Source organism: Hipposideros armiger, unplaced genomic scaffold, assembly GCF_001890085.2.
Source record: "Hipposideros armiger isolate ML-2016 unplaced genomic scaffold, ASM189008v1 scaffold_2, whole genome shotgun sequence".
In the NCBI taxonomy this organism is placed as follows: domain Eukaryota; kingdom Metazoa; phylum Chordata; class Mammalia; order Chiroptera; family Hipposideridae; genus Hipposideros; species Hipposideros armiger.
This window is the reverse complement of record NW_017731352.1, coordinates 7,803,605-7,875,693: the sequence shown is the minus strand read 5'-3', so window position 1 is coordinate 7,875,693 and position 72,089 is coordinate 7,803,605.

The following is a 72,089-nucleotide window of genomic DNA, read 5'->3' as shown; positions in this document are numbered from 1 at the left end:
CTCTAGTCAGGCTTTTATTACAAACGTCTCATCTCTCTTTTCAGATCTGCATCCTGTCTCTTGGAGGATGAACATCACTCGGGCAGGGAAAGGACACAAGGTGTGGATGCTCTTCGCAGACACGTTCTATGAATTACTTGTGGGTCTTCCTGCTCCCTTCTCATCCTCACATCCTGCAGCCATGTAAGAACCAGAATATTATTCCAGATTTGTGACCTAAGCGCTCACATCTGGCTGACCTGTCCATCCAGACTACAGCTCTGCAAGCCTGGAACTTTTCAAGGGGATTATAAACTCCAACTCTGCAAAAAGACTCTCTGCTTCTTCTATCCTCATCCCACCTCCGGGTTCCTCCCCCATGTCCCTCTATCCTGTTCCAATTGAGACAGATCGGTTTAAGTAGATGGTTTCTCCTATGTCCTGTAGCAATCAAACACTACGTAACACCAACACTGCCATTTCGCCTCATAATGAAGATACTCTTTTTACGTCTGTTAGTAAGAACAAAAACAAGCTTCACACTTTGGGTTTGTTTACTGGATAGACTCCAAAGACAGGGCTGTAAGACAGAGGACAGAGTTTGAAATGATGACTTGTCTGTTTATAGATGAGTAATTGGACTTGCTGTGCTGGCGCTGTGGGATGGTAACTCGCAGGTCTCATATTTATTTATACAATTCACCGAATATAACAGATTTTGAAATATAGCTTATAAATATTTAGAAAATATTGTTTCTAAGCATCTGCAGCAACTTTACAATGCGTCAGGCTATTTATTCTCAAACAGCATCTCTTTTTATTGAGAAGTAAGGTAGATACCTGAGCAAAGACGCATGAGCGTGGAACATAATCAATATTGTGGGGAAGAAAGAAGAGGAGGGGGCTGTTACATGGCTGACAATCAGTCCTCCCTCACAGGAAGGCTTCCTGAATATGCAGATGAGGGCGTTGCCCCTAGATGTGCATGTGAACTTTCTATATTGGCTTGCTTTGGTTTTATGATGCTTTAGTGGAAGAGGGACTCGTCCAAGGTCAGTAGACCCTCCAGACCAAAACAGTGAAGGCCTGGTGGTAGATTCCAAAAGTGGTCACAAACCCTTCCCTTGCCTAGATTCATGTTTTTGGAAGCAGGCTCTGCAACACCATCCTTTTAGAGGCAGAGTCTATTTCTCCATCCCTTGAATCTGGGCTGCAGGATGACATGCTTTGGCCAATAGATTACAGCACATGTTCATTGTTCCAGTTTTTAACATAAACCTCCAAAGGTTTTCCACCTTCTGCCCTCATTCTTGAGAGCCTGAGCATCTGTCATGCCAATAGCCTGGTTGTCCTGCTAGATGATGAGAGATACATGCCTCGTCACTCCCATCACCGCAGGTGACAGCCAGCCAACCCCCAGAAACAGGGCCGCCTAGCTGACTCGAAGCTGACCACAGATGCATGAGTGAGCCCAGCCAAGACCAAAAAAGCCACCCAGCTGAAAGCCCAGTCCAAACTGCAGACCCACAAAATTATAAGCTAAATAAATAATTGTTTTGAGCCGCTAAGTTTTGGGGTGGTTATTTCAACAGCAAAAACTAACTGACACAGGGTTATGATAACACAGTGGGTCATAACCAATGACCAATACCTCGGTCATGTGACCATAGGGCAACCTCATTTCTATACAAAACAAGCAAGTCATTTATTCAACTTCAGTTTATTGAGCACCTAATCTAATTCAGGTAGTGTCTGTTCAAGGTGCTGGGAGTACCTTAATGAACAAGACAGACCAAGTTCCTGCCCTCCTTGAGCTTATAGTCTAAGGACTAATAGAGACAATAACAAATAAACAAGTAAATATATAATATAATGTGTGGTTGCAGTCAGTGCTATAAAGTAGAAATAAAGCCAAGGAAGGGGCTAGAAAGTAAATGGGGGAGGCTGTATTTTATAGAATAGTCAGTGAAGGCCTCGTTGAAAAGGCGATTTGAGCAGAAAATAAAGTGCAGGAGTAAGCCATATGGAAATCTAGTAGTACTGTTTCATAAGACATTTAAATTAAAATTCTATTCAAGTGACCTCCCTGTAGAACTCAGTCCAGGATTCCCTTTGTGTCTCTTTAAAGTAATTCAGTAGTCTAGCTGAACACTCATACCTATACGCAAATCTCCACATTTTAGATTTAATGGTTAGTCATATAAGTTGCTGAAAAATATTTCTGGTAAGTTGAATAATTTTCCAACATTGAATTGTTAATGGTAGGCAAAATCATATTTCCATGATTATACATGTACTCCTCTCATGAAATAGACATTATTCTATACTAGTATTTCATTAGATTTTTAAAAATATGTATCATTAATTCTCTCTTCTTTTACTTCCTAGGAAATATCTCTAAGGTAAGGCAGGATTTTTCTTGTTGCTATTGTTGTTTTTGTTTATTTTGATAAAGCTTATCATGTAAGTTGTTTGACATGTTGCATAATTATATTTTGTTGTCCATGGTGAAAAAGAAATTGAGTAAGATATAAAGACAAAATTTTACAACACGTGTTTTGTGTTTGATTATGAAACAACAATACCAAACCTTTGCATTTATTTGTAGAATTCTAAAAGAACCTGCACATGCCATAGAAAAAAGCAAGTAAGGTGACTTTCAAGAAAAATGAACACCCAATTAACGATCAAAGCAAATCATCCTCAACAAACTTGAACTAAATCTGAATAGGAATTCATGCAACAACTTAATAAAAGGTAAGTTTTGGGGACACATTTTACCATGTGGTTGCACATGGAGCAATGTGGCAAAGACTGCTGGCAGTTTTGTCTTCTTTTGGCACAGAGCTAGACTACAGTTCCCAACCTACCTTTCCTTTATATGTGGTCATGTGACTGAGTTATAGCCAATAGGATGTGAGCAAAAGGGTTCAGCGCCATCAGAAGGCCTGACCCAAACAAATTTACATGCAATCTTCTGTGTTCTTCCCTTTCATTTGGCTGAATATTGACTGGTAACCAGAATAAACTTGTAAGGAAGTACTGAAGCTGGCACCTCCATCAGTCTGGTCCCTGAAAAACTGCAGGGAGCAGAGCTCCTATTGGTCTGTTACATGAAAAAAAATTTGTTCCCTAACATTATATTTGGCAGGGGGTAGGTAGTCAAGGGAGGCCATTGTTCCTGAAACAGCATATCTTACTTAATATAAGCAATATCTACCCTTCTGCCATACCGCCCACACCAGAAAAATAATGTACAGCATTCTTCAGTGAGAATGCTAAGGCAGTCAGCTGTTGAATGAAAAAAAAAAATTACAACAATGAGATTTAGTCAGCACGTATGTGTAAAAAGACCGTGTTTTTACACAGAGATCTTATTTCCTGTCTTTTTTTTTTTAAGATTTTATTGGGGAATTGGGGGAGGGGAACAGTGCTGGGGAATTGGGGAAGGGGAACAGACAAGTTGCTGTCCTTTTGTTCTTCAGTCTAGTTGTGGAGGACGTTGCTTCACTGGCCCAAGTTGGCACCATCATTGTGCTCTTCCCAGGCAAGGCAGATCATTCGCTGGCTTCTGGACAGCCGCTCACGCTGGCTGCTGGCTACACCTGGTAGCTTATGGCAGCCCACTGCAGCAGGGGCTGCAGCCTACACTTTCGCCAGCGACTCATGGAAGCCCAGCTCCAGGTCGAGCTATTGTTCAGCATCTTAGCTGTAGAGGGCAGTGTCACTGGCCCTCATATGTGGGATCCGAACCGGGGCCCTCTGGCATCCCAAGCCAGTTCCTAACCAACGCGCCACTCGGCCGGCCCTTTCCTGTCTTTTTGACTCCTGATAGGTGAAAAAATGTTGACTTGATAGTAGGTACTCAGAAAGTACTAAATGAATAAACGAAGGAGTGAATGAGTGAGTGAGTGAAACAGTGCAGTGTTAGAAGATTTAAGCAATGTCAGAAAACGAAGTTTCACCAAATATTCTGCTATGATATAACTATGCGAATTTAGATACATTTTCATCTCTGAGCATTCATTAGCTTCTCTCCTGGGTTGCACTAAATTTTTCCAAGTTAGAAAATTCTTAGAAACCCTGTTTCTAAGGGTAACTGGGTCCTTCGAGTAACTAAATGAGAAGAACATAGAAGGTCCAAGGTTACTGTACTGTGACATTAGAGTTGTATGGCTTGGGGAGCCAATGTCTCTTAGAACTCAGACCACAATATGAGCTGCCTTGCTTGCTTCTGGGGTGCCCCAAACTAAGTACCTACAAAAAAATCATGTAAAAACACTGTTAAAATCCAAGACAGTCCCTAAAGAGTATATGGTCTGAACTCCCTCACACTACAGATAAATAAAAATTAGGCCCCTGGAGGTGAAGTCACACAGCTACTGCTTTCAGCCATGCCTAGAATTCAGGTTTCCTAGCTTGCATCCTAGGGAACTTACTTCAGATTCTCAATTAGTCATATCATGTCTTGCTTATGCTTAGCCTTAACCAGGTTTAAAATTATATCTAACCCTTATACTAAGAACATTCTATATTTTATTTGTTTACTTGGTTGGTTGGTTGGTTGGTTGGTTGGTTGGTTGGTTGAAAATATTTTGCATTATTAAGAACTTACCACATCTTTTTTCCTGTATCAACTGTGCTGTCAGGGTCTAAATCAGCTCTATGTTTTATTTTCTCTTTTAATATGCATATGAAATATACTAAACAGAGTAATCTCAAAGTCTTCGCAACAGGCTTTCTAGTCTGCTACTCTTCCCTTTTGAGGGGGTGTTTTGGTGTTTGCCCCAAGATGTACTATTATGTAAGCTTTCCTCTACCAGTCTTCCTCAGGCTGATACCACCAACCCAGCTTTCAAATCCTGACACACAGATTTGCTATAATTACTGGGTTAGTGTGGCTTTACCCAGCAATGCAGGAAATACAAAAGAAAAATCAGGGTGAGATATAAATACAATTGAATGGGTCATGTCTAAGTGGAATGATATCACCCAGACGGAGTGAAGGATGTTTAAGGAAAGAAGTAACACATAAATGGAATCAGAGCTTATAATTCAGGGAGGTGACACAGAAGAAACAAAGAAGAAATGTAGCTGATTCTTTAGCCCATTCATTCATTCAATGGACACTTGCTAAGTAGTAGAGACATGCCAGGTCCTGCAAAAGTAAAGCAGATACACAGAAGAATAAAACACAGCCCACTCCTGAGGCACCCACTGGTTAAGGGTAAAAAGTAATTAAGAGTTGCTGCTAAAATGCATTTAGTCCACTACCCACATACACGCACATGTCCACCTGACTCAGCTCTCTTTAGAAAGCATGGCACCATAGGTAAAGGTGAGCATTCTTTCCATTTTGCTCTGGACACTGCAAGTGTATTCCTGTTATCATGGTGCAATTATTAATAGTGCCTTCTTTCACTTCAAAATTGTCTTGATTTGGGTGATCAATTATATAGCCATCTTACTTCCATGTTCTATGACCAAGGAAATTGCCACAGATCTTGGGAGCCAAGAAAGGCTATGACTTCTATGGATTAAGGAAGATAGGGGAAAGTTATTTAGATAAAGAGACATGTGAACTGAAAGGGAGCTATTCTAAACTGGATGAAAACAAGGACCAAAAACAGACCACAGTGCTTCTTCAGGTTGACCTGAGTGAATACTGAAGCTTATGTACAGCTTCCTGTTTTTAATACTTTATTTTTAGAGCAATTTTAGGTTACAGCAAAATTGAGCAGAAAGTACTGAGTTCCCACATACCTATCACCTGCCCCACTATCAAGCACAAACTCCCCCTTTATCAACATCTCTCACCACAGTGGTACATTCATTACAAATGATGAGCCTCTATTGACACATTATTATCATCCAAGGATAGGCATAGTCCTTACCCTCAAGAGCTTAACTTCTATGTCGGAGACAGCCATTAAAACAAGTAATTGCACAAATAATTTAATGAGAAGGTGTGAATTGCCTGGCATATACCAGATGTACATAATATATATTGAGTAAGTTTGCCAGACTTAATAAAAATAATGGATGGTATTTTATGTTAGGGTACACCCTGCGTATTGTACATTCTATGGGCTTTGACAAATGTATAATGACATGTATCCATCATTATAGTATTGTCTATAATAGGGAAGTGTAACTGTTCTGTATGATACTACAATGGTCATCCACGGTCATTTAGGTCTCCTCCTGTTATCTTCTAGCTTTATAGTTTTTCGTTTTATGTTTAGGTCTATTATTCATCTTGAGTTCGTTTTTGTGAATAATCTAAAGTCTGTCTAAATTAATTTTTTTACATGTGGATGTTCAGTTCTTCCAGCACCATTTGTTGAAAAGCCTGTTTTCTCCACTGTATTGTCTTTGCCCCTTGGTCAAAGATCAGTTGACTATATTTATATGGATTACTTCTGGGCTCTGTATTCTGTTCCATTAATCTATTCGTCTCTTTTTATACCAATAGCACACTGTCCTGACTACTGTAGCTTTAGAGTAAGACTTGAAGTCAGGTAATGTCAGTCCTCCAACTTTGTCTTTTTCTTTCAATATTAATTGGTTATTCTAGGTCTTTTGCCTCTCCATAAAATCTTTAGATGAACCTGTTTATCAATATCCACAAAGTAAGAATTTGACTGGGGTTGCATTGGATCAATAGATCAAGTTATAGACAATATTGAGTGTTTCTATTCATGACCATGGAATATCTCTCCATTAATTTAGTTCTTATTTGATTTCTTTTACTAAAGTTTCAGAGTGCTCTCATGTAGATCTTGTGCATATTATATTAGATTCATTTCTAAATACTCATTTTTTAGGTGCTGATGTAAATGGTATTGTGTTTTAAATTTTAAATTCCACTTGTTTACTGCTAATGTATGGGAAAGTGATTGACTTTTATATATTAACCTTGTATCCTGCAACCTTGCTACATTGCTTATTAGTTACAATTTCTTAGTCACTTCTTTTAGATAGTCTATATGGACAATCTTGTCATTTGCCAATAAAGAGTCTTATTTCTTCCTCCCCAATGTGATTCCATTTTTCCTCCTTTCTTGACATATCAGCTATAATTTTTTTCTCACTTTTCTTATGGCTGCTTAGAGTTTGCTGTATACATTTACAATTAATCCACGTCCACTTTCAAATAACATTATGACACTTCATGAGTAGTGCAAATATGTTAATATTACAAAAATATAATTAATTCTTCTCCCTTGGCCCTTGTGTCATTCACTTCATATATACATAAACTCTAACTCACCCATTGCTGCCATTATTATTTTGAACAAACTATTATCTCTTATACCACTTAGAAATGAAAAAAAAAATGCTTTTATTTTACCTTCACTTATTCCTTCAATAATGCTCTTGTCTTCTTATGTAGATTTGGGTTTCTGACCTATATTATTTTCCTTCTCTTTGAAGAACTTTTAATATTTCTTTCAAGCAGGTTTCTGGCAACAAATTCTCTCAATTTTTGTTTGTCTGAGAAAGTCTTTATTTCTCCTTTACTTTTGAAGAATAATTTGACAGGGTACAGAATTCTAGGTTGATGAGGGTTTTTCTCTTAACACTTTAAACATTTCATTCAATTCCCTTCTTGCTTGCATGGTTTCTGAGGAAAAGCTGAATGCAATTATTATCTTTGTTCCTGCATAGGGAAGCTGTTTATTTTTTTAAGTGGCTTCTTTCAAGATTTTTTTCTTTATCTTTGATTTTTCAAAGTTTGAATGTGATATGTGTAGGTGTAGTTTTTTGGTATCTGTCCTGTTTGATGTTTTCTGAGCTTCCTGGACTGCTGGTTTGGCAAATTACAGTAGTTTGGGGAAAATTCTCAGTCATTTTTGCTTTAAATATTGCTTCTATTTTTTTCTCTCATCCTTCTCTTTCAGGTATTCTTATTACATGTATGTTATACCTTTTAGAGTTGTCCCACAGTTCTTGAATATTCTGATGGGTTTTTTTTTCCAGTCTTTTTCCTCTTTGCTTTTCAGTTCTAGAGGTTTTATTGACATATCTTTCTTTCCTTGACCATGTCCATTCTGCTAATGATCCCATTACAGGCACTGTTTCATTGTTACAGTATTATTGATCACATTTCTTTTTTATTCTTTTAGAATTTCCATCTTTCTGCTTATTGTTATCCATCTGTTTTTGCATGTTGTTTACATTTTCCATTAGAACCCTTAACATATTAATCATAGTTGTTTTAAATACATGGTCTGATAATTCCAATATCCCTACCATATCTGGGTCTGGTTCTAATTCTTGCTCTGTCTCTTCAAATGTGCTTTTTGCCTTTTAGTATGTCCTGTAATATTTTGTTGAATGGTAGACATGAGGTACTGGGTAAAAGGAACTGTGGTAAATAGGCCTTTAATGCAGCGGTGAGGCGTGGTGAGCGGGGAGTCCCATGATTGGGTCTCAGTTTTCAGTGAGCCTGTGTCCCTGGGCTGTGAACTTCACACGTGTTTCATAGTTTTCTCTTTTAACCCTCTTGGTGGTACAAGATGGCTAAAGCCAACTGGAGTTGGGTATTTCCCTTCCCCCAGGTCAACTCAACATTAATGATACCCTATAGATTAAGCTTTGATAAAATAGTTTCTCCTGAGGGCAGTCTTTGTTAAGAAGAACAGAATGATCTGGCATATTTCAAAATGGTTGCTTTTCTCCACCCCCTGTCAGAAGCCTCGGGGGATTTTTTTTTCTCTGACCTTCCCTGTGAGAACATGGTTGAGCTGCTGGAGGCAAGACTCACAAAAGCATGAGGACCACCATAGGACTGAGTCCCCTTGGAATTTTTATCTCTCAGACTTGTCCACACTTAGCCTCCAGCAATTCATCAATCCCAGTTCAGGTTTTCCTATCTCAGTACTAGCTGCTGTGGAAGTTTCTGTTTCTGGGTTTCCACTCTCTTATGTTGTGATTCTCTGTATCCACCTGTCCAATTTTAGAGAGAATATGAGTAGCCAGAGCTCAGGATGTGAGTTCAAAACCCAGTGTTCCCTCTTGTTTTTCACTGACCTGTGGGAAATTATTCCATCTGTTTGAGTCCAGTTTCATCTTCTGTAAAAAAGGGATAGTGATACTTAGATTAGGAGATATGTGTTTGTGTACACACACACACACACACACACACACACACACACACACACTCTCGCAGGTACACACATAGTCTAGTCTAAGATCTGGATGAGTCATAAGTCTTCAATAATTGTTAGTTCTTTTCTTATTATCAATTGCCACAATAAATCACTTAATCTCCCTGGGCTATTTCTTCATCATTCAGATTGGATAATGATGCCTAAGCTTACAAACTCACAGGATTGTTTTGATAATCAAAGGGTGTTATCATACTTAAAAGAAAAACAAGAGGATAAGTTATTAAACAAAGACAAGGCAAGAATATTAGCACCATAATAATAATTATTGTTATCATTACAGATATTCAAGGCTGTGCCTGACTCACCTGTCTTTATGAAGTTTAACACTAAATCATAAAAGTCTTATATGACAATCCAGCCTGAGCCATTTTCCAAACCAAAGTGGTCATTTACTTGCTTAAAAATTTTTTTCTTCAATAATCAAATATCTTTGTCTTTAAGAATTTATAAGACTTATCAAAAGAGCTTTCTGTTATCTTTCCTGAATTTCATAAGCCTGTGTTGTAGGGGGATGCAAACAAAAGGCTATAGTTCCCCCCTCCCGCACCCCAGGTAGAGTCATTTAGCCTTCTGTTCACAAATGCTAGGATTTTGCCCACTCTCTACTCCCTGTCAATGAGGATGGTTTTGAGTGCTTACGTGTGTAAGCCATCAACAACTCCTCAAGACCACGGGAAGCACAGGGAGCATTCTAAGCCCTGTATGGCTGGAAGGCAAAAGGTGACCTCAGAAGTCGCCCAGTGCTCTTCTCCGCCATCCCCGGTTTTATGGGTATTCCCCTAATACTTACTATTTTCCAGAACACCTCACTTAATAGTTTGACCCTGCCAGGCTTAAACGATCCACTGGTTGTTTCCAAAACTGCAAGATGTAAATAAAGTTATCTTTGTCTCACTACTCAATAACTTCCATACAATATTCTCCTGGAACTCATTCCCTTGGGGCTGTCAAATTAGGTCTTTGTCCTGCATGTTCAGCCTCAAGGCCCTATAACACAACCAGCAAATGCATTTCCTCTTCCTGGTCCTTTTCTGCTACTTCAAATGAAAGAGCCCCACATTGTCAACTGATACTAAGCATTTTGCATAATTATTTGTCACTGAATTGTTGTCATTGGTATGTTGTTCTTTAAAAAAAACTATTGCCTGATCTTGCATAGTCAGCGGTTTTCTTTATGGCTCATTCATTACTGTCCTCGCATTAATCCTGTGCACTGTAATGCCTCCCCAGTATAAGGTTTCCCTTCCTCTTCATATAGTTTTCTTTTCACTGTAGCTGCTGAGCGGCATAAATCAATACAATGCACACCATAAACACCACGAGTGCTAACCCTGCCAATTGGCTCTCTTTAATTGGTTTCAGCTAAAAATCTGTAAACCTATTTGAAGTGAAAAGGCAGACAAATCAAAGGCAAGATGAATGACCTGAAAGCCCTGGCTGAGCCAGGGGTTGCGAGCTCCAACATGGTATTTTTCATCTCTGTCCTGGGTTTTTTTTCCATTTCTCTCTGGATCCTTTTTATTTCCTAGGTATTACACTTCAGCAGCCTCCACAGATATAATTACAGAAAGGAAAGTGTAAATACTCCAGAGGCTGAATGGTGTATTTTCGCGATAGTGCTCAAGGAGAAAGCAATTTGAAGAGAGTAAATACTCCCCATAATTAGTGGTATAGTGATAATTTTTTATGGTTACCTTCTTTACAGGTAAATTTAAGCCCTGATGAGTTCTCTCTCAAGATGTCACATGCAAATGATAGATTTCTTGGACATTTTTTTTTTTATCACAGTGTTGAGTTTTGAAAAAACCTAGGCTTTGTTTGTTTCAAAAAATTTACTTTTTGATTTGCATTGCTGCAGGGAGTGACTATGGTTCAGATAACATGCATTTGTTTATCTTCAGTGACAACAGTGCCTCAGGTACTGCTCAGTTTCCAAAAGCTTATCATTCTGCTGAGGCCAACTGGGATGATTGGATGAAACCATTTCACCGGAAGGGTTCAAGGTCAAAGGTCTATGGGAATGGCATCTTCACTGAACTTGTTCTGAGTTGATGACAGTCCACTTTCTTCCCCTTGCCTTAGGTGTATAATCTAGTCAAGCAAATTGCCTAGTCCTTGATCAGGGCCACTGAGACAAGGACCCTTTTCTAGAAGGTTCAAAATCGTGTCAAACATGCAATGGTATTTGAAAACGAGAGCTCATGTGTTCAACCAACAATAATTAAAAATATGTGTTAAAGCAGCCACAGAGAAATCCTTTGGGTAGAAACATACCAAGCTGACACTCATAGAAGGGCTTAACAAATAGGAAAACATGTGCCTACACACACACACACACACACACACACACACACACACTCACACACACAACATTGGAGATTTCCTTGGGCATGTGTTTCAAACTGCAGGCTGTGTCTCGAAAGCAGGGCCATCTCATAGGCAGTTGCCACATCTAAATTAGCATTTCAATAACAATCCTTTCATCACACTCTTGAAACCACTTTTATCTTCCATTTTATTTAAACAGGGGCTGCAGCAAAATTTTATGAGAGGCTAGATGCTAAGGCAGCCCTGAACTCAATTCATAAATCTTACACCCAATTCAGGGAGCACAAACGCAGTCATCTGGCATGTTATTTCAGATCTTTCTTCAGTGTTATTTTATGGTTCTCATTAGCAGCCCCCAAAATGCCACCAGCACCGTTTTCAGGGAGCATCGTGAGGCTGAATTTCTAGTGACACCCTCAGGATGAGGCTGATGGTATAAGGTAAGGTGTCTCCCACCCTGGGTTTGATACATCTAGAAGGAAGGTCCCTACTAGGGCATTTTTAAACCTGGGGCCATCAGGGCATGCCTTTTGATCAGAGGCTCAGAATCCGATGCACAGAGCATCTCATTACAACACGTGCAGGTCAAGGTAAAGTATTTTTGAAGCCCAGAGCCCTATGCTCCTGGTGCTGATTGAAATCAACAGCATTCTCTCTCTCCCTGAGTATTTGCCTCCTGTAATGGCACAGCAGCTTTCCCTCCTTAACTCTCCCCTTAGACAACAAGGGCACAACTTCATTTATTCTAGGTACTGAGTTGCCCAACTTTAGAATGCCTTCACAAATTTGCTTTCGAGCTGATGGATCACAGAGTATTCCACAATACCAGCATGTTGTTCATGATAAAGTTTTTCCCAGTCTGTGTAGTTGCTGCTATGTAGGTGAGAATGGGGGCAGGTGGGGAAGCAGCTGGGTGTATGATGCCTAGCAATAAACAATTGAAACGAGTTAGAAAATGTAGCCTGTATTACAAATTTACTAAGAATAAAACAAAAAAACAAAAAAAACCAAAACACCTCATCTTATCAACTCTGTTTTAATGAGTTGAACTATTTAAAATATACTATAAGAGGACAGCCAGGGATTTTCCACAGATGAGCTCCCCTGACTGTTCAGAGAACTATCAATTTTCTTTAGTTTGTTCATAAACACACAGAAAAGAGCTAGGTTTGCCGGCACAGAATTTCCGTCCTAACTTTCTTTTCCCCTACCCTCCCTACCTCCACCAAATCTGAAAAAACAATTGTCTGGGCTTTGGTAAATACTATGTTGACAATCCTCATCTAATTGTAGGCTCATTAGAAGGAGATGTTGAAAGTGGAATTCTTCTGATCTACCATTTCGCTTTTTCTTTTTTCTTTCCATGGCTTATTTCATGTTTAATCTTTAAAGTGAAGATAAATCTCTACAGGAAAAGCAAAATATCCCTTTAATACAAGTGCATAAGTAGCTTAACCTTTCCATAAAAATAATTTTCATTTCGCTAAATAGCTTAAATATTAATGCCCATTGAAAGGGACTAAAGGCAAGATCGCAGAAGGTAGAGCGACTGTGCCAATTTCTAGCTCTAATTAAGGTTTCAGCATGCCAGAGTCGCCATGATGTTGAATTAGTCTACCTTGTGATGGAATGAGCTGGTGGTATGTGTTCAGAACGTGGGGCTTATTGAAAATATAATAATACTGCTTTTATGGTAACAGATCCCATTCAGGTTCGCTTTTCTTATAACTGCCCTGAATCAAAACGAGTCCATGGTAATACAGTCGGAGAACATTTCAAGAAGCATGAAAAACCACTGTTGTTTCACAGCTTCCCAAAAGATGGCTAGAAACACCTTTTTATTTTCTCACACGAATGCATTCTAGCCAAATAGCCCCTTTAGAGTTCAAGTAAGTTCTTCTCCTCTTTAACTACATGATTTGTTTGGGGAAAATTGATCCATCCACCTTTCCTTCTGATTTCCTCATTCCATTTCTATCTACTCATAGCGCTGGATGTTGTCAAAGAGAAAGCGTCCCAGGCCACTCTCCCTCCAGTCTAAGTGGTAATTCTCAGCCAAAGGCCCCACCACAGCTCAAAACGGCCATTACTCTCTAGATACTTTTGGGGTTTGTGCCTTCACAATTTAAATGGATTTGGAAAGTTTTCCCATGTTTCCAATCACTACTTTGCCTGTCATGGAGAGGCAAATGCAAGCGAAGACCTGATGTGGCTATATTATTCCAGACATTTGCCCTTTCCTTGTCGGTTTTTTGAACGTCAACCAAAAGCATATTGTCATTTTTAAATAAGGATAGTGCAGCAAAAATGAGGATCAGTTAAAATTCTGGACAGCATTCCCCAACAGCTTCCAAAATAAATGCATCACCATTCTTATTTAACACCACCTACGAGAAAAGTCTATGGTCAGCGTTCAGGCTCAATAACGTAAAAAATGAAAATTATTAGTTGGGAACTAGGTTTCACAATCAGGCCTACAGAGGATAATGTTAAACAACAGAAGAATTCCTCTTGGAGACAGAGTCTTCAGAATACCTTACAAGCATGCTATATTTGGAATTTATGTATTAGCATTATTCCCCTTTGAGTCACACTCATTCTTCTAAATCAAATGCCTTTCAAATACAACTCCACTTCGTGAATTATGGAAATCTATTCTTTATCAGCATTTCCCACCTGAGGTGCCCAAGAGAGTTAAGCCCCACAGAAAATGATTCGAGTGACTGTTTTCTCAATTCTCCCAAGAAAGATACTTAGCTAGTACTGTTCTAGATACAGAGTAAATAAGTTAATTCATTACATACAATAGATGCCTTATGGCATTAGGACTTGATTCCCTAGCAAGCCTTGAGAAGGGCTGCTGGATATTTTAAAGGGCATAGGAATGTCATCACAAACTACTTGGAGTAATGTTGCAAGGTTCTCTGTGTCCCCAAATATTACAAGCATGAGTACACTACAACAACAACAATAATTACTGCTACTACTGGTAAGAAAACAAAGAATAGCTTCCACGTGCCAACCAGGCACTGTACTGAGGACTTAAAACTCATCTGCTCATTTAAACAACACAACAGCAGTATGATGTAAGTATTATTATTATTATTATTATTATTATTATTATTATTATTATTATTCCATTTGACACTTGAGGAGATGATAGTTGCAGAGGTTAACTGGCATACATCAAATTTGAACCCAGAACCTGTCTGACTTAAGAACCAGGAGACAGAAGAAATCCATTATACTGTGACAGATGCCAAGGAGGGGGTAGGATTGGGGAGCTGACAAAACTGAGGGGCTCAATTCACCGGCTGGAATAAGCAGGAGGAGGGGGGAGGTCAAGATGGAAGTCAGGTTGGTTAATGACCACAGCCAAAGAGGTCAAAGCACAAAAGTAAACAAAATGTCAGGAAGAGGCCTGGGACACCCCCCAAAGCCAGAAATCAAAGGGAATCAGGCGAGGTACTGGAGTACACTGAGGGGGCTGCCATATATCGAGGCTCTAGGGCTGTAGTCCAAGTCAAAATCAAAAGAGCATCTTTAAATTCTAAGTAGATCCAATGTCTTCCTTTCAAAGAAAGCAGAAGGATTTGAACAAACTTCTTCCCTCATTTCCCTGCCCTGTGTACCCCAGCAGCTTTTTGATTCCCAAAGGATAATGTCTCTAATCAGACTCTTCAAATACTGTGTATGGGGCACAAAGAAGAAAGTGAAGCGAGTCAGTCAAAAAAAAAAAAATGGAAGCAGCACAATGTTGACTGAGAACTGACCGCCTGGAGTTGAAAGCAATACGTGTGCAACAAAAGCTGATGGCTACAAACCCAGTGGTTTCCCTTCATGTCTGACTGAATCTCTTGTCTCAGTTTCCCCACCAGATGAGATCCTATTTCTAAGATGTAAATAAAAATTATAGAAATCAACTCATTTCTAAAGAGAATAAAGCATTTGGATGTTCAAAAGGTCAAAATCGAATGTCCTAGATGGAGGCATCCATGGGAAATAATACCTCCTCTTTCCCGTTTTGTAAAACTATTTCAATGATAGATGAATTGTTTTGATGCTGACAGGCTCACTTGTTTAAAATTCTTCTTTTCAGCATTGGACTTAGTGGTGTTGGATGTCGGGGATACAGCATTTTTCTTCGTGTACGGTATTTTACTGGGTATAAAACTTCATAGATTATAAGATGCACCATTATTTTGTATGCTGCTAACCAAAAAGGGCTGCTGTTAAAATTATAACCAACCACTAACTGTAAGAAACATCCTGGTTTTAAAGATGTTAAGGGGCGGGGTGGGGAGGAGTGTCCCAGAGTCAGTGAATATGGCAACTCTTTTCATCCTTTATTGCCACTGCCCACACAGTCTCTATACCCCTCAGGGAGTTTGGGGGCTGCTGTATTAAATCACACATCTGCCCACTGCTGGCTAGGACAGCCCTGCAGAGGGACCCAACAACCATTGCTGCTCCCTCCTGCTTAAGTTAGCCTCTCAGCCTGTGAAATGATGAGGATGATGGTCTGTAGCTCTTGGCCGTTCCCCGGGGAACCTAGCACAGGGCCGGGCACAGAAAAAGCACTCTGTCACAGGCTTTTTCAGTTCACAACGTACTCTTCAATCCAGACTGAAAGCAGCCATGTTCCCTGTGCTCCCCGATGCATGTCGCACTCACGAGACAGACAGCGGGACAGAGATGATGACCCGTGCTTTACAGAACAACACAGAGGTGGCCACACGAAACAGCTGCGCTTGCCCAAGGTGACGCCGTGAGCAAACGCGTTGCTCTTGGGAAGCTTAAAGTTTCTGACTCCCAGAGCAACACTTTTTCTTTTTTTCTGTTCCCAAAATAAAATGCCAAGTCTGGAGGCTCCATCTGGTGTTTGCACCCGTCTGGAGACTGGGGAGCACCGTGGGCACCTGAGAACAGGCTCCGAGACTTGGTCCCCGTGTGGCTGTCTAGGGCATCTTGGAGCCATGTCCTCTGGGATGCCTGCGGCTGCCTCCCTGTCGAGCTTGCCTTCATCCACACAGAGCACTCCCACCTCAGACGCCAGGTAGCAGAGGGAGTCACAGCCAGGGGCTCAGAATTCATATTCCCTAATTAAGGACTTTCTGAAACATACATATTTTTTTAAAGTTGTAACAAAAGTGAATCTCAAATCCTAGAATACCTTATTGAGATATAGAAGCAACAACAACACCACAAAAAAGGGTATGATTTCTTGAGCCCAATAGGCTTTTCTCTCTAGAAGGGAAAAAAGCAATTAAAACATATTATCTTTTCACTGTTCTGTCCTTGCCATGAAAGGGGAATCTCACTTGCAGAAGTGAAAGCATTCAGACTAAGATTTAGGGGAGAGGAGGATTTTCCGGAAATAATTCTCCCTTGATTCAAATCCCTTTTACCCTTCTGCCATTCCCTTCCCCGTTTTGTCAGAAAAATGAAGAAAACAAGTTATGTTTTTCATAAAGGGGGTATCAGGCAGGACTGTGGACATAATGGGTGCCTCACTGTAATGATACACTTTCTTTCCCATTAAATAATAAGATATGCTGTCGAGCCGTGCAACTCCTCAGACCCAGGGGACATTAAACCAGGATCATCGAGCACCATTCATGTGGAAAGATATGAATATATTTTTACCTGGCACATACATATTTCCTCAGCAGCTGCCTCAGAACCCTTGCTTCCTTAAGGACTCAGATTCACTCTTTCCCAAAACACACAAGAGGGAGGAAGCAAGGGAGATTGAGAGATAGAGATAGAGATAGAGGTAGATAGAAATAGAGATAGAGAAAGATAGAGATAGAGATAGTTTTGTTGAAGACCAGAGAAAAAGACACTTATAACATCTGCAAAGAACACTGCATAAAAAAGTATATAGAATCCTTAATAACTGCAACTCCTAACTACTTTTGCTTTTACTTATAAGGTGAATTTTTAAGTGGCTTGATTTTAGTTGTTGCAGGCTGGGTTTGGGATCACTTTCTGTTTGTTATTTGGGAATGATCAGATATTTTATCTCTATCTGAATTTCATTTTTCTTCCATTTTGGTCCCAAAGCACCAGAATCTTATGTTTGCAAAGGACCTGATGAGATTTATATGGTGAAGGCAAATAAAGATACAAATCATGAATTTCATTGCAAAACCCATTAATTGTCAGAATTGTGGAAGACTCTAATTAAATCCCGTAGGACAAGAACACCAAGAAGTGGAAAAAGAAAAATCAGTCATTTAAACAACTCTGCTAAGGGCTTAAAATAGACACAGAAGAACATCCTAAAAGTGCTTTTTTTTTTTTTTCAGGCAAGGATAAGAGAAATCAGGAACAGAGAAATGTTGGGCTAGATAATAATATTCTAAGCATCTGAAAGGTAGCATCTATAAAAACTTTATGAGATGCGCTAAATTTATTCCAGACAAAAATCTTCATCGACTGACTGCCTATTAGATTGTCTTTATTGTCTTTCTTTCTTTATAGAGCTGTCACAGGAAGATTCCTCATGTTCAGCCAATCATGGAAGATTTCTTAAAACCCCTGGAGAAGAAAGAGACTGGTACATCAACCTAATCCATGCAGATGAAAACCCCTCCTCCAGTTCTACTGATAACAGCTGCCAAAAAAAAAAAAAAAAACCCAAGTGTCTTTTGCGAGACGCTTTGCAACCAAACAAATGACAAATCCCCCCAAACATAAAATGCATTTCTCACAAAAAGAAAGCACAAAGCTTAAACCCTCACAAGGTGGAAAAACACCTTTCTCACAGATGCAAATGTGAAGAGACATCAAAATTGTCTTCTTCATGATTTAGATGTCCCAAGATGAGTAAGTGCAACTCACAAATTTTGTTTTCATGCTCAACAACATTCACAAAAGTCCCAGGGCCTGGTTTCCTGTCCTAAGTGCTCCATTCAGACCTGGTCAAAGATACGTATCCTTTACCCTCTCCCCTACCTTGCACACGTCGTGTCAGCACTACCAGAGATGTGACAGGTGTGTAGAAGGAGAGCTGGCTCAAAGGAACTCCCTGGACTCCATTACCTTTCTGAGTTGTCCAAAAGCAGGACAATCTGTAACTCTCTCCTCAAATGCTGCACAACCCCCCTCCAAATGGATACAATGGCATTTTTTTTGCAAAACTCCATGTGAACTAGATCTGCCTTCTGCATCTTCCCTTCCCCCTGCAGGTGAGTTTCCCATGTGATTATAAGGCAAAGTGAGGCCTCCAGAAGTAGGCCTCATCCCACCTCATCTCCGTGAGCCCTCCCCCCCTCCCCGGCTTCGAAGAGGAGAGCTCTCTTCTCCTGTTGAGACTAATGCTTCCCCCTGAAATTCAGCCTCAGCAGGCACCTTGCTCCAGCAACAGTACTATCTCTCACCTTCACCATGAACTTTCCTCTCTTTGCGAGCACTCTCCCTCTACATATAATACAGATCTACGCCTCTCTCCCATAGTCCTCATTTTTTTAATTCCCCGAGGTTGTATTCCTTACTGTATCTATCAGCCTGCTCACTCCTTTCCTTCACAGCTTCTTGAAAAGCAGCCTGCCCCACAACGATCTCGCTCCCATTCCCCCTCTGCTCACAAGGCTCTTGCCCAGCTCAGTACTAGCCTTGACTTACTACATCCACAGAACCCACCACCTTCCACCTTTTAGCTGCCCTCTCTGTGGAGTTTGATGCTTTAGGCTTCCTTTTGGAACCTCTCTCCTCTTGTGAGTTCCATAGGCCTTCTCTTCTATGCCTCCTTCGGTGTCTCTGGCTCCTTGTGCACAGCTCCGCTCCTCTGCCTCTTTTTCCAACCAGCACTTTCACCCTCTACATGTTCGTTCACCTTCTCTTTCCTCTTTCCTAGCTCCCTCCTCTGTGCCTGGCTTCCAAAGTGACCAAACTGATGGCATTTAACATCTGGGCCTTCATCATCCCACACCAGGTTCCGCCGCATCTCTGTTTATGCCTGAAATAATTTTCCCTGGGAAACAGAGATTCCATTTCACTTTAGGCTTAAAATGCAGATAATCCCTGGGAGAGGTGAAATACCAGCAAATTCTTTCCTAGGAAATTATTTTGATGGGAGAAGGAGAGGTGGAAGGGAGGCAAGCCAAACACTCTCTCCCTCAATTTCTCACTTATCACCAGTGGATGATAACAATTGTCCTTCAGACGTCAGCCACCAGAGAGATGAAATTACCCTGAGAATTTTAAAATTTAGTAATAAATTACTGGCATAAGTACAACTGCTTTTACTTTGGGAAAGCTTTATACCACTCCATACATCCACTTAGAACAATTTTTATTAGAATACCTCTCAAAATTTTCCCCAGCATTCCTCTTTCAACACGTGGTGAACCTTTCCTGCCTAACCCTGAATTCACTAGCCAACTTGGTCTCAGGCGATACGAGAAGGAGTATATGAAGGCATGGAAGAGGCAGGAAAATGGAATATAGTAAAATCTTTGATTGCGAGTAACTTGGTTTGCAAGCATTCCGCAAGATGAGCAAACATTTCTGATACATTTTAACGTGGTAAACGAGTGATTCTTGCAATATGAGTAGTTTGTTTCTCAATTTATGCTTGCAAGCCAAGGTATTACTGTATATATATTTGGAGTCCCTCTGCTCAGGGTCTGCAAAGACTGCAGTCAAGGTGTTGGCCAAGGCTCTGGTCTTGCCTGAGGATTGAGGTCCTCCTCCCAGATCATCCAAGTTGTTGACAATTCTGGTTTTGGTGGCTGTAGGACTGAGGCCCTCAGCTCCTGAAGGCCACTCTTCCCCATAGACAGTTCACAATACGGCCATGTGATTTCTTCCAAGCCATTAAGAGAGTCTCTCTTTTAAAGGCTCCCCTAATTAGGTCAGGCCCACCTTGAATAATCTCTTTTTTGAGTAACATAAAGTTGGCTGATTAGGAAGCCTAACCACATCTGCAAAACTCCCTTTACCTTTGCATATAACATAATCACAGAAGTGACATCCTACCGTATCACAGGTCCCGGCCACACTCAAGTCGAGGAATTTTACAAGGGTGTGAGTCATTGGGAGTCCCCTTAGAACCTTGACTGCCACAGGAGGCCATACTGCCTTTTCATGCATATACACAACCTCTAGCTCCTCTTTGCTGATACAACACCCTCTTAATGCAAAGTCTTTTCTGTCCCCTGTGCCAGTCCAACACATCTCAATTTTTATCCTGGGACATGCCCCCACCTCTCTAAAGCCTCCCTTAAGACTGTCACCCACATGCAGAGAAGACTTACAACTCTCCACTTCTCTCAACTCTTAGACTCCTAATCCCAGTATAACATATACAGAACAGGATATAAATTCTTATGACCTTAATCTCTGTATAACACAGGTAGCGGGATGATAAAGTAGACGTTTAAATTGATGCACAAAAATTCAGTGCCTATGACACACCAACATGAAGTGCCAGATGCAAATTTTCAAAAGAGCCTGTGTCTCGAGTCAACAAACTTCTCTCCCACAAGAGAATGAAAAGGGGTTAAGAGAGCGCGATTGTGGAAGACCATTTGGTGACAGCTGTTCAGAAGTCTCAAACCTCTCCTCCTGGTAGTGGGGCAGGGTGCTACCTACTAACCCCATGTGAAATGAGCATCAGGGAACAGTCTGGAGAGCTCGTTACATGAGAAGGTTGAAGCAGCCTGTGAGCAGACCGAAGTCCCTTCCGATGACTGGTCAAATGCGTAAGTCCTGGGGACCAAATGTCCAACCAAAAGAATCAGCTTGAGGTCATTTTAAACATAAATTTGACTTGATGGTATAATGAGCACCAACAGTAGGGGGAGGGGGGGTTGGAACTAAAGGTGGGTATCAGGAGGGCAGGTCAAGAAATAAACAGTATTGGAGGGCCAGCGAGTGGCTCAGTTGGTTAAGAGCTTGCTCAAGAATGTGAGCTCTGAGCAACAGCGGTTTGAGTCCTGGCTGAGCTGAGCTACCAACAGGTGGCAGGATGGCTCAGCTAAAAAATTAAAAAGAAATAAACAGTATTTTTATGTCAAGAGAAGGGCAGGTGGAGGGTCTGGCAGGTGATGTCTGCACAGCCCTGAACTTCCTCCACAGGAGACATAGTCATCTTTAATGACCTGCTGGCATTTTCTGCCCAGAGAAAGCAAAGCCAGCTTACAACTGTCAAGAAAGAACGTCCCTGTTCCCCTTACTCATCTCTACAACCCCAGAGCGGTCGGAGATGGCAGGGAGGAGAGGAAGTGCACGAGAACGAGAGGGGGCGCTAGTGAGCCAGTGGGCAGATCGCATGAACACCGAAAAGTTGATTTGGACTGGCCATCCTAACTTCTAATTTTCTACTGTGTTTTGGATTTTTTTCCCCCTTAAAATGGCCATTGAACTTTTGTCACCTGAAAGTAGGCAGAAAAGCCATAGGACTCTGAATTATTACCGGTGGGATAAAAAGAATGTTCCTCCTTGAGCAGGTTTAAAGAGAGAGGTGGGGACAAAACTAAAGTTGCTTTTAGGATCCCACTCTATGAGTCCTGTTCATTCTTGTAATATGTTCTTATCTCACACACCTGTCTCTTCATGTGGTCGTAAGCTCTTTTAGGGGGGCGACTTGTTGATTTTAAAGTTCAAAGTCACGGATTAATATCAGTATTGTCAGCCTCGTGGAAAACAAAGGTGAGGCATTTCTTGTCTTTTCTGTGAAGAAAGCAGAAGAGCAGATTCCAGGAGAGAGAGAGAGAGAGAGAGAGAGAGAGAGAGAGAGAGAGAGAGAGAGAGAGAGAGAGAGAGGGAGAGAGAGAGAGAATCTCCTCCTTGGGTCTTCTTGAAAAAAGGCAGCACAATTCCTGGAACATCAATGGGTGGAGCCATTTTATTTCTCAAGCAGACAACCTCCTGATCTCAACTTAAAGGCTGCATTAGGCCTTTTGTCTAGTGACTCAACTCCAACATGGAGTCTCAACAACAATTTCTGGGGAGGGGAGTTCACAGTGGGGACCAGTGATTTTATGCACATGGGCTGTGATTCGAACTGTGAGAAAGCAATCTAGTTGAGCTATCTCAAAGTTTTTTCAGATGCTTGGGAAGTGAAAAGAGTAAGGGGCAGTGGGTGTATCAAATTCTAAAATACAAAGAAGGCCCCACAACTACAATTGATTTGACTGAAGAAATAAATAACAGGCTCCCTCGGCACTTCCTAAACAAATAATTGAAAGGGAAATGTCACTATGTGATTCAAAAATATCACAAAGGAAACACACACAGAGGCCAAATTAATGTGTGTATATATAGGTGTATGCACATAGCTATGAAGTCATTTTCTATGATCTCTCCCCTACCACTTCCCCAAAACCAGAAACATCAACCAGTGAAGTCAGACATTGTTTCTAAAATGTCAGTTTGGAGCTCCAATTACCAATATAGATAAGCCCTCTGTTCTGTTTTCATGTATTTGTTGGGTGTTTTGGGGGGAGTAACCCCCAAATACTCCAGCTTGGTATGACGTACTAACATTTGCCACATCGTAGCCTAAGAAATCAACCCAAAGGATTCTTTTATTGGCATTCTACAAAGACAATGGACTGCCCCCACACAGGGCAGGCGTGGAGTGGGACAAGTTCTCTAGGAGAGTCTATCAGAGACCCTGGCTGTGGGTAAACCAGGCCTTGTTGTTTCAGTCATATGCCATTGCTTTGAACAATCAGAGCTGAAGAAAAAGAGGAAAGTGGTGCTGGATAAATTGGAAGACTAATTGAGAAACAGGGGCCAAGGAGCAGGTTTATTTGTTTTGTGAATTATCAGCAAATTCCTTTGGGATGCAGTTGATAAAGTGATAAAGATCACAGTGCTATGGAAGAGGAATGAATCTGAGACACAAAAGAGACTGAGAGATGTATTATGAATATTAATACTTCTGTTAACAAGGCCTTAAATGTGCCTTGCTTGTATAGAAACCTCAAAGGAACCTATGTCTCAAAATGGACTTTGAATAAGCTCCCTGCTGAATCATAATCTTCTGAAAACTGACAAATTGCTGCCTTCTGGGGAAAGAAATAAACTTCAAACTGGACATTTCCCAGGAATAAGGATTTAGAGATTTAAAAGATAATAATTAATTTAATTTAAATGTTTAAAAATAGGAAACTACATCTCTATATTCTGACATTTGCTAAAATGGAATTAAAACCCTAGCATGGATTGAGGCTAGAAAGTCAGGAGACTTTCAGACACATGTATTCATCTATGAAGTCATGGAGCAACTGTATGGTGGTGCATGCTGCACTGGGGAGTGCGCTGAACTTGTAGGTGGGGGATAGAAATACGTGAAGGAGCGGTTACACCGAAAAAGCATGTATTCGGTGGCTTACATGCATTACCTCATTCACGCCTTCCAACATGACCACGAAGCAGGTTCTCTCATCATCCCCATTTTACAGATGAGGTAACCAAATTTCAAAGAGGGTGAAGAACTCGCCCAAGGTCAAGCAGATACTCATCGGTGGAGCCAAGATGAGAGTAAATTTTAGTCCAACTTCAAAGTCCAGTCTTTCAAACCACAATATCACCCCGAGAGCTTACGAGACCCTGGGTTGCAGTGGGACGGGAGTAGTGGCAATAAAGGTGAAGAAAAGGTCACATGACCAGGTGAGCGATTGGTATGAAGACAGGAGAATGAATTCTTTATTCCCCCAAATGTGCCATAGCCATCATGCCTCCTTGCCATTGTGGAGGCTGATTCCTCTGCTAGAAACCCCTCCTCCTCCCCTCATCCATCTCCCACTTTCATCTTGTAAGTGGGCACTCCATTGTCTTTACCCCTGAGCCACTGCCCCCTGTGGGTGCTTCTCAGCTTGCATCTACAATACCTTTGTTACAATACATTGTATTGTAAAGTGTGCTTACCTATGTCTTTGCTGTTAGATTGAGAACATCTCAAGAGCAGAACCCATAGATAAATTTTATTTAATTGCCTCAGCTTTTAGCACTCTGCTAGCACATAGCATCATTTATAAAATTAATGAATTAATAAATGACAATAAAAATATTAAAACTTTTGTTTTTGTATTTGTTTGTTTGTTTGTTTGATGACAAGGCCGAGTGTATTGCTCTGGGCTAAACCAGTAGAGACAGGACCTTGAGGAGGGTTCTGGGGTGGGGGTGGCGGGGGGTACAGGAAGCTGGTGAATGTATATTCCTGGATTTTGCTGCGCTCTCTGCAGCCTGCACACCAGCATGCACACTACAGATCTGCTAAGCACCTGCTCCTGGGCCAGGCCCCACTGAAGTTCAAGATACAACCCAAGGCTGGGGAGCAGAGGGCTCCTCCTCCCCACGGTGCTACCTATAGAGTCACCTGCACAGATCTGAGCACAGAGGAGGGGGCTGCCGTGACAGCTTGCACTGGGGCCAGTGTCCTTAGAAAAGCATCATGGAGGAGGAAGCTGCCTCCTTCTTGGCAGGGGGCCCCTTCCGCAGCGCCAACTTCTCGAGCAGATTGGTGCTCGCTTTCATCAACACGTCATGTTTAAGATTCTTACAGATCCCCACCTCCAGGATGTGAGTGCCACATTGATGTTGTAATGAAAAAATTAACTTGGACAGAGGAAAGTCACCTAAGAATAAAAGGACAAAAATGGAGTTTGGGGCCAGATCATGGAGGTTATTTATTAAGTGCTGAGTTAAGGTACTTGGACTTTATATGTTATGGGCAATGGGGAGGCTATATAGGTTTTAGGCCAAGGGCATGACATGTTCTTTGGGGTTTAGTGAGTTTACATAGTCCTTAACCACAGAATAACTGGGAGATAGAAAACCAATTGGAAGCTCACTGATAATGGACAGACCAGGTGTCATTACTACTAAACTACTGGCTTTATGTTTTTCTTGAGACTTATAGGTAATGTGCATAGGCTCAAACACTGGACATTTCCACTTTAGTAATATATACGTTCATAACTTAGTACAAGGTAGTCACCCTTATTTGTTACAGATACTCTTTTAGCCTGCACAAAAACTCTATGAACACAGCTCCATTGTTTTCCTTATTCTACAAAAGTTTAAGAGACTGTCCCATCGCAACACAGCTGGTAAATGGTTTTGGGGGAACTTGATCCCAGGCAACCTCTCTCTGGAGCTAAGGACCCCTATCCTAATACAGCACTGTCACTTGGATGCCTCACAGGCATTTTAAACTTAATGCCTCCCAAAGAGAACTCTCAATTTCCTTCATACCCTAAACTCACCCCTTCCCAGCCTGCACCATTTCAGTAAATGCCACCATAATTGACCAACTGATGAAGAAAAAAATTACAGTCATTATTGAGTCTTTTATGAACTTCACTCTTCTAACCTACCATATTTCCCCATGTATAAGACACTCCCATGTATAAGACGCACCTTAATTTTGGGGCCCAAAATTTGAAAAAAAAATGTATTGAATAAAGCTGTTGAACTCAAGTTTTATTCATCGTAAAATTCATACAACTCCTCGTCACTATCAAAAATCGCAACCATTAGCTTGTCCTCATCTGTGTCTGATGATGAATCACTGTCTTCATATATTGCCTCTCATGGCCTTCTTCTGCTGTGGCATTTTCAGTACGGTTTCTTCTTCTCGTAGCCAGTGTTGGATTCTTTTTTTCAGTTGGAGGAGGACCAAACTTACGTTCAGCAGCACAATTTCCATTCACTTTTGCAAACTGGATCACTTTTAACTTGAATTCAGCACTGTACGAAAACCTTTTCTGAGCCATTTCTGGGCAGAACGTGGCACAATGTAACCTACCGTAATATACCAGTAACAAGTGCGAAACAATGAGCGCAAAGACAACAAGCGCGAAAAAGCAGAAATGCAAGTAAAAAACCTACAACAATGAACGCAAAAACAAGCATGAAAAAAGTGGGAAATGCAAGTTAAAAAAAATCTACAACCACTGTATAAGACGCACCCAGTTTTTAGACCCCAAATTTTTTGGAAAAGGGTGTGGTGCATCTTATACATGGGGAAGTACGGTAACTACCCCAAGCCTTGGCAGTCCTGCCTCCAAATATAATAATCCTCGATCTGCCCACTCTGCTCCATTTCAGTTGCCTCCACCCTGATCTACGACACCATCAGCTCTCACCTCGACTTCAACAACCACCTTCAGAGGGACACCTTTGTTTCTTGCCCTGTACAATCTATTCTTGACACAACACCCAAAGCAATCTTCTAAAAATTGTACTAAGTCCCATTACCGCTTGCTTAAAACCTTCCAGTGGCATCTCCTACTTCTGCCCAGTGGCATTTGGTCTTCTCGCTCCCTGGAATGTTTTTTACGTAACTAGCTTCTCATCAGTCAAGTCTCAGCTACTGTTACTTCCTCAGAGAGGCCCTCCATAACCACCTTGTCTAATGAAGTCACCTGCCAGCTACTCGCGATCATGTCACAGAGTCTTACTTTCTTTATAACTTTCACGTCTACCTGAAAGCATCTTTATTTGTTGGTTTACTTTTATATGTGTGAGTCTTTCACCTAGAACCAAACCCTCTAAGAGTAGTGGCCCTTTTTTTGTTCATTACCTCTTTATACCCAGTAACTACAATAGTTCCTGACATATAGTAAGTGCTGAATAAACATTTGTGAATGAATGAAACACTCACTGACCCTGCTCCTTATCCTGAGTGTTATGCAGGACAAGTGATTTGACACCCTAAAATATACCCTGTAAGAATGGCCATGAGAACTACATGATATGAATTATGTGAAATATATAACATAGTATTTTGCACCTGTGAGGAGTTCAATGAATTTCTGTCCCTCTCTCAAATACATAGAATATATATCCATGTATTACAACATTTCCTTTAATTATTTATTCCACTGTTTGCCTCTATTACCAATAAGCATCCTTCCTCCTCTACCAACACTACCCTTCTACGAAGCTCCATTATGTTTCTTCTTCTATCATCTGAAACAGCACTGGGAAAAGAGGTACTCCTGTGGTGGAGTCATGTGATCACAAAAGCAGACTTTGCTAGTCAAAGGTGCCCAATAAAAACGGGAAGTTGCTTCCTAAGTGTCTCTGGAAGTCTGTGGTTTAGTTCACAATATCTTAAGAGATTAAGTTAATGTAAATAGCAGATGTAGTTTGTAGCAACAAGACAAATGTTCAGCAGAATTAAAGTTATTCATGTGTAGTCACACTGGGAATATTTGCATGATATTTTGCTAATTGCTCCAAAATCTGACTTGTAGTGAATAAACAAATGGGAAAAAAATAAACCAGCCAAAAATAGCCCCCAGCTTCTCTGGTTTCTCTTAAACTCCCAATCCCCTTTTTTCAACCACTCAACTTTTTGCTCTAAAACCCAGTGGCATTTCCCAGTCTCCCAAGCACTTGTTGGACCCATTATATCTGTGGAGACATTTATGGTTTTCCCCTGCTAATGAGATATCATCCAAAAGCACGGGGTATGTTTTCCATCCCCGACTCCCAGGGCCCTCCTCAGAGTTCAAATAGATCTCTGCTTAGGTCTCCTGACTAAAAAATCACATTACTAGATTGCGCCATTTAAAAATAGTGTAAATTTGTCATGTTTTCTTGAAATATTTCAGGTGATTTTTGTTTGTCATTATATACTAAGTGTATTACTTTCTAAGGGCTGACATAGCAAAGTACCAAAAACTGGGTGACTTGAAGCAACAGAAATTGTCTAACAGTGCTGGAGACTAAAAGTACAAAGCCAAGGTGCTGGCAGGGTGAATTCTCCCTGAAGGCTCTACGAGAGAACCTGTCCCACACCTCCATCCTAGCTTCTTGTGATGGCTGGCAGTCCTTGGTGTTCCTTGGCTCATAGATGTATCACTCCAATCTTTTCCTCTATCTTAACATGGTATTTTCTCTGTGTATTTCTGTCTTCACATGGCTGTCTTCTTATAAAAACACCAGTCATATTGAATTAAAGGCCCACCCTACTCCAATACGACCTCATTTTATCTAATTACATCTGCAATGATCTTATTTCCAAAGAAGGTCATATTCTGAGGTACTGGAGGAGGCTAAGATTTCAACATATCTTTTTTGGGGAAGGGGGACACAATTCAACCCATAACACTAGGGGGTCTCCAAACTTTTATGAACGTACATCCCTAGTAATTAAAATAGCTTGTGTACGTACCTCAGTATGTCTGCGTATGCTTGTGTGGTAGATATAAACATGTATGTATGTTAATATATATCTGTAATAGACTAACCCACTCATGTCATATATATATTATAAAGCAAATACAAAAATAGAAATTAAAAAATGGTGAGAAAGAAAAGACCAGAAGTGACAATACTTAGTTTCCTCCTTACCAGTGGGTCATCTTGTCCTCCCTTTTTTGAAGACCACTCCCTGAATAACTTGAAGAGAATGGATCCAACTCTGTGAGGTGGGAAAAGGAAAAATAAATCCTTAAAGAAAGAAAAGCAAGGCAAATGAACTTGAAAAATCTAGACTGGAACAAAATTAAAGAGTTTGTGGTTAAAAGCACATCCTAAGTTTACATTCATCCTAATTAAAATAACTGACCATAAAACTGGAAGTGGGGATTTTATTCTAAAAGAATCAGAATCAACACATTCCACCTGTTCTATATGAATAAGGAAAGAGTAAGGGGGAAAATCTCGTTCCCCATGGCAGCAGTCCTTATTCCTCCTCTGTTTTATTTCTTTTCCTTCAAGAAGTGATTTTCCCCCAGTACCGTTGAATAATCGCAAAAGATAGGAATCCAAACGTAAAAGCAAAAGGCCTTGGTGAATTTAGCTGTGCATAGACCAGAGAACTTGGAAAATGACCCCTCCTTTCAGGCTTTCAGCTTCCTCATCCAGGAAGTGGAGGAAACGCCTGTCCCACCTCACTCTGGGTTCCTGTGAGACCAAGCATAGCTCTAGATGGGGAAAGGCTTTGAAGGGCATGATGCATTCAACAAAGACCACACTGTGGCCCCCTTCATGGAAGCCAATTCACACAACCACTCTGAACCCCCTCAGTTTCTCTACCAGTAAAATGAGGATAAAATAAAATCCCATTCTGACCATTTCAGAAAGATTTTGTAACAATAAAATGGGATAATGTACCAAGAAATAGTTTACAATCAATAAAAAACACACTTTACTATAAAACTATCGGGTTTCATTATTAGTGGATTGAGAAGGTAAATTCAGCTTTCTTTCTAATTCACAAATGTACTATGCCACAGTAGAAATCAGTCTTCAGCTTGGAGAGACCAGAAGAGGAAGTTTCGCGTCCCTCAGCTGATTAGCATGTAACTCCAGACCCAATTCAGAAACATTAACAAGAAGCCAAGTACAAGGGCAGTCAAGCTCAACGCCTGGAAGCACTTTCCACTACGAGGGATTCAAACTAAACTAAAACTTTTAAACTACAACATCAGAGTCAAACCTATCGTCTTAAATTTTCATGTGGTCAGAACCTAACAAAAAGTTGGAGAAAGTTAGACAAAAGCCTGTCTTGTAATCATTGCTCATTGTCTGTGAGTTTTATTAAGGATCCTCCTTCTTTTCACCTCACATCCATCTCACTTGCTCTTTTCTTTTCTTTTTCTTTTTTTTCTCCTGAGGTTTCTGTTTTCATTTAAGATTTTAGGACATAGAAGGGTTGGAAACATGGAGCTCTGAAAACAGACCTGGCTCGTCCACAGCCATCACTCAGAATCCTGAGACTTCCTCTTTAGACGTCCAGTGAGGCCATGTACCCAGGAGGAGGACAGGTTGCTTCTTGAAAGGACACTCCCCCCACATCACACACCATCAGAATGTCACGGAAGGGCCCACAGATAGGACTCCTCTGCAAAAGAATTTATAAGGGCTCTGCCACTTAGACAAAGGGCAACCAAGACACGGAGCTCCTATAGTGGGGGTGGGGAGGACCCACCATGTTTGTCCCGCTCACTGTCATGCCCCTTGGCTTCTCCCACCCAACATCCACTTTTCCCTTGATCTCAAGCACCTTCGACGATTTCCCTTCTCGTCCCCTTCTATCCACCTCCAAGCTTACACCAAAACCACAGTTCCTCTAGAATCATCTCACCCACCCTCTCTTCTCACAACCTCCAGAATTCCATTTCAAAAGCCATGTTCCCAATTTCTAAACATTTTTAGAAATGAATTCCTTTTCTTTTTTTTTCATCTGTCCTCTGTAATCAACCAAAGAAACATCTGGCCAGTCTTCTTCATCTGGTATGTGTATAGATATACAGGCTAAAGCTACCCACCTCCAATCTCACTGCCCTTTACTCTTCCGTGTCTTTTATTTATCATAGTTCTTTTGAATTTGCTTCTAAATCAAACTATTGCCACCTGTTCGTATCTTAGCTTAATATTCGCTCAGCTGTTCATGTGTCCCCAACACATGCTATGAAAAACTGCTCTCCATCTTAGAAGGCATATTAGAGCAGGGTAAACACAGTGCCCTCTCAGCTTTATTTTAGAATAAAAAGGGCCCAGGGCTTTGAACGTGATAGTTGGTATCAGAATCCTAACTTTGTGATTAAAAGCTGTGTTTGAGGGCAAGCTCTCATCTTTCTCTGAGGCTCTGTTTTGGAATCTACAGAATGAGGACAGCAATGCCCACCTTATGAGATTTTGTGAAGATGAAATTCAGTGAGATACCATGCCAAGCTCCAGGCATACTGACACCACTGAACCCCCACCCTCCCATTTTGCAGAGCACCAAATGCAGATCTACACCAGGCCCGAGCTGTTCTGATGACCACGACGAAGCTGGCCAGGCTTTAGATTAGTGATTCACACCCTGGGTGCACAATTAATTCAGCAGGAGACCTTTCAATATGCTGATGCCCAGGCCATATTCCAGACCAGTTAAATTAGCCTCTTTCACAGGGAACTCAGACATGAGTATCTATAAAGTTCCCCTGATGAATCCAAACTGCAGCTTTAGATTAAGGTGTTCATTTTTTTTCCCCAAAGTATGGAAGGTGAGGGGCTTGCTAAACTTGAGAATGGAAGTGGAGAGGATGAAGGGGAAAATTGCCTCCAGGAGTGTTCAGTTTAATATACTTACACTCAAAAAATACAAATTCCTTGTCCAAATACATACTTTCCATGCAGGTGGTAAACGTTGAATCGACCTGTTTTCAGTCATCATATTTTGTTGAATAAGCTACCCATGCTAAGACCAACAGTGGACATCAAGACAGGCCTTCTTTATAAGATTTCACTGAAAGCAAGCGAGAGTGTGAGTAAGAATGTTGCCCTCCCCCACCCACCATTCCCCCCAACACACACTTGGAAATCTAGATGTAGAATGTGTTAATGATTTCTTTTTCTCTATAACCTTGAGACTGAAATACCCCCAAAATAAAAGTTTCTCCTAAGCCATATACACAACACCAATGTTTGTATACAAGGACACAAATCCTGATATTTCAGAAACCAAATCATCAAACCCAGCACACACACAACTTAGCTTTTCTTTCTAAAAAGAAAGCAAACAAAAACAAAAACAAAACTAAAATAGTATTCTTACAGGAATCATGAATTTTATTGCTAGAAGTAATAGCAATCTCTTTAGCTAGATCCCCCAGGACTCACTTCAGCCTATTTTCTTAAGTGCTGTATTTTTAAAGCTCTGTTGCATATCCCCCTCTTAGACATATTGAACTGAACATTCTAAATTCTGAGCACTTAGTGGTGCAAGGTTGGTTGAAGATGGTACCCTTAGAAAAATGAGTCCCTTTATCAGTCACTATTGCCATGTGAATCCCAGGGGAAGTAATTATTCATACATCCACTGGCCTCAATTTAGAATTTCTTGTGTTGTTATATTTACTGGTAGATTGATTGTTGCTCAAAAATATTTACTCCTGACTGCCTATTTGTGTAGGAGAAATACATTCCCCTGACTTTAGACTCAGCCATGTGACTTGCTTTGCTAATGGGATATTAGCAGATATGACACAAACAAAGGCTTAAATTTTGCTTCTACAGGTGAGCTTGCCCTCTTTTGCCTCTATCATCAACAAGAGAACAGCTTGGGCCCAGAATAAACACATATGGAGCAGACCTGAACTCAGCCTGCAATGAGGAACTGGGCCTAGTCAGCCCTGCAGTTTAAATCAGAACCACCCAGCCAAGACCAGACTAGATTAACCAACAAAACCCACAATTGTGTGGGGCAGAATGAGTTTATTTTAAGTCACTATGTATTTGAAATGGTTTGTTGTACAGCAATAGCTGACATGTATTCTGAAAGAGATGGTATTGAATAAACAAGAACCCATAGAGAAAAATTGGTTCAGGAATCCACTTCTTATGGTCAATTAAAATATATTTTTAAAATGAGTTGCTAGGGTAAAAGATTCATTTTAAGGCACAAAATAATCATGCTATTGCAACCATCATTGAATGTCTATTATTGGTGCATGTAAGTAAAGCAAACGATTACTTTAATGAATAACTATTTCAGATGGTACAAAACTCTATATCTTTGAAGCTGAATGAAAAAGTTAGCTACAGGTTCACTGTGTCGTAAATATCAGTTTTGGTTGTAAAATAATAACCATTATAGATATCATTCGCTGAGCACTTACTATATATACTTTACCAATATTATCTCAAAATACGAAACTAAGTTCATTGTGACTATTTGTCCCCATTTCAGAGAGGAAAACATTGAGGCTTGGAATGTCTAAGTAACTTGCCCAAAGGCACCAAACTAGGAAGCAGCAATGTTGGGATCTGTCCCAAGTTTGTCTGGCTCAAGAACCTAACTCTCACTACGGCCTCACAGAATTAAAAAGACAAATGTGTAAGAAGAATGACACAATAAGAATAAGGTCATTAGCATGGTTCTTTTTCAATGAAGGACAAGGTATAGCATAAATCTCTACTACAAAATCTGGCTTTCTGGTTCCCCACTTCTACCAACCATCTTGAGTTAATGTCTCAGATGTAAATATTCAATGCAATCAAACAAATATTTCTTTGGCCGTTATGCGTACCAGTCCTTATGCTCAATATCAGAATTACAGTTGAGTGTAGGGCACAGTTCTTTCTTTTTAGGAGCTTTCAGCCTAGTAAATAATTGATGTTGAAAGGATCCTAACCAAAAATCCCAGTGTGAGCTCTATCATACTCTAAATGCAGGGTGAACAGATGTTCTGACTAATGATTGCTGGGGTGGGAAGAGGGTGAGGGTTGGGAAGTTACATTTACTCACTGAGAATGCTTGTTCCCTTCTGAAGACAGCCAGCAGCCAAGAAAGAAGACAAATTCTAAATTAAAGGGAAGATCAAGCTGTGCAAGCCTGCTGATTAGAGAGAGAGCTAAAAGATAATGGCTGCACAACACCAAGCTCTAGTCCATGGTGGATAACCAGTGGAGGAACACACTTAGGCCTGCTGACTCAGGGGGGAGTGTAGGTGACCAACAAATAATAAACTAAGGGGAAAAGGATCATGGTTCTGTTGAGCATTATAAGATTCTCTCTTATATAAGAGGGTTAAACATTTATTAAATCGAGATCTTTTGCTTAAGCTAAAAAGTTATATATATTATAATACAGTGCTATGATGCTACTATCCAAATGGGTCAAATTTTGTACTGCCCCAAGACTAGAGATCACAACAGACCTGAATATACAACTCTCTTCCTCTAAACAAGGTGATATTTTCCAGCCCCATTTTTTTTATATCCACCCAAAAGGCAGGCCTCATCTGAGCATTCCCCCACTTCTCCATACCACTTAAAAAGAAGGAAAGAGGGAGTTTGCTAAAGCCATTTCATAAGTGGGAGGCTAAATGTCAAAAGGTATTTATCATGGAGAGAAAGCATCCAGGGTTCCACAATTTTCTTTCACCAATTCAAAATAAACTGTTCCAATCATAATTGTTTCACAAACAATTACTATCAGGGTATATTGATATAACCCTGCACAGGAATATCAGGCACAGTTATCAAATGCTGTGTATTATCAAATACTGGCTCTTTATTTGCAGTAGAAAGTCAAATGTGCCCTGAAATTTATTTTGTTCGTAACTCTAATTCCAAATGTGACATCATCCTAGCACTATCACTTGCTGCCTTAATATAAGGTACTTAACTGATCTGAACTTCAGCTTTCTTACCTGTAAAAAACAAATAAGAAACTCACTGAAAGGGTTGTGATGAGGGTCAGAAATAGGACACATAGGGTACTTTGTAAGACACAGAGGGGAAAATCAATAAAAGGTAGCTATTGTCATTATTATGGACACTGCTCATATTTAAAACCCTGTTATTACTTATATATCTTAATTTGTTTGATAAGTCTCCTCCTGAACATAACAGTTAGAGCAAAATAACTCTACATTTCACCTTGTGTGGGCCACACCTCCTTCCCTTCATTGCTATGTGTATAAGGAAATGTACTACACAACTTTAGCCCCTCCCACCACCCAGGCTTCTTGGGGCTCCCTCTGACTTGCTTAGATTTAGGATTTAATGTTAACTGAAAATTAGTACCAGTCTCAAACTTTGATAGAGAGGTAAGATTTATAGATGGTCCCTGCTAGTGACAGGGCCCAAAGAAATCCTAGCAGCCAGCAGTCTCTTAGTGAGTGGAGACGTTGTTCCTTTCCCCATGGTTCACAGTTACTAGGATGGGGACATCAAAATGCTCATGAACCACCAGGTCCAAGATGGCACTGGAATTTGGGCATACTCCTTCTCTGAGCCAAATCATTACCATCCTCATTCTTAGCACAAATTAACATATCTTATTGGCCATTAGCTTGGCCCAGAAAACCTCAGCCAAAAGGAATGTCATGTAGTTAGAAAAAAATAAATCCAGTAATATTTTGTCACAATAGATAATGTTAAAAACATACTTTTTTCCCATTCAAACTCCATTTGTCTTCTTTGGAAACCAGCAACTCGTTTCAGTCTTTCTACCTTAGAAGGATCCCAGTGAGTCAAGGTGTTTGGAATCTGTTGTTTTCATCCCGGCATTCATGCCTCCCTTTCTTTGGGGGTCATGTGCAATCTCAGTGGGGCCATCACACAGATGCTATGACTGCCAACAATTGTCTCATCCCTTCTCCTGTTAATGGACCCTTCGGTTATTCCAGTTTTTCGCTATTGTGAATAGAATGACTATGAGTAATCTTTTTGGGCTTAAGTTAGCCAAAGTGGTTTTGTGTTGCTTACAAACACAAAATACTGAGTAATCTATGTGAGAATACAGAAACTCTCCAATTACCATGTATCATTATTTATAGATATAATTCATTGTTTCTTACTAGGTACACATTATTATAAAAGTATAGGGTTTAAGGAATTCCCAAAGGCACTCTAGCACACAGTTCTGCTTTCACAGAGAAAAGCTACTGCACTTATTTTATTTTTTGATCATCTATCATCTACCAATTGGGGATTTAATTACAAAAGACTTTAATCAACTGACTTCTCCTTCCTTCCTAATGAGAAGTGAATATATAGTTACCTTGCTAGTTTAGAAAAAAGGGTGGGGAGGGGAAGCCAGGCATGACACAAATTGCTAATAAATAATTGCAAAGATGCTCAAACTCATTATCAATCATGGAGATGCAAATTAGGACCACAATGTGATACCACTTATATATTAGATTGGCATAAATTAAAACATCTTAAAATAAAGATTGTAGAATATGGATCTATGGGAAATTTTATCCATATCTACTGGTGATAGTAAAGCAAACTGGTACAACCACTTTGGGAAAAAAATGTGGTACTATGTTATAAAGTTGAACATTTATCTAAACTACAGTCCAGAGTAATATGCAGGGAAACTTTTGCCCATATACCCCAGGAGACATCAACAAAAACATTCATAGCCGTTCTGTTCACAACAGAAAAAAAAAACTAAAACTAAAAAACTGGAAACAACTCAAATGCCTATCAACAGGAAAACAGATGAACAAAGTCTAATGGAAAATTATAAAGCAGTAAAAATAAATGGGGCCGGCTGAGTGGCGCATTGGTTAAGAGCTGGCCTGGGATGCCAGAGGACGCCGGTTCAGATCCCACATATGAGGGCCAGTGACACTGCCCTCCACAGCTAAGATGCTGAACAACAGCTCAACCTGGAGCTGGGCTGCCGTGAGTCAACTGCGATGGCATAGGCTGCAGTCCCTGCTGCAGTGGGTTGCCATGGGCTACCATGTGTAGCCAGCAGCCAGCGTGAGTGGCCCTCAAGCTGCTGTGAGCAGCCATCCAGGAACCGGCAACTGATCTGCCTCTCCCGGGAAGAGCGCAATGATGGTGTCAACTTGGGCCAGTGAAGCAACGTCCTCCACAACTAGACTGAAGAACAAAAGGACAGTAACTTGTCTGTTCGCATCCCCCAATTCCTCAATAAAAATCTTTAATAAATAAATAAATAAATAAATAAACAAATGGACTAGGCTTTCACAAACAACATGGGTGCATCTTAGAATATTGATAAGCATAGCAAGTCCCAACAGGCTATGCAAGGTGTGTCACTTTTATAAAGCTCAGAAAACCATCAAAACAAGTAATACTCTATATGGATATCCATATCTGTGTGGGTGTTAAAATGATTTTTAGTCAACCACCAAGCAGTGTTCACCACAAAGTTCATCCCCGGGCATGAGATGGGGGGGGGGGGGTGTAAGTAATTACAATGATGCTTATGGTTCTAAAAGCAGGTGGTGAGTTCATAACTGTTCATTTTGTTATTCTGCTTCATTGTTGACATGCATGTTGCATATATCCATCAGTGAAGAAGGTAATAAAGAAAAATAAGCCGGAAGTAATAGCTCCATTCAAGGACCTGACAAGAAGGGACTAGTGCACAGATTTCACAAGGAACACTGTAGCGATCTGGGATATAGTCTGACTTTCTACTCACTCAATAACTCAATGGACAACCTTGCTTCAACTCTTTTTTTTTTTAAATCTAACCCATTGCATGTCTTTCAAGGCCCATTTCTCACTGAGCAGTCTGCAGCTTTCTAACCACTTACTAGTCCTATAAACTGAGATAAGTAGAGTGAGAAGGTAACCGATCTCTTATGATTTCGCTAGTCACACATGTTTAACGTGTGCATTTTCTTCATAACAGGAGAGGCCATTTCTATCAGAACCATGAGGTTAATGCATTCTTTCCTTTCCAATCTCCCACCCCCATACACTAACCAACCCCTCTGGGAAAAAAGCTTTTATCTCATCAGAGACCGAAGCTTTGGGGATAATGGAGCAATATTTTATTATTGCTGTTAATATGTGCATGTGGCTATAGCTGAAACAATAGGCAAAGAATATTGTTTTGTCCTATGAAGGCATAAACCTCCACTGACCACTTTAAGTGGCTTCTTTCCTTTGGCAGCTACTTTCTCAAAGGTCTGAAAGTGCCTGTTCCTGACAGAAGACCTTTGGAAGAGATCCTTACCCACTAATCAGAAGAAGGGAAAAGAAAGATATCTCTAAGGCTACTACAATTAAAACTGCTCAAGTTCATGATTTGCAAGAATATGGGAAGAGCCTTAGTCACTCCGAGTTTAAAAAGGTGATAAATTGTTAACAGTTATAATCCCTGGTATTCAAAATGAGTGCTGAAATGAATTAAGTGGTCTGGCATACCACAAAAAAGTGTGTTTTTCTGGCTAAACCTTAGTCTCAGCTACATCTTCACTCATGTCAGCTGTACCTCCTACAATAAAAACTTGAAGTGGAGCACTAATCCATATTTATATTGTTAGATTGTTGTTATGTTATGTTATGTTATGTTATGTTATGTTATGTTATGTTATGTTATGTTTGTTATGCTGAAGGCAACCCAATTTGCTAATAGCTTGTTACTCTCCAGCTGCATTTCCCCCAGGCCTAATGCCATTCAATTCTTCCTTAGGGTTGCTTTCTCCAAGGGATGCTGATTGAGAGCTGGACTGCCTTATACACATTCAACTTCTAAAGCATTCCTTCAAATGTCTTCTTCCTTGGGAATAACATAAATAGGGAACAGGAACAACAAGAAAAGTGAGCAGACAGTATGAAGTGTGTATTGCATCCCAGAGGCACACTAATATAAAATCATTGACTAAAATGCCATGCCAGACATTCATATAAGTCTCTTTCGAAAATAATTGGTTGTTTCTCCATAAAACCAACTCACACTATGGAGAATTCAAATCATTTTGTAAAGGCATCCTAGACATACTGAGTCGATCAGGAAGGGCCAGGTTATGCTGCGGTAACAAAAGAAACCACATACCCCAGTGGGTTACAACACAAAGGTGTCTTTCTTGCTCTGACTACATATCCTGTACAGGTTGACTGAGGGTTCACTTCCACAACACCCCACTCTGGAACCCAGATGTGCACATCCCACACTTTATGAAATGTTGCTGACTGCTAAGGCTGAAGAAAAAAGGGAGGTGATAGTGAAGGTTTGCGTGCAGGTTCTTAAAGCTCACAACCAGAAGTGACAGTCAAAACTTCCTCTTACATTTCAGACATCAGAGCAAAGGCCATTTCTAACATAAAGGTGAGCAAGGAGATATCCTGCCAACAGACTGGAAGTAGACAAAGCCAAATTTTGGTGAACAATAGATACTGAAATAGATCTTTTTAACAGTCCCCAAAAATGTAATCCTCCCACAATGGAGGGTGACCACGACTACTCAAACTGGATAATTTTTAATGCTTATTAGACCACATGTAATGCTGATTAAAAAAAAAAAGTATGGGGCAGATGGAGAGACCCATTAAATCATAACCCATTCTGAAGGCTGATATTCTGAATGGATGGTTACTACTTCCAGACCTCTGAATGAGGTTCTCAAAACAATTTAATGATATGATCCCAATGATACTGGTAATTTTAGAGTTCTAGCTAGCAGACTTTCCATTTCTAATGTGCAGACTAAAGTGAGCATTTCCAAAAGAAATTTTATCTTCTGAATTAGCATAAACCAAAATATTTCAAGCTATAGTACAGAGCAAAATTATTCATTATTTTTAAAGGGCCAAGAAAAGAAAATGTTGTAACTTGGAACTTTAAAAGATAAATGTGGAAAGCCAAAATGCTATAAATGTTCTCTATATGCCAGAAACACCTGAACTTTCCATTTTTACTAAATTACATCTAATGTAAGCACATTTGGCCTTTTCGTTGCTTCCTCATACTATGATATTCCAATCACACCATTTCAATATAAACTAAATCTTGATCCAATACTATTATCTCAACCAGAAGCTCATTTTAAAGCAATATAACCTTTAATGAGATATATGTACAATGAGTATGAGCTTTGATGTACCTAAAAAGCTGTTTCCAGAGAAAAGGGAGAAATATTTAATATATTATTCTAGCATCACCTTCATATTCCACTTGCCAGGGAACCAGGGCCAATAGTCTGAGATCTCAAGGGATGGGAAGGTTCTGTTATGAACTTCTTCTCCTTCCTTTTTCTTTTACACAATATTTGATTTTCCAGGAGAGAAGGGAGAGTACTAAGGCCCATGAAGTATCATTATACTCCCTTCTTGGCATTGAAAGTAGGCATCAGGACAGAAAAGAAGTAAATTCCAGACAGTGAAAGCTTCCTCCAGCATTTGTACTAAGGAAGTGTCCTTGCTCTAAGGCAGAGATCAGCAAACTTTTTCTGTAAAGAGCCAAATGGTTAATTTATTTGGTTGTGAAGGCCATGAGGTCTCTGTTGCAACTATCCTATGTTGCCATTGTAACATGAAAGCAGCCATAAACAATATGCAAAAAAATGGGAATGTCTCTGTTTCAATAAAATTTTGTTTCCAAAAACTGGAGTCAGGCTAAGATCCAGTCAAGATGGCAGAGTAGGTAAACACTGTGCTTATCTCTTCTCACCACCATATCAATCTAACAACTAAACTACAGAACAACTATTGTTGAGAATCACCTGAAGTCTAGCTGAACTGAAGCCTTACAACTAAGAACATATCTGAGTCTCTATCAACCTAGCTAACACTGTTCATTTGCCCTGATTCCCTGAGACCCTGCCCCACCAACTTTTGGGCCCATCCAAGCCAGTTCCAGTGACTTTTCCATAAAAACAGCCTGTCTTGGCTCATGCTGTGGACTTTCCTAAAATTTCTTACAGGTTTACAAAAGCCAAACAAGCAACATCTGACTTCAGTGTGTCCCATACCTTTGGCTGGGTAGCCCTAAGCCCAGCACTACTGACAGATGGCTGTAGCCTCTCAAGGTACCTCCAAGCTGAGTGGGGCTGACGGCCATCTGTGGATTGCTTTGTGGTTCATGCAAGGTGGCCCTGGGCAGAACACAGGCTGCAACTGAACTTAACATGCAGTGGAACCCCTCCCAGGAGGCCCAAGGCTGGCATGCCTAGTGACCAGCTTGGGATCCAGCCATTGCATCACCTGGCCACCTCTAGGGGCGGCACACCCAAAAGGCACACTGGGCAGGCACCAGAGCCTTGCCAAAGCAAATCCTACTCCATAGCCTCAGCCCCTCCACAACAGCTCCTGCATTATAGTCACAGCCAATCCACACAACCAATCAGCCCGAGGGTCAATACCTCCCATTGATGTGCAAACAGTAACCAAGGCTCAACTGCAACAGGAGGGCACACACAACACACAAAAGAGACCCAGCTGGAGCACCTAGCTCAGGTGACCAGAAAACCTATGCTACTGAGCCTCAGAGCACAGCTACTACATAAGGCCACTCACCTAAGGCTGGAAGACATACTAGTTCTACTTAATATATAGAGACAAACACAAGGAGTCAGCCAAAATGATAAGACAAATAAACATGTCCCAAATAAAAGAACAGAACAAAGCTCCAGGAAAAAAAAAAACCTAAACTAAATGAAGACAATCAATCTATCCAATGCAGAGTTCAAAACACTGATTATAAGGATGCTCAGTGATCTCAGGGAGAACTTCAGCAAAGAGATAGGAAACATAAAAATTAAATTAGAAAACATAAAAAGGAAATCAGTCAGGAATAAAGAGTATAAGAGCTGAAATGAAGAATACTTTAGAGGGAATCAACAGTAGATTAGATGAAGCAGAGAGTCGAATCAGTGATTTAGAAGATAAGGTAGTGGAAAACACCCAATTGGAACAACAAAAAGAAAAATGTACCCCCAAAATGAGAATAGTTTAAGGGGCCTCTGGGACAACATCAAGCATACCAATATTTGCATCATAGGCAGCGTACCAGAAGGAGAAGAGAGAGAGCAAGGTATTAAAAACCTATTTGAGGAAATAATGACAGAAAACTTTCCTAACCTGGCAAAGGAAATAAATATACAAGCCCTGGAAGCACAGAGTCCCACACAAGATGAACCCAAAGAGGCCCACACCAAGACACATCATAATTAAAATGCTAAAGGTTAAAGACAGACAGGATCTTGAAAGCAGCAAGAGATAAGCAGCTAGTTACCTACAAGGGAGCTCCCTTAAGACTGTCAGCTAATTTCTCAACAGAAACTTTGCAGGCCAAAAGGGATTGGTGGGAAATATTTAAAGTGATGAAAAGCAAGAATCTACAACCAAGATTACTCTACCAATCAAAGCTATCATTTAGAATCAAAGGACAGATAGTTTCCCAGACAAGAAAAAGCTAAAGGAGTTCATTAACACCAAACCAGAATTATAAGCAATCTTAGAGAAACTTCTTTAAGATGAAAAAAAACCAAAAATACTAATAATAAAATGGCAATAACTACATATTTATCAACAATTACCTTCAATGTAAATGGATTAAACACTCCAATCAAAAGACATAGGAGGGCTGAATGGATAAGAAAACAAGGCCCTTACATACACTGCCTACAAGAGACTCACTTCAGATCAAAAGACACACACATACTCAAAGTAAAGGGATGGAAAAAGATATTTCAAGCAAATAGAAACAACAAAAAAGCTGGAGTAGCAATATTTATACCAGACAAAATAACTTTAAAACAAAGGCTATAGCAAGAGACAAAGAAGGACCCAGTAATCCCACTTCTGGGTATTCATCTGAAGAAACCCAAAACACTACTTTTGTTTACTGTAGCATTGTTTACAATGGCCAAGATGTGGAGGCAACCTGGGTGTCCCTGAATGGATGAATGGATAAAGAGGAGGTGGTACATATATACAATGGAATATTGCTCAGCCAGGGAAAGGAATGGGTTCTTGCCATCTGTAGTGACATGCATGGACCTGGAGGGTATTATATTGAGTGGGGTGTCAGACAGAGAAAGACAGATGCAAAGTAATTTTGCTTATATGTGGAATCTAAAGAACAAATAAACAAAGAAATAAATCAGAAACAAACTCGTAGATACAGAGAACATTTTGATGGTTGCCAGATAGGATGGGGTTTGGGGGGGATGGGGTGAAAAAGGGGAAGGAATTAAGAAGTACAGATTGGTTGTTACAAGTAGTCATGGGGATGTAGAGTATAGCATAAGGAATATAGTCAATAATATTGTAATAACTATGTCATATGGATGCTAGGTTTATCAGGGTGATAAATGGGAGGGGTTTAGGGACAGGGTGAAAAAGTGAAGACTTTATGAAGTACAAACTGGCAGTTACAAAATAGTCACAGGGATGTAAAGTAAAACATAAGAAATATAGTCAATGATATGGTAATAACTATGTATAGTGTCAGATGGTTACTAGACTAGTCAGGGGGATCACTTCTTAAATTATACAAATGTCTAACCATTATGCTGTACACCTGAAATTAATATAAAATAATAATGAATGTTAACTGTAATTGAAAAATTAAAAAAGGGGGGGGGGTATATGGGAATAAGAGGCCCAAATTTCCAGGTATAAAACAAATAAGTCATGGGGATGTAATGTACAGCATGGGGAATATAGTCAATAACATTGTGATAGCATAGAATGATGTCAGATGGTTGCCGGACTTCTCATGGTAACCACTTTTACAGGTAAATAAATGTTGAATAACTATAATATACACCTGAAACTAATATAATATTGTATGTTAGCTATATTTTTAATAAAAATCTTTAAAAAAAACCACCAAAAACCTGGAGACTGGCCAAATGGCCCATGGTCTATAGCTTCTGACTTGGGCTCTCAGGAAGACATGCAGCCTAGTAACTGAATCTGAGATGTGGCCATCAGTCTATCTGGCTTCTCGTGTTCTCTTATGTCCATATACAACCATTTTGGAGGTTGTTTTTTTTTTAGTTCAAATCTGTACCTTGTTTCTCCTTTCAAATAATTCTTTCCTTTCAGAATCATGATTGCTGTTGAGTCTGTAGGTGAAATTTAATGGAAGCAAAGCTTTTCACCTTATTATTTAGAAATATATTTACCTGTGAATCCCATCAATCCACATCGCTTATTAGCTAACAATGTGTGGAACGTTCCGTACTAGGTCTTGAGGGCAGCAAAAAAGGAAAAAGCAGTCAGCCTTTGCCTCAAGTAGCTAATACTTTTATTGGAAGTGTCATGAGAAGAAGTAACTTTGCATTTTTTTTGACAGAAACATGAATATGTGTAAGTGAAAGAAGACAAATGACAAATAGGTGCCTGGAGTTAGAAAGGTACGCACCCCACGATGCTCAGAACTGAGAGCAGTAGGAAAGTCCAAAGGGTGGAAGGTCACTGGAGAGCCTGAGGTGTGAGGTGAGGGGGCAGAGGATTCATATAGGGGAGGAAGCACAGACTTCTGAAACAGAGGGGGACATGACTTATTCCCACTGCTAAATTATTTTCCAATTAGTCCGACTTCCTTTTGATAATAGGCAAAGGTCAACTCAGACTTCCCTCCATCCACTCCCTCTCAACTTGCCACTTTCGTCCCCCTCCAACTCCAAAGGGGGAAAACGCTGATGTGGATCCAGAGCAAGAGTGTGTCCCATCGCTGAGCAGGGAGCCAGCGTGGAGGGGAGGAGTGGGGTGGAGAAATCTCTGGTGTGCCTGAAAAGGATGCTTGTATCTCATGGGTGCCTGTGGCACACTCCCCTTAAAATCCCATGTTTGGCTGTTATTCTTTGGGCCTCTCTCTCTTTCTTCTCCCCTGAGGCTCATGTGGTATGCTCAGGATGGAATTTCTTGCACATTCAAGGAGGCATCTCTACCGCCTGCTCAGATTAGGATCCAGAAAAATAGAGGAGCTGGTAAGGCCATTAAGTCAGCCTTACTCTATACCTAAGGAGCATATAAGACACATGGGACAGCCCAACACACCAAGACCAGAGATTCCACGCAGTGTTTAGTTTGAGACAAATGTTTGCATATCTGCTATGGGCTGAATGTTTGTGTCCCCCACCCCAAATTCATATGTTGAAGCCTAATTCCCATTTGATGGCATTTGGAGTCTTGGGCTTTGGAGGAAGTAATTAGGGCCCTTATAAAAGAGACCTCTCTCGGTCCCTTCTGCCATGTGAGAGCACAGCAAGGAGACGGCTGTCTAGGAACCAGGAGGCAGTTTCTCACCAGACACTGAATCTGCATCCACCTTGATCTTGGTCTTCCCAGTCTCCAGAACTGTGAAAAATACATGCTTGCTGTATAAGCCATCTAGTCTATGGTATTTTTGTTACAGAAGCCCAGGAAGACTAAAACAATATCTAAATGGTGAGTTTTGCCTAGAGTTTTCCCCAGAACATCTCCCTTGAGCAGAAGGTTCTTTTCCTTTCTCTCAGAGACAGGGCAAACATCAAGATTCTGTTTCACACAGATGTGTTCGTACCCAAGGAAGAACACCTCAGCATGCTCACTGAATCAGGTTGATAACATAGTGGCATGGCTATGACACGGAACTGGTAGGGAGAGGTCTCTGCCACATCACCAACCAGCTGTGCAACCTTGGAGTTTTCTGAGTTTTCAAATCCTCAACTCCAAAATGAGCATTATAACTTGTACCCACTTTACAGGACTATTAGTAGGATTAACTAAGATCATGGTTGTGCAAGGCTCTATAAATGGAAAAGCTATTTACAATTTAAAGAGGTCAACATTACTATTATGGCTGATACTACAGATTTTAATCAAACTAGAAAATAACATTTTTGTTTCAAGCATTGAGTAGACTGTACGAAGCCGATATTAATACTCCTAATAGATGAGGATAGCACTTATCAAACCAGGGCTCTGCAGATTACTACTGTTCAGTAAGATTCGAACTGTGATGCTATTAAAAAAAAAAGGATTCCAAGAGATTCCAGAAATATGGCAGTGACGGTAGCAGCATAGTTGTTATATCTTCTAGAATTCCTACATAAAAATCCATAGAACAATTGGATAGCAAGACAAAAAACTCACAGACAACATTTACAACAAAACTAGATGATAAAATATTCACCCAAATCTCAAAATATAAGCAGGTAAAGACAAACCACCAATAGCCTCAACCAGCATGCTGTCACTTCTATGCAGGTAAAAGTAGAAAGAAACAGGGTGAAAATGAACCCCAAATAATTAATGAGTATTCACTGGAAATCTCAGAGAGCTAATATAAGAACAGCAGCTGAAACTGAGAGGTGTTTTGCCCACTTAAATAGGCTGAAGCAGTCTGGCCACTATGAACTCTTGAAACTGACTCTTCATGGCTTTACTCCCCTGCAGAGCCCCACACTGAAGAACTACTAGGAGTGGAGTTAAATTTGAGCATGTCAGGGATGACAGAAACGAAGAAAAAAAAAGGTACAGATAAAAGTAGGGGAGGGAAACGAAGTCAAGAAATCTCTGAAAACAAGCCACCATGTTTTTTAACACTCTATGAAAGCAACTTAAGAGAGAAGTCTGTGAAGTTAGAAAAGCTTTTTGAATCAATCCTTCTTACATTCAAGAAAACAAATTTCACATTAAAATGATCCACAGAAAAATATTCTAAATAAAGTTAGTATAGGAAAATAGAGGATAAGGAGCAGAATATGCTTGCTGCAAAAATAAAAATCATCCCAGAAAGACATATTCGAAAACTAGATCAGGACTTAGCATCCTATTCCAAAATGAGCTAAAAGACATTAAGGAAATGAAACAAAACATAAAAGAAAATCATAAACCAAAGTAAAAACTCAGAGAGGTAATAGAACTCAAGAAAGAATTAGAAAATTTTAAAAAATCATAAAGTCTACACTGTATTTAAAATAGCTGATTCCAGGAATGGGGCAAGAAATACAGGAGATGAGGTCAGAAATTCTTGATATACCATAAAGCAAGAATGTTCTCAAAGATTAGCAGGGTCATATCAAAAGAACTCAGAACACAACCGGAAAAGGCTGTCATGGCCAAAGATGCAACAAATTGAGGTTCAATAATATTGGAATGGCAATGAATTAAAACCTATCGCATATGTTTTCATGCATGAGTTCACAAAGATATTTGCCCAATAAAAGCATTTCATGTTACAAAATTGGGGGAAAGCTAAATTAAACATATTTCTTTTCTGTGGGATTTCTCAGAGTTATTAAAATGTGTTGCATATTTTTAAAAGAGACGATACATTGAATGTCATCAAGTCTATGACTCACATTTGATTTTTATAATTTAATATCAGTGGAACTGGGCTACATCTTCCAATCAATGGCATAACAATTTAATTAGCAGTGCTTTTTCTTGTTTAGTAGTACATAAAATAACAATGCATCTTACCATCAAAGGTTTTTTAGATTCTGTGAAATACAATAGCATGGTTACGTTTCCATTCATTCAGCCACCAATATTTTTTTCCATAGCACAAATATTAATGGTGCTCAGAACTATGTTCTGAATAATGCCAGCTAGGAAAATGTTATATTTGAATAAAGATGCAGATCACACATTTCCCTTCAAAATCTCCCAGAACTCCTCTAATATTTCATTTTTCCACCTGAAAAAAAAATGCACTTTCATGTTCGGTTGTTTGTCTATGACAGCTCTTCCTGCATCTCCCTCACCCCCCTTTGTGGGCAGCGGCCACATCCTATGCATCTTTTTTCATTCATCTCAAGCCTAAGTAGCTTTTTAAAGGTGGTCAACTTTTGTGGGCTAACTGATGCAATTCATTGGCTATTGACACTTCCCTTAAAAACGATGTATTGAAAATGCAGGCTTCAACTTCCTTCTTTTATAAATAATATGTGTTTTTAAGGTCTAAGAGATCTTGACTAATAAATTCTTGAATGATACCAGGGCCATTTGGTTCAAAATATGTCTCCTATCACAAGGCCAGCTTGATAATGCTAGAGAAAGCCCATCCTCTAAAGAGAATATTAACTTTGGATTTTGTGGATTCATAACAGAAGAAAGACATTTTCAATTAGAGACCCAACATATACAAAAATAGGGTAATAAAAACCAAAATAGTAGCTTCTGACACACAACCCATAATTATAAAAACATAACAAATAGAACACAAAGGAAGCCAACCTCTACCACCTCCTCACATCCTCACCAGCTCATTAGTGGCTGGCAGCAGTGTGGGCACTGGTGCCAGAAACATGGCCACTGTGGAAACAATTGGAGCTTTCTCTTCAGAAAGTCAGATCCAGAAGGCCATTGAGTTTTGTTTTTTTTTCCAAACCCCAAAACTGAGTCAGACAACATGTACCCAGCATGAAGTATGAACTACTGCCACTGGCTTCTGCTCCACGCACTGGATTAAGAAGGAGATTGTCTTAATTCTAGGTCAGCTCTCTGGAGGCTAAAGAAAGCAAGAATGAAGAGTCAGGTAGATGATAGGTAGGTAGATAGATAGATCAATAGATATAGATAGTAAACAGATAGGGATACATAAATGATAGATGATAGATAAATAGATAGATGATATAGATAGATGATAGATAGATAGATAGATGATAGATGATAGAGATAGATGATAGATAGATAGATAGATAGATAGATAGATAGATAGATAGATATCTTTCTCTCTTTCCCACTCCATCAAGCAGTTCTACTCTACTCCTTGGCAGATCCAACCAATTTCAGAGGAAACTTTTCTCTTTGCCCCTCTTTCTCCCCTTTCTGATTCTCTCCAAACTAAAAAAGGGGAAGAAGAAAAAGTGTTAAGGGTTTGAAAGAAATGGCCAGAATTGGTGGAAAGGCAATTATTCCAGTTCCTTTTCCTGCTTTATTACCTATTCTAAGAAAAAACTAAAAATTGAATGTGGGGGGGAGCGGGGGAATGAAAATATACAGTGAAGAAAATGTGAAACAGGAAAAAGATCTGGGCTAAGGTTGAGGGTCCAAAGGTTGAGTTCTGATTCCAATTTTCTTTCAGAATTCAGAAGTAGGCTGATATAAAAAAAGCCTAAGTATGCCCAGGCAACACAATACCCCATCTTGTCAATGACATACAGCTCCCTCCACATGGCCTCACAGAACTCATCAGAAATCATCCTGGGAGTGCTTAGCCTAAGGTAGCCTTAGGGGCTCACGGGTGTTGGCAATGCAGATGAAGGACAGGGAGGTGGCCTAAGTGTGCACTGCACCACCCACACAGCCATGCAAACCAGGCTGAGGCATTGGAGTAGGCAATTTCAGAGTCCCAGTCCCAGTTCATGGTTAGAAGAGAAGACGTGGGATCTATGTGGCACATACACTTGGCCCCACAGATCCTTGCCCCATGTGGAGGGCACGACAGAGGAAAATCAAAGTGGGGTCCTCTAAAGCCTGGGGCCTGGGGCTGAGCCTGTCCTGCCCTGGTTTAAGGAGGACAATTCAACTCTAATCTCCAACCTCCTAAACAACTATTCTCTGGAAAACCCCTTAGGCATCCTAGACAGAGGTGAATTCTCTTTCTTCCTACCCCGCTTTGAGCTGACACCACCTAACAACATTAATGATTTTTTCAGGGTACTTACCAGGGTTTTCTTATAGTTTCCTGAATGTAGGAATGATGCCCTATACCTTTTTATAGCCTTCATATTACCTAATAGAGTCCCAAGTACATTAGCTGGCATAAAACTACATGTTAATAAATGTTGACTTTAGAACTCTGTTCCAAAATTGTTTAATATATATTTTTGCCTAATATGTGTAAAAACTGTACCACACACATGCATATACAAAAGACTACAGATACTTCACATCCCAGTTGCACTGGATGGTCAATATGCACACCCTTACTTCCCCAGAATCAGCTCCCTGCCCGACCCAAGCCTAACACACCACGTGACTCTGCTCATCTATTTTTTTTTTATCAAGATTCAGAGTTTTCTGGTACTTTACGAGCATTTGGAACTGGATGATTTTAGTTGTGCAACAGTCCCAAATATAGGAATTTATGTACCAATAAGAGGAGCTTACAGTTTCTATACTTTCTGGTTTCACAACATAATATACTGGTTTCAATGAATAATTTTTGTTTTTTAACAAATTGGTCATTTACTTCAAGTTTCTTTATCTATAAAACTCTGAAGAACTGTTTGTGGGAAGAAAAATGTGCCAGAAAACTCAACCATAAAAAAAAAAGCTGTCATGCTGATAAGAAAAGCACATATTTCTAAGTTGAATATCTGACTGGAAAGCAGAAATAAAGTAAAAAATTTCAAGGCAAAAATCTCTGCATTTTGGACACTAGCAAGCCAATTTCCTATCACCAACATTTATGTTTTGTTTTGTTTTTTTCCTAATAGGTACAGAATCTCGAGGCACTGAGGCAATTTTCCCTTTACAAAGTAGAATTAGCTTTCCATCCTCCTCCGCCCTCCCTGCACTAACCATCTCCCCAGCGGCTACACACAAGAACCATTTATATTTACATTAAAAATGATTTGGCCTATGTACACCGCATTGTTTGACAGGAAAGATGGATGTTCGCTTATAATTAAGTTTCAGCATAAATGACATCATTCAGGAAGATAAGACTTCCCTTATTCCCTCTCTGCTGGTTTTCTCAGAGGATACTGTGGGTTGTATGCAGACTCTGATGATTTTTCTAGGTCTTCCTATTAATAGTTCACAGCAAGTCAGTTACCTCTGAAAATCTGAAGACAGTTTTTCCTATCTAATTCATCAGCTACCGCTTGGTCCCATGCTTTTGGACCAAGGAGGAGGGGGTCTAGAGCCTCACCACTCAAAGTATGGTCTCTGGACCCGCAGCATATGCACCACCTGGAACATGGAGGATCTTATAATCCCTCAGACCGGTGGAATCAAAATCCGCATTTAAAAAATATCCCCAGGTGATTTTTCTGCATGTGACAGTTTGAGAAATGCTGGTGGAAGAGACATAAATATGTACAATGGGCAGCTTTGAGCATAAGAGGCATTGTTTCAGGGGAGAGGGGGGAGGGGTTCTGCCTTTATACATCAGGCTTTGAGAACTAGGTTTTCAAACTTCACATAATCCTTTCACCCACCGGAGTAGGAGAGCTATAAAATTATTTTTTTGTCTTGTATAATTCTCACATTACTCTGTATGGATAACCTAATCTTCCCAACCAAGTTAGAGAACAGCAATCATACCAAAATAAATTATTCTACCTTTATTGTGGGCTGAATAAATTTAAGACATTACACCAGATATTAAGGAGATAGTATTACCGAGGTGTATAAGGTATCATCTCTGCCAAGAAAAAGTATTCGTTTGCTGTTTACTTACTTCTTGTCCTTCCTCATCATTGGACTGTAAACTCCAACAAAGCAGGTATCATATTGTTCACAGTTGTACTTGCAGCCCCTTCCACAATGCCTAGTACGTAGCAGATGTTCAAAAATGTGTTTAATAGATGAATGACTTTAAAATATGGTAGGAAAAATAGGATGCAGGTACAAATATTTAAAAGCCTGCCATAAGCAATGTGTCGTATAACCATTTCATTCAGACTTTACTTCCATTAGACTCATCTGCCTAAGAAAGAATTGAACCAATTCTTTACAAACTCTTCCAAGAAACGGAAGAGGCAGGAACATGACTTCTAACTCCTTCTATGAGGCATATTTTTGATGACAGAGAATTACAAGTGAGTAATCAACATAAGGCATTCATTCATAAAACAGTAACAATATAAAATTCCAACTGTTAAAGAAGAGCTTATTCATGATTTTTTAAATAAAATCTAGATTCTATTATATCTATAGAGAGAGTAAAAACCTAAGAAAAAAGCTTTTTATTATGAAAAAGCCCAACCATAAATAGCCTTGTTAGCCTAAGACAAGGGCTTATGCTATTTAGAAATTATATTATTGTGTTGTGTATGTTTTTAAATTATGAAAGGAATTGATGCAGGCAGTTTCTTCTAGAAAATACTTCTAAGGAAGAAGAAAGAGAAACCAAACAAAGTGTAACAGGGAAGGAGCAAAGACCCATCCAAAGGAATGTGATCAATTGACGACACGGGGTTCCACTGGGAACCTTCTGAATCACCATGTAAAATGCACCTCAGAATTGTCCAGCAGCTTCTGTCCCCCTTTAGTAAAGGATTGTCCCATTGAGTGTTAACTTCCTCAGAGTTTCAAATTTGTTCATGCATCAGGGTGACATCAGAGGTTCCTGCAGATGCCACATGTGGCAGAAGAGATACGTGGTACAGCTGAGGCAGGTTCTGCTCCAGGGGTCACTACCACAATGACTAGGGTGGACCCAAAGCATGTATGGAAGACATAGGAGATGTCCAGTGCATCAACTAAAGGAAGTACAGTGGTATAATAAACACCAATATGCCCAGCACCCAGCATTGACAATCATCTTGCTTTCTCTGCACTTTCATGCATATCCTTAACTGCCACTGAATTTTGAAGTAAATCCCAGAGGTTATGTCATGTCATCTACACATGTTTCAGTAGAAATCTCTAAAAGATGAGGATTTTTTTTAACATAACCCTGATCATGGCATCCTTAGATTTTATTTTCTCTGATCTCTAAAACTAGTATATTATTTTATTTATAATCATCTGTTGACTATATTCCCCTCTGAGATTTTTGAGACTAACAATCCAATCTAATAAAAAACTGGTTCCAATCTATGTATACTTATGGCTTTATTTTGACTTGGCCTGTTGGCTCCAGGCGAGAAAACATCAAAAGACAAGACAAAAAAAAAAAACACACAACAAAACAAAAAGCAAAAACTCACCTCTTAATTAGACATTTGAAAAAAAAAAAAGAGATAGAAAAAAATCATGGCCCACATTCCCAGTTTTTCCTATCAAAAGGCAATTGCCTGTTTCCCATAATTATTTTTAACCAATCCCAATATTTAAGAATCATTATCCAAATACTAGGATTTCACATTTTAGATAACAATACACTTTTTATTACCTACTTGGAATGCCTCTTTCCAGTTCACATTCTATAGAGCATCTCTGCATATATGTACTCAAATAATATATAATCAAAGTGATCTTTTTATGAATTATGATGCATTTGGGATTTTCTGGTGCCTTTGTTGACATATGTCTGACTTTTGCTTTCTGTATTAGGCCTTAAGCATCCCTCTAAGGTACCTCCAACCATTAAGGATGAGAACATGTGTTTAATCCAAGTTTAGAACCCATTATTGCTTCATAGGTATTGGGTTACAAACCAACTTGAATCTTTCGGTGTTTAACTCTGTTTGTTCTTGGCAAAGCTCAAAAAACTTAACGGGGCTCAAAAGATTTCTTGGACATGGACTTTAAGAAAAAGTATTTTGATGAGTAAAGCATAAATGAACCAGAACCCATATGGATCAAATTTTCCTCAAAATGCACATGGGTTTAATAATTAATGGAAAAAGTGCTTCTAGCATGCATTTTGGGTTTTATCAAACCCCAAATATTTGGGAAAAAAATGGTTTGATAGGTTCAAAGAACCCAGACTCTGATTTGATGCACCCACATTAATATCTCTTGATGTTGAATAAAAATGAGAACTATTTAGGTGTAATAGAAAACAGGCAGAACTTGTTCAAAAATTATGTGAATGAAAGAAAATAACGTAATGCTACAAAGTTCATCTTTGTTCATATTTGTTTTCTCAAATCCTTCTTTTGAGAATTTCCAACGATCTTTTAACTATACTCTATCTCAACATTTTAAGAGTTTTAAAAGAAATTATTGATTGCAGTTGAAAAAGAAAAACTGAATGAAATCCTTTGAAAATGCATAATATACCATGAAATTTTCTAAGTTATTTGCAAATATTTTTGCCAGCATTGGTAAATCCCTAAAATTACAGGATACACTGCATTAATTGAAGAATGGTACTATGTATTTAGAAGTTCCCGGAAGTTATGCTTTTGAATTCACTGTAGTGCTGCTGTGTATCTTAGCAAACTTTAATGTTACTTCTTTTCCAACTAAGGCAATGTTCTGCTATAGGAGCATCTTCTCAGCACAACTTGAACATTTAAATTTTATGTACAGTTAGTATGTTTATATCTCAATGAATTCCCATAACTTTGAAGACATTTATCTAATTTCTATTGAGTACATGAACCCTCTATCAATGTGGAATCAATCATAAATAAAAATAGCACTGTGTTTTCTTTATGTAGGCTTGAGGGTTACTCTAGAAAATAATAGTTAATGCATTTTTCAGACAATGAATATGAAAATTTAACACAACTTTTAGCTAAATTTGAATAGGATACAGCAGACCAACAAAATTAATTCTGAATTATCTCATCCTTAAGAAGCTATTAAATTTTTAAAAATCATTATATGTCCAGTTTAAATTGCACACAAAGCAGTAATGATCTATCCTTTTTGCTTATACCTGTACATGTATAAAAAGTGACACACAGGGAATAATTGTATGTTGCATCAAAGACACTAAACCAGAAGAACTTTCTTAAGAAATAAAGTACTTTCATCATGAAAAAATAAAAAGTTAGATTTTTGTTGCTGGTACTTAAAAAAAAATGAAAAGGAGAAAGACGGAAAATTTTTTTACCATCTTTCCTAATAGGAGCAAAGCTTAGCATCCATCTTATGAAGGACTCATGTTTGGGTATTTCTCTGCCACTTTCTCTGACCTGTGGACCAGCCAGTCAGCTATCACAAGTCTTAAAATATGACTCTTCAGAAAGGATTTCCCTAAAAATAGAGGAGGGACTCCATGAATTGGGTAACCAAACACAGTTGCTGGGCACCAGTTATGGAGGAGCCATAAATGGAGTTGAATGCTATCTCCGCTGCAATTTTTCTTCCTCGTCATGTTCCTACACACACACACACACACACACACACACACACACACACACACACTACAGAAGGAAGCCGTGTAGGTTGCCAGAAACCCGGCAAAGCCATATTAACGATACGACCCTTTATGATACGCATTTATTTATATTCAGTGAAGTAGGTTACTGACAATTTGGCCATTAATTTGCTGTTTATAAATCGTATTTTCCTCGTGGAGTAACCACAAGACTTTGACATTCACAGCCGTGTTGAAAGAAACAAGTTTATTAAAGAAGGCGAAAGAAAAAAAGATTGGCCCTTTAAAGTTCACCAAATTGCACATGTCAGCCACTAAGTAAAGTCCTGGACTTGAAAAATAGCAAAGTGCCTAGTGCGTGGGAAAGTGAAGTAACACGCCGTGTATTCAATTCACATGTTGAAGGGAAATTAGACCAGCAAAGAAAGTCTAAGGATTCCAACCCCTAAAGAAACATAATCCGGAGTTTATATCAGATGGTTTATGGGAGTTTATTGGAATATACAACAGGGTTCATGTCGTGTGTCACAAGGTGAAGCCTGTTCGCCGGTGATTTACAAGCCGCATGTGCCGGCGTTACTGTAATTTATAGAACGCAGATGGTCCTGGGGTGCCCCGCTGACTTGTAGCTGAATCAGGGCCTAAGCCCCCTGTGTCATCTGCTCTGGGTACCTCAGGCTCACTTCCCAAAATTACCCACCGACATATTTCTGTTCTGAACTGGAAGATTCCACAGACCCTTACCTTGTAACAAATGCAACTTTTAAAATGTGCAACTACAGCAGAGGTGGGGGGGGTAAGATTTAGGTTAAAAAGAGACTTTTTTTTTTTCCTCTCTGCCCAAAGAAAGGTGGTCTCAGTTTTTTAACTTCCTTGGGCAATTTTCAGCAATAGTTTTGTCACTATCATGTTGCACTCCTTTTGGGATGTGTCTAAACTGTATATCACTGCTACCTGCCCCCACCCAAAAAAAAAACATTAACAAGGAAAAGAGGAAGGCTAAGGTGTTTTTGTTTCAATTTGCTTGTTTTTGAGAGAAAGCACCAAAAAGGTTCCATCCCTAGCCACTTTCAAAGCTCTTATATAATTGTGTCTTTATTACAAATCCTCTTTATTACCCTCGAAGGATGTGGTTCAGAAAGATGGTGTAATAATGTGAAACGGATGTTTACAGAATCTAATGTAAATGGATTGACCTTTTTCAAAAGATTGTTTTATCAGCACTGTAATTCACAAATTAAGGCACACGTGTTGGTTTTGAACTCTCTTTCAGTACCTTCATTTGAAGTTTCTAGCACTCCTTGTTCTGGTGCTAACATATTTCATGGTGCGTTTGAGCCTCTGTTGGCCAAGGGGCAGTAAGAGAAGAAAGGACCCTTGAAGTTCATTTGTGCTGCTCACACATCTCCCTCTGAGCCCTTTATTGAGAAGTTGAGTTGAACAATCCAGCAATCGCAAACATGTGCCTTAAAAGTTTGGCCGAGCACCCTTGCAGAGTGCTACCAAGTATTCCCACTTTTCTATGCCAGGGGCCCTCACAGCCCCAGGGATGGCAGAAAGGACAAGAAAAGGTATTCCCAATGCATCCTTTCACAATTCAGGGGAAACTCAGTACCCAGCCTCTCGAACAGCCCTACCCAATAGAAATCTCATGTGAGCCGCATAGGTCATTCTAAATTTTCTGGTAGCCACTCTCAAAAAAGTAAAAAGAAACAGGTGAAATTAAACAATAGCATAATTTTATATAACCCATTATATCCAAAAGAATATCATCTGACAAATCATCAACACTGAAAGTGTCACTAAGATAGTGTACATTTGTTTTTTGGGCTTCTTTAAAATCTGATGCGTATCTTAATTCCGACTAACCAGAGTTCAAGTGCTCAATAGCCACACGTGACTGGTGGCTGCAGTGTTGTGTAGTACACTGCTACAATGTTCCTTCCGTGCAGAAGTGGGTCTAGAAAACTGAAACAAGTAATAACTTTGTGATCTTTTCCATAAGAAGTAGCCCTTCATACATATTTTAAAATATGTATATATATATATGTAGTATATATGTGTATATTCTTTTCTTATCGAGCAAAAGGGGGGAAAAAGGGGCCCAAGAGGAGAACCAGGAGGGCTGTAATGGAAATAAAATTGACAGCCTCTCAAAACTCAGGTGGCACTTTCCTTTTCCAGTTAATTACAGTTTTAATTACATGGCTTCTTGCGACTCCTTGATACCTAATAAACCAGACTCTTTGGGGCAGCCAAGTTGGTTTTGCTTGAACTGCAGGTGTAAGACTCAGCATGAAACATAAATCAACTCCTTAAACACGCTCCCAGGGTGTGTTCAAGCTTTTTCTTCCTGTTTGCTTGTAAAATCACATCTTTGCACCATTGTTGGTAGAGAAATGATTGAAGCAGCTATGAGGTGAATAATAGCTTTGTGTTTTTGACTCACTTGGCCTGGTATAAAACATTGTGTCTCAGATGAAATAGAAAGGCAGAATATAACATGTGTGTTTTTTTTTCTCTCTCCCCCTCAGTCTTATGAATAATATATACTCCTAAATATTGACCATTTCATTTAGAAAAGTAAATACCTGTTAGGAAACATAAAAATGAAGGCCCTGGGAATACATTAGGATTTCTGGTTGGAGTACGTGGAACCCATAAGATGGTGGAGAGACATTTATTTAGGAAAGTGCTGCGTAAGGTCAATCAAGTTCAAACATGGTAGAGTGTGGGCCATCGGTGGCACGGGGACTCTGCTGCAATAGAAAACAGGGAGACAGAGAAGCACTCCTGACGCTCTTATTGGCTGAAGACCCAGCAGCATCTGATGGCATTATGAGCAGCTTGCAATTTAGCCTCAGCAGCAGGAAAATCTGCACTTGATCAGCTCTGCCATAACTAGTAAACGTCACCATGGTAAATGTGGATTTCACTGGAAGGTTTTGCAGTGCCTAGTGATAATTCTGCCAGTTCTCCCTCCTTCCCTCCTCCATCCATAAAGAGAAAGTGCAACATATGGTATTTGCATGTTATCACAAAATATGAGATACTGGGTGAAATAAATTACGTGTGAAGGGGGTTTAGCCCATAATTTCTAGTAATTTCAAAAACATGAAAATGGCTTTTGAAGTAGGAGCGAGGGCCTTTCTCCTTGGGGAAAACTTCAAAACACATCACACGCTATATAAACACAAATGCGTTTACCTTGCCTGGGCCTCCCATTTTTTTTTCTCCTTGGAATCCTGGCTAATTGTCAATGATGCCTGTGTTCTAACAAGAGGTCTCTTTTTTCGGACCTAAATTATTTGACTTCAAGCTCTGTAATAGTGAAGTTCTGCTGTGAGTAGGAAAGTTTGTGGGGGAGGGGGAATGGGGGAGCGTTGGTGAGGGGAAAAAAGTTGTTGCATATGAATCATGGTCTTTTTATGAAAGAAGGTCCCAAGTTGGTTGCTCCTCCCAAGTTCTCATCAGAAATGCTGATGTCTTTCTTGTCTCCATAGGGTCTCTACTTGCTCTGTTTCCCCTCTTAACTTTCGCAGCCCTCTGTTTATACCTGGAGATACCAAGGATCAAACTTACAGGCCTAGGTTAGAAGGTACGATGAAACCCTTGGAAAACCCACATTACTGGCTCCTACCAGCCCCCTGAATTTTTAAAAATATGCCCAGGATGAGTGTATAGATCTATACAAACTCTAGGCAAACAGGTACTTTGTTTTTGTGTTAGCAATGGAGAACTAGAAAATGGCATTTGTGGGCATTATTGCATCTGCATCCATAGGAGTTATTGGATAGAATTGTTCTGTTTATTCTTTATTTAAACATAAATGCTAATTACTGTGCACACTATGAGCTAGTTAATAAATATTTGCTGATTCTGCTCTAGTGTACACTCCAGGGACAGGAGAATTGTCCTGATCATCCAGCCCAGGGCCCGGCACACACTCAGTACTCAATAACTACTGGTTGAACAAATAAATGGAATGAAATGGAGTTAGACTCTTCTCTGTTTTTTAGACAGGTAAGGATAAAAGGAGGGGTTTTGAATCCCAATTCCATAATTGTGCTAGGACAGAGGAAAACCAAGTCCATAATTAAAACACTCATCAAGTTGTGAAAAAACACTGGTAAACTCCCAAAATAGACTTCCCCTGAATTTCTCAATCCTGAATCTTTCCTCTCAGTCAGTGCTCCTATCTGACCAGAAACTGTAAGGAGATTTTTTACCCTTCAGTAACAAAGGCTTCGGCCTGTAGGATAAGGGTTGGGAGCTGGAGGGTGGAGGGCAGAGGAAAATAATCCGGCAAGGAAAAGGTAGTATAGTAATCATTAGCAATTGGATCACCCTTGAGAGCTTGGAAATCACTGTCAACCAACTTTTTTTTTTCAGTTAATCTGCATAACAACCTTGCACAATAAACATTACCGACTTCATTTTACAGAGAAGGGAACTGGGGCTCAGAAGAATGCAGTGCCTTGCCTAAAATCACAATGCTAAGAAATAATAGGCCTTGGATTATACCCAAGTTAAGTGAAAATGTAGTATATAGGACAGTTTTAAAAATCAATTAGTGAAAGTATCTTTGTCTCAATCAGATCCCCAATTCCCTTCCCCAAGGCAACTATTGCCTAAGTTTCTTTAGTATTCTTAAAGAAACTTAAGTGTATATATAAGCATACCACACACACACACACACACACACAAGTAGGAGCATAATACCATTGTCTTCTAATCATAGCTTTCTTTCCATAACCTGTAGCTTGGTGAACATTTATATAAAGCTTCTCATCACATATAAGTCTACATTATTTTTTTTTAGTTTTACAATTTCCCTTTGGTGTGCATTTAAGTTGCTTCTAAGAATTTGTCATTGAAAAACAATGTTGAAATGAATATTCGTGTACATGACCATTATCATTCATTTTCTACAAGATTTATAACTGGGTTGTCCACCGGTGCTTTGCATGATGGACAACGCACGAGGCTGAGGAAGGGGTTCCAGTTCTGGGAGTACCATTCCCTAGTTGTGTGACTTTGGAGGAATCCCTTGTGCTCTCTGACACAGCTTACCAGATGTAAAATTAGAAAGTGACAATGCAAGAAGCCCTACAGAGACAGAGCTGTGTGATGGGAAGTGATCCAGTATAGCATTAGGAACAGACCCAGTGTAACAAGATCTGTAATAATACTTCTCAAAGACTAAATGATTGCTGAGACCTTCTACCCTTCTCCAAAATAGTCTACAAGGGAAATAACTTTCTCCAGTCATTAGATTCGCTGGCAGTGCTTTCAGTGTAATTAACACCGCGCTTGACACTGTGGTTGCCTCCTTGCCATGTACGCCCCCTTTCTCGGATCCCCACATCTCCCCTTCACAACTCCTGTGCTTTGGAGGAAGCTGGCTTCAAGTTGAAGCTTGTGACTCAGGCATAAATCCATCAATATATTCCTTTCCCTGGTCACAGGTTTTGGGTCTGGGATGAGTCAAGACCAGGTTAGAGCATAAAGACAGAGGGAGAAACAAGGGTAATGGGGGAGGGAGGCTACAGCAGATGAGGGGAAAGGGGTCAAATATATAGTGATGGAAGGAAAACTGACTCTAGCTGGTGAGCACACAGTGTGATAGATAGATGATGTATTTGTACACCTGAAATCTATGTAACTTTGCTAACCATTGTCACCCCAATAAACTTAAAAAAAAAAAAGCAGAGGGAGTTCTGGGAAAAGAGATTTCTCACTTTGGAGAGGCTTCCCAGAGCGGAAAACATGTAGACCCAGGGAATCTTTGTGGCCATCTCCCAACCCCAAAAATGCCAGTCTTGGGATAAAGTTAACACCAGAAAGGAAGGATGAGAGAAGGAAGTTTACGTGAGCCTTGGCGATATTACTTAAACCCCTAAAACAAACCAACCCCAAGGCCTATCGAACTGCTTTCTATTTATCTGAGCCAGTAAGTCCCTTTATGGTTTAAGTCCTTATGGTTAAGTTTGAATCTGGTTTTTCTGTTACATGCCATTGAAGGTATATTAAGAGACACAGAATTAGATATAAATCTAGATACCCATGTAGATACATAGCTTATTAATGCTTATTGAGTACAGGCTAAGCACTAAGTACTTTATAAACATCATCCCTTTTAATCACCATTGGAACCCAGCAACGTGGACATGTCCATACCTACCTGGCAGATGAGAAAACAGCTTCAGAAATTTTAAGCAACTATTCAGGTTATGCAGCTAATCAGCAGGGGAGGTAGAACTGCATAGTTCCAAAGATCTGCCTTAAAACTACACACCTCCTCTAGCCACGACTGGCACATATGTTTTTATTCAGTTTACCATCATTCTAAGTCACGTTGTGCAGGATGACGTTTGTCTCTAGTGCCCTGCCTGTCTGGACCTCCTCCCACAGAGACACACAAGGCCCTAGGTTGTCCCCACACCAAAGATAAAGGAATTGGCTCTAACTGGAGGGTCATGTCCCTACCTCCTGAACTTCCTGTAGTTCCACACTTACTGTATCCATGTCTCATTCTTTTACTGCCAGCTACCCATTCATGTAAAATTATTAATGGGTAAGTATGTTTGCAAGCTATACTCTTCCCAAGAGCATATTTGCATTTTACCAGAAACCTTTGAAGTCTTCACCCAAAGGAGAGACTAATGGAGAATATTCAGGGACCAGTACATTGGAAGATGGGGAGAGGTGATTTTCAAGTGGTTCTCTTTGGGTGACAACATTTACCACTGACAAGATTATAAGAACATCAAGTTCACATTTTATTAACTAAAAACTAATAAGCTTACTCAAAGTCTAATAAAAATCAAGAAGAAAATAGTTAATCACAAAAGATAAGAAATAATTACTAAGAGAATTACATTTCTATCAACAAAATGTTGGAAGGAATGAACCCTTCTTTGGGCATGAATGTGCCAGATTGGTTGATAAACACACACACACACACACACACACACACACACACACACACACACACACACACTATCAGCAACTTTTTTCTGTTTACCTGATTCCTTTAAAGACATAGTTCAGATTAGTCTTTGCTATCCATTCCTTTGTTTTCATCTTTTCAGGCTTTACATTCTTTTAGATTAAGTTCTTCCATAGAACATTGTTCTCATTATTGTGTTTTGTTTATATAGACCAAAGGAAAGGAGGGAAGAAGGGAAAGAAGGAAGGAGGGAAGAAGGGAAGGAAGGAAGGAAGGAAGGGAGGAAGGAAGGAAAAATCTAGTTAACATCAAAAATAAATTGTTTAACAGACTTTCAGAATAAAAATGAAAACCAAAGTTACATTTATTAATTTTCTTTTCTGCCATAATTTACGGTGTTTTATTATGTTGATTACTAGGAAGAAATAAAAGGACATCACCAATAATTAATTAATTGTGCAATTAAAATCACACACCTGAATCATCAACAAATGTTTAAATAAATCATTTTTAAGAGAATTAGTATGTAGTTACCTTCCCAGATGTTTCAAAGGCAAACAGATGTGTTAATTAGCATACTTTAGGACTTGAACTATACTTAAGTCTCTCCCTTATAATTTTTCCTTTTATTTCCGATTCCAAATTCCTTGGGTTAAAAAAAAAGGGCAAACCTGGCTTGGTACCAACTATTAGTGTCAGAAGAAAGTAAATACATGTTTTGTGAGTCAATAATTAAATTTACATGATAAATAGGCTACATATTATTTGCATGAAATGGGGAATTTATCAAAGTAAAAATGAGAGTAAAACCAACATACAGAAGTAATAGTAAACACACATTTAAAAACATCCACAAACAACTTTAACTTGTATTATCTCAAAAAACCCTCCCAGTGCCACGTGGGAAAAGTGCTCTTTATTATTTCCATTTGCAGTTAGTTACCCAAACTGGGGCTGAGATGTGACTTAAGCTTTCACAGTGAATTGCAGAAATAGGTAAGACTGACACTAAAAACTCCACATCCTGTGTTCTTTTCACTAAATAATACTTTCTCCCAGGAAGTGAGGCTTTTGATAAGTCAGAAAAGAGCTTACGAAAGAGATGTCAAGGAAGACAGGAGGGAACCTTCTTATAAAATGGAAAGAGTCTGTAAGAAATTATTTGATGAGCTTACAGAAACCCAGTGAACATGTGTTTAGAGTAACATGGGAAGGATGAAAAGCTATGAAGCTTTGAAATAAAGATTTATTTTCTGGCAAGACAAACTGAAACTGCCCCACGTTAGCAAAATGTATTTGGTCGCATAACAGAGTGACGGAAAGTCTGGCAGAAGGAAGTCTGCAGAGTTCTGAAGAGCATTGATGTCCTGGGGGGAACCAAGACAAGGGTAGGAGACTGCTTGTTGACATACAGCCATGCGGAAAGGGCTACTTCCCTCCAATGCCATTTCATTAACAGGAAGAATGACAGTGTTGTTATCAGAACAGAAGTTGCATAATAATTGTTAAGCATAAGAAAACGATCTACACGAAACACGAGTGGCCTCAACTCCCATCAGCTTATTTTTTTACTTCCACACAGAGGCCCAGCCTTAGAACGCCTCAAGAAACAAAAGAACCACACTCAACAAGAAAAATAAGTCAAGGTGCTAGCTAGACATGCTTAAACCAGAACTGCAACACACACGAGGTGGGTTAATTGATGAAGAGCTCACCCTCAGAGGCTTTGAGGGAACTTTTTATCCAAGAAGCCATGGATCCAAAATCTAAGTCCACAATTGCTTACATATTGAGAACACATTCAAAGTTGAGACTCCTACTGTCTTTTACTTCAAAAGAACAGAGAAGTGGTGAGAAATCCAATAAGATCTACAGAGGGGAGATCACATTTAAAGGAAGAACACTTTCTTTCAAATATCTGTAAATGCTCTCACAGATATTTCCTTGATCCATGTAACTCACCTCCCTACAAAGAAAAAAAAATGGTCCATTTTGACAGACACAAGTATCATTTTGAAAATGTGGAAATCAACGTCCTCTGGCCAAAGTCACATAGGAATTAATGGGCAAATAAAGTAGAGAAAGCGACCCACGTCTTCTGACTGTTCTGCCTGGGACTGCAGCCACTCCCACACTCAGCCTGTCAGCCAGAGGAACTAAGGCCCAGAGAGAGATGGACTCCACCTGCAGAAATGGAAATTCCAAGTGTACCCCCAGACAAGTGGTAGCATTAGCAGAGCACAGAGAAGTGGTCGCACAGCCCTGGCATTTTATTTGCATGTCTAATGCATCTGCCAATTTTCCTTTGGTGAGGTAATTCAGAAGTCTGGAACTGGATTTTTGAATTAAACTATCTACTTGCTAATGTCTGTGAACTTCATAGCCCAGTGGTGACTACGGCTGGCAGCAATATTCTACAAAAGTGCCTCTCACACCTCTCCCCTGACGACCCCCAGTTTGGAGGGTATGTAGCACTTTGGTTTAGAGACAGCAATTTTCAAATGCTCCCATTTTTGGAAAAGTCATCGTTAGGCCAACTGTGAGTTCCAGTTTGAAATGTAACAAAATCCATCTTTTTTGTATAATTGGAAACCAGTAATACCATTGGGAGTGGGGATAGCAGATAACCTTTTATAGAAGAGACTGTGAATAGGTATCAGGCTTCCTTTATAAAAAAAAATCACTTTATTAAAACAATTACATAAATACCAAAGGAGTGAGACTTGGAATTTTTTGAGACCATAAGGATAAAGAAAACCAGATAGGTGTAGAGCTTCTGCTACTATGAAAAGCCATAATATTGCTGCTGAAGAGTAAGGAAAGTATTTACAGTAAAGACAAGGAGGGAAAGACCTAAGGCATTTGGCAGGCATTGATAACAATTCTTTGAAAAAGCTAAAAAGGCCTGGAATATTTAAGAGAATTATAAAGGATTTTGTCAGACTCAAAGGGAGACACAACTCCATAGTTGGAGATGGAGTGGAAGATCTGCAAACCGATTACCTCAGGGTGAGCAGAGCAGCCTTGACTGGGAGCCGAGAGGCTGTCTCTCCAAGTACCCCCTCTGATGACTTTCATCAGGCCTTGGAGGACTCATTGGCAATGGAAGCTACTTGGCACCACAATGTATGTGTTGCTTAGAGATAGTCTCAAATGTGGAAAGGAAGGAGGCGGTTATTTGGGCTGGGAGAATTGAATGCAGACCTCTGAGACAAACCTAAGTGGCTTGGGCTGAAGAAACAAAGAGAAGGAAATGGACCCTGCCTGAACTGGTTCTCTCCATGGACCAGGGCCACCCTCATAAACATGCGACTGTGCAGTTAGACAGAGCACCAAGCTCCAAAGAGCCCTGTGCTTGTTTTAATGCTCTGCTGTCACCATCTTGAAATCTAAAATAATTTTTTAACAATGGGTCCTCACATTTTCATTTGGGACTGAGCCTCACAAATCACGTAACTGGTCCTGCTCTCATGACAAAGCAACATGTGGCATCTGGGCCCTATGACAACATCCAAATCAACAAACTTCTAACTACTGACTTGCCAGATGGCACAAAGAAATATGGAAAAAGTTGAGGTTGATCATTTTATTGAAAAAGTAAGAAATTCACTGAGATGATAGAATATTTTTCTTCTTGGTTTCGCTTGACCAGGGATTTATTTTCTATTCTTTACTGGCATTATCTTTTTAAAAAGTCATTTGAGCTGTAGATTCGCCTGGTGCAGTTTGAGAGATAGGATTATAATCACCAGGCCAACAGGAAGAAAAATGCCCCATCAGCTCAACCAAATTTAATACATATAATCTCCCTGGGAGGGAAATCTTTGTTAGGCCCTGTGGTGATTATTTTAGAAGGGGCCTAACGGGGAGGAGACCCAAGATGGCGAAGTAGATAAACACTGTGCCCGCTTCCTCCCGTGAACATATTAAAATTACAACTAAATTATAGAACAATCAACCTGGAGAACCATCTGAAGACTGGCTAAACAAAAGTTTAACTAAGGATATAAACAAGAAGCCACACTGAGGCTAGTAAGAGGGGCAGTCATGCAAAAATGAGCTGGTCCCAAACCTCTTTGTGGTGGATGAAAATTGGGAGGTATATCTCAACTGTGGAGGCTCCCCTAACCCCGAAGAAGAGAAAGACCCCAGCCCCACTCCAGACTCCCCAGCCCAGAATATTGTTGCTGGGAAAAGGAGCCCCACACATCTGGCTGTGAAAAACAGTGGGCATTCCGACCATGGGGGTGGGGGGAGGACAGAAAGATGCAGGAAACCCAGGCATTTTCTTAAAGGGCCTGCACTCAGACTCACTTGTTTGCAGGCACTCACCTTGGGCTCCAGCGCAGGGACAGTGACTCAGAGGGTGTCAGAGGCATACAGGGAGCAGACAGGTGTGTGGCTTCAAGGTCAGGGCTAGAGGACAGTTCCATTATCCTTGTAAGTGATCCGTCTCCCATGCAGCCAACAGGCTAGAGCCATCTTTAATGTGTTGAGCCCTCCCCCACGGGCCAAATCTGAATCTGATTGGTCTGGCTCCACCCTGCTGACTCACTGGGACCCAGCCCCACCCAACTCCCCCAATGCCAAAGGCACCTTCTCTGAGAGCAGCCAGCCCCAGCTGAACTGCACTCTTTCTTGAAAGACTATCAGAGTCCATGGGCCCCAGGTGGTAGACAACTGGCCTCCGTGTGCTCAGAAACTTCTGCCGAGTAGCTCCAGGCTCAGAACTGGCACCAATCCAGAGTCTACATTAACCTGGTGACCACAATTCTTCCCACTCTAGTGACTCCCTGAGGCCCTACCTCATCCAACTTGCATACTGCACGAGGCTTTATCAGCGGCTGAACTTTAAGAGGAGCTGGCAGATGGCAGCAGGCCTTGGAGTGTCCTGGGTTTTTACAGAGCTACCCCAAGCCTGGTACTGGTGGCAGCCATACTCAGTTCTCAGTTTGGCCTCTCTCACATTCCTCCAGGTGCAGCACAGGTAGTGAAAAACCATGGATCGCTTTGTAGCTCCTACCAGGTAGTCCCCAACCAGTCACAGGTAGTGACTGACCTGGGTCTGCACAACAGCCCCTCCCAAGAAGCCCCAGAAACAATATACCTGGAGGTTGGCTTCAGACCACAGCAGAGCACTGCCCAATTAGCCCCTCAAGTAGTACACACAAAGGGTGGTCTCGACAGGCATCAGAGCCTGCTGGAGTGAATCCCACTCAGTGGGGTAAACCTCACAGACAGCAGCCCATAAGCTATGGATGTGGCCAAACTCCACAGCCAGTCAGCCTGAGGGTCAATCCCACCTACTGACATGCCAGTAGCAATCAAGTCTCAACTATAACAGGAGGGAACACACAATCCCCACAAGGGACACTCCTGGAACACACAGAGCATGTGACGAGGGAGACTAAGTCAGGGCGCCACAGGACACCTACTACATAAGGCCAACTGGCCAAGACTGGGAGACATAGAAGATCTACCTAATACATAGTAACAGACACAGAGAGGCAGCCAAAATGAGGAAACAAAGAAATGTTGCCCAAATGAAAGAATAGGAGAAAACTTCAGCAAAAGAACTAAATGAAATAGAAGCAAGCAACCTACCAGAAACAGAGTTTAAAACAATGGTTATAAGGATGTGCAAGGAACTTCATGAGAACTTCAACAAAGTGATAGCAAGCATTAAAAAAAAGACATAGGGCCGGCGAGTAACATGTTGGTTAAGAGTTGGCTTGGGACGCCAGCTCTGAGCAGCAGTGCCCCGGTTCAGATCCCACATTAGGGCCAGTGATGCTGCGCCCTTTACAGCTAAGATGGTGAACAACAGCTCGACCTGGAGCTGGGCTCCCGTGAGTCGCCGGCGACGGCGTAGGATGCAGCCCCTGCTGCAGTGGGCTGCTGTGAGCTACCATGAGTGGCCGGCAGCCAGAGTGAGCGGCCAGCAACCAGTGTGAGCTGCCAAGAGCCACCGTGAGCGGCCGTCCAGAGGCTGGCGAGCGATCTTCCTCACCCGGAAAGAGTGCAATAATAATACCAACATGGGCCAGTGAAGCGACGTCCTCCACAACTAGACTGAAGAACAAAAAAGGACAGCAACTTGTCTGTTCCCCTTCCCCGGCTCCCCAACGCTATTCCCCTCCCCCCAATTCCCCAATAAAATCTTTAAAAAAAGAAAAGACATGAAAACCATAAAAAAGAACCAGTCAGAAGTGAAGAATATAATAACTGAAATGAAGAATGCACTAGAAGGAATCACCAGCAGACTAGATCAGGCAGAAGATCAAATCAGCAATTTGGAAGATAAGGTAGTGGAAAACAACCAATTGGAACATTTACAATAAGAAAAAAGAATCCAAAAAAACGAGGAGAATTTAAGTGACATCTGGGACAACATCAAGTGTAACAACATTCACATCATAGGGGTACCAGAAGGAAAAGAGAGAAAACAAGGGACTGAGGACCTATTTGAAGAAATAATGACTGAAAAATTTTCTAACTTAGTGAAGGAAGTAGGCATAAAAGCCCAGGAAGCGTAGAGAATCTCAAACAAGATGAACCCAAACAGGCCCACACCAAGACACATTATAATTAAAATGCAAAAGGTTAAAAACAAAGAGAAAATCCTGAAAGCAGAAAGAGAAGGATAACTATTTACTTACAAGGGAGCTTCCATAAGACTATCAGCTGGTTTCTCAACAGAAACTTTGCAGGCCAGAAGGAATTGGCACAAAATATTGAAAGGGATGAAAAGCAAGGCCCTACAACCAAGTGTTATCTACCTGGCAAGGCTATAATTTAAAGTCTAAGGACAGATAAAATGCTTCCCAGACAAGAAAAAGCTAGAGGGGTTCATCACCACAAAAGCAGTACTACAAGAAATGTTAGAGGGGCTTCTTTAAGATGGAAAAAAACAAAGATCAAAATTATGAATACTAAAATGGCAATTACTTTCAATTTTATTGAATTAAATGCTCCAATCAAAAGACATAAAAGGGCTAAATGGATAAGAAAACAAAACCCTTACATATGCTGCCTACAAGAGAATTATTTCAGATTGAAAGACACACAGAGAAGGAAAGTAAAGAGATAGAAAAAGATATTTCATGAAAATGGAAACAAACTAAAAGCTGGAGTGGCCATATTTACACCAGAAAAAATAGACTTTAAAACAAAGGCTATAACAAGAGACAAAGAAAGACCAAGTAATCCCATTTCCTGATATTTATCCAAAGAAAACCAAAACGCTACTTCGAGGGGACATGTGCATCCATATGTTCATTGCAGCACTGTTTACAGTGGCCAAGGTGTGGAGGCAGCCTGGGTGTCTGTCGATGGAAGAATGGATCAAGAGGAGGTACATACATAAATGGAATATTGCTTGGCTATGGATGGAAATGGGTTCTTGCCATCTTTGGCAGCATGGATGGACCTGGAGGGTACTGTGCTGAGTGGAATACATCAGACAAAAGAAAGACGCAATGTGATTTTTGCTTATATGTGGAATCTAAAGAAAGAAATGAGAAACAAATCAGAAACAAACTCATAGATACAGAAAATATTTTGATGATTGCCAGATGGGAGGGGGGTTGGGCATGCGAGTGAAAAAACGGGAAGAGATTAAGAAGCACAAATTGATTGTTACACAGTAGTCATGGGGATGTAGGATATAGCATAAGGAATATAATCAATAATGTAATAACGATTTATGCTGTCAGATACGTACTAGATTTGTTGGGGTGATAGATGGGAGAGGGTTGGGGGCAGGGTGAGAAAGGTGAAGGCATTAAGAAGTACAAATTGATAGTTACAAAATAGTCATGGGGATGTAAAGTAAAGCATAGGGAATATAGTCAATGATATGGTAATAACTATGTATAGTGCCAGGTGGGTAGTAGACTAGTCAGGGGGATTACTTCTTAAATTATACAAATGTCTAACCACTATGCTGTACACCTGAAATTAATATAAAATAATATGAAATACCAACTGTAATTGAAAAAATAAAAGGGCGGGGAGAGGTGAAGGGCAATAAGTGGTCCAAATTTCCAGGTACAAAACAAACAAGTCATGGAGATGTAATGTACAGCATGGGGAATATAGCCAGTAATATTGTGATAGCATAGAATAGTGTCAGATGGTTCCTGGACTTATCATGGTGATCACTTTTTTAGGTATATAAATGTTGACTAACTATGGTGTACCCCTGAAACTAATACAATATTGTATGTTAGCTATATTTTAATAAAAATCTTTAAAGGAGAAGGAGAAAGAGAAGGGGAAGTTAAGAAGAGGTCTAACAGGTTCCACTGAGTTGGAGGAAAACAGCACTGAACTAGATGGCTACCAGGCTAGGGTGAATGTTTCATGTTGAAGGGAGTATTTGAGAACTTGGTCTGGAGACGCTGAAGGCTAGACCATCCCTGTAATTCTTTAGATTCAGATCCTATTTGACAGGATCCTGGTCTCAGCAACCTTCTGCAGCGTCCTCACAGAAGTGCACACTGCTCCTGTAGCACAGAAGGTCCACATAAAAGTACTACATTTCAATAAATAAGTAGCATAATTAAGACTAATCTTTTCCATATCCCAAATTCAGCAGTAAAATTAAACAAGCCCGTACATATTCCAGAGACAATAACTGGAGGGGAGGGGCCTTGAGGAAACAGATGAAAACAATATAAAGACATGCAAAACTATTAGCTTGGGATAGATAAAAGAATTTCTAAATTATAGCTTTCGGTAATGTTTAAGTTGAGAGTCTAGTAATCTCGGTGCAAATTGTGCTTGGGGGCATTTGTTCTTTGTAAAAGAAAATAGATGAAGAAAAAAAAAGAAGAGTGGCTAAGCCCACCGCCAGAAAACAAATCTTCAGAGAAGGGCTCCAGCCCTTTGAAACAATATATAAAACCTATCACCACAAGGCTTCAAAGTTAGGACACCGAGCCAAGGTCTGCCTGTCAATTTTTAGAGCTGGAAGTGAACCTAGAACTCACTCATTTTATAAACATTTTTTTCCTGGGAGAAGCGACCCTTGGTGGGAAGATACCTTCTGTTGAAATCTTTAGCACACAACAGGAAATGAGGGGAGTCAGGGGGCCCACAAGGTCAGCACCATCATGGTTCCCCTCCCTAAAACAGCTTTTCATCTAACCAACTCTCTCACAGATGCCCCAGAGAGGATAGGACTTGCCCAAGGTCACACAGCTCAATAGAGGTGGTTCTGAGAGTCCTGCTCAGGCCTTCAGGCACAGCCCAATTTTTCCTGACAGGAGGGGCAGGAGTATACAGTCCACCCAGTCCCAGCCAAGCAGGGACAGTCTGCCCATCTTGCCCTCAGCCTGGACACCCTGAGGCCATTCTGCGCCAAGGCCTAAGTTGGCCCATCCTTGCTCTACAAACCCCTAGGGATCCAGTGTGAAGATTTCCAGGAAAGCAGGTCTGCAAACTGATGAAGACAATCCTTAGACATCCACTATTCCCTGCGTCACTGCAGTCAGGAGCCCAGAGATCTCTGAACTGGTCCTTCTGATTATCACTGTTGTCCCCAAACACACCACACACACACACACACACACACACACACACACACACACACACACACACACACACACACACACACTATGTTTTGATGTGACCAGACGCTTCCCAAGAAAACACTCCATGAAAATGTGATTTCGTCTTATTTAAAAAAAACCAAACGCTCACGTCTCTGGGTTTGTAAGGAGCTGAAGTGCTAGAAACCAGTAGTTCTCAACCTGGAGTGTGCACCAACATCCCCTAAAGTCTTGTCAAACAAATTGTTGGGCCCCATTCTTAGAGGTTCTCATTCAGCTGGTCTGGAGTGGGGCCTGAGAATTTGCACTTCTGACAAGTTCCCAAGCAATGCTGATGCTGTGGTACAGGTCCAGGGACCACACTAGGACAAACCTGTGCTGTAAACTTTGCAGTGCTGCTGGGCTGAACGAGCCTTCCAAATTGATGGTGTGTGTCACCTCGGTGCTATGCTAGACTTGGCTAACGTCGTCTTCACATGAAATATCAAGTCTCGTCAATACCCTCAGCCTCTGCCTTCCTGTGACACCTTCTGTTCAGGTTCTTGTGTCTCTGACATGCAAGGTGATCTGAACAGGGGACTGGTGTCAGGGCCCCAAAGAGACTCTTCACTTCCTCATAGGTGAAAAATTAAGCAGCTGGGGCGACATGATGGCTATATCGACACAGGCAAGACCAAGAATGTTGACAGGATAATTCAAGGAGAAAAGGGGAGAGCATATAATCGTGCTCAAAGGAAAGGGGAGAGAATTGCCTCAAAATTTCTGGAGCAGTTTATGTGGTCTCAAATCTCAGGTTCAAGCCCATGTCCATTTGTCAGGTAGGAGGCAGTAAGATTTTTTTACTGGAAGAGAAAAACTAAAAACAAAATCCTCTTCTTTAGAAACAATAAAGCTGTTGTTCATTAACATTTAAAGAGGCAGTACTTTTTTATATTCCAATAACTCTTTTATTCTTTTGGATGAATTTAACAGATTTCTCCTTCCAATTGTGTTTCCTATGAAAATAAGATAATTGACTTTGGAGA